At 49.2% G+C, this 60,948-nt stretch overlaps 1 protein-coding gene across 1 annotated transcript; it reads left to right on the forward strand.

The window, feature by feature from the left end:
- Positions 1-30,902: 30,902 nt before the first annotated feature.
- On the forward strand, positions 30,903-60,573 carry LOC142908943 (neuronal cell adhesion molecule-like). Its single transcript, XM_076059625.1, has 11 exons — positions 30,903-30,960; positions 31,853-31,958; positions 44,199-44,422; positions 44,593-44,715; positions 45,481-45,648; positions 48,024-48,132; positions 52,477-52,661; positions 52,938-53,072; positions 56,355-56,498; positions 57,092-57,203; positions 59,270-60,573. The coding sequence occupies exons 2-11, from the start codon at positions 31,924-31,926 to the stop codon at positions 59,412-59,414; spliced, it is 1,380 nt and encodes a 459-aa protein (XP_075915740.1). The 5' UTR covers positions 30,903-30,960; positions 31,853-31,923; the 3' UTR covers positions 59,415-60,573.
- The last annotated feature ends 375 nt before the right edge of the window (positions 60,574-60,948 follow it).

Here is a 60,948-nt window from a genome sequence, read left to right on the forward strand (position 1 = left end):
ACATAATTTCGGATAAATTATGCAAATTTCATTTAATTTTCATTATTTTAATCAATTTTCATAACACCTATATATACAACATATTGGGGGCTCGTGTCCGGGATCTCTCGCAGACAGTTTATGCTTGAATTAAGGAACAAATCACTGTTGTATTAAAGATTATTTGCTCGAGTCAAACTGACCACATCCTGTGATACAAGTGTTTTATACGTACTCTGAAGGGAATACCAGAGTCACACGAGTCGAACTGATGCATTCTGGATACAACTGTTTTGATATGCACTCTGAAGTGAAATTCCAGAGATGCTCGTATTAAGAGTAATTTTTGAGTGGATTGCGGGATATTGGGAACTTGTACCAAAAAGGTCAGGCCGATCTGCTACAGAGCAAACAAATCAGGGAGACACATGGAAGGGGAGCTGTATTGATGACATTGGGACACTGCTTAAGAACTGGATAAAATGGGAGAAAAGCGAACACGATGTAAAAACATCAGGAATAACTACGCTGAACTCAAACCCTCTCGCACAGACAGACAAACAGAGATTATGGGAGGTGGAAAATTTCGGAAAAGAAACAGGTGGGACTGATAACCCCGAAGTCAGAGTGAGACAGAATATTAAAACTAAATCACCAGGAGATTCTGTACTAATAACGCGAGAAAGGGCGGAGCCGAAGCTCCGAGGCAACTCTCCAGGAAAACGCACACCACGCACAGACGGCCGACACAAACATCGCGACAGGCACGACGCACCAGACAAATATAAATCAAACACCCCACAAAAACCACATAAGTATGAGCCATGGGACAAACATGAGTCACCGAGCAAAGTTGACCCACGTTATAGGCGCAAAATACACTACAAAAATCATGTTAAGCAACGCCACCGTGATGTTAATGACTCATCCGAATCTGACTCGGATGACGATGATCAACTTTCCGAATATTCGTTCAGTAGTAACACTCTGAAATTGATGGACAAAGCTCTCGTCAGAATTCCCTATTTTGATCCACACAATAAGAACAGGGACATTCACACTCACATCGCAACGGTAGAAGCAGAAGCAATGATCAGGGGTCTGAGGAAAACGGATGAAAAAGCGAGTTTGCTGAAACGCAGCTTGCATGGACAGTCCATATCATGGGTAAAATTGCTACCATACGAGGTTCGGAACGATTTTAAAAAGCTGAGCCTGGCAGTGATTCGGAAGTTTGGAGAATATTCAACACTGTCTGAGGGATTTAACGCTGCAAAATCTATGACCCAGTGTGCAGACGAGGATCCTCGGGATTACCTCATGCGATTTAAAATAGCGTACTATGCGGGCGATGTGGATCAGTATCACGAAGGTGACAAAAGGTTCAAAATTATGTTTTTTGGATCTTTGAGTCCAGAGATTACAGAAATTGTGGGAATGGTCTTGAATCCAGAGACAGCCTCCTTAGACCACATAGTGGATCGGGCACACATGGCTTGGCTGTACCGGGCTAAAAACAATGATTTCACAGCACACAGTGAACGGGACAAGGCAACCAGCCTATCAGAGGAAAATAAAAAACATGTGAGGCATTTGATGCACGCAGGCCCACAGTGCAGAAAACAAAAAGCACCCACGGATTACCAACATAATTACATACACGGGTGGTCAGATAACAATTACACGAGACAATGGCACGCAGACCGGGAGCGATCGCAGCGTGCAGGGACGCGTATTTGCGAGAATCGCAACGTGTGGAGACCACAAGCGAAGTCAGACCAGTGCTCAATTCCACGGCACACAGACCGAGAGCGTTCGCAGCGTGCAGAGACGCGTATTTGCGACAATCGCCACGGGTGGAAGCAAAGAGCAGGACCATATCTTCACCCAATGCAGCGGCACACAGCCGGCCAAAATTATCCACACAGATGGCGAGATAACAATTACGGTCGACAGTGGCACATAGAGAATGGGCGGCCACGACACACAAAGACACATAATCGCGAGAATCACGGCGTGTATAGGCCAAGAGCAGAATCACGCCGATTCCCCATTCCACGATACACAAGGGGCACACATGGCTTGGCTGTAACAAAGAGGGTGACATGGGCACGTGATAAATCGCTCACACTGGTTGAGAGGAAAATGACAGGGAAAGAGGTGTCCGCTGATCTGAAAAAAAAATCACAGCCCTTGGAAAAAATCAAGCAGGCTGGAGGTTACAAACAGAACCAGGAGGGGAACCATGATTGTGGAAAACTAAATGCGCCATGCACACGCTTTGATATAGTGGGGAACGCGAGAGTCGCTCCCGTGGTGAACCCACCTATTGAACAAGGAAAATTAACCATGAAGCGTGATCTAACAGGAAATGATAACCAACAGGATCAGGGGGAGAAACATGCTTGTTTGGTAAGTGGAAACGCGATCAATTGTGTCGCAAAATTGCGTGAGAGTACTGTAAAAGTGCCAGGGAAACGCGTTACGGAGACAAAAATCCATGATGGATCGGGGAATGTGTGGAAATCCAGCACACACAAAACATGGAATCGAATCGAGGCACGGAATCGAATCGTGGTACGGAGTCAGCAAATCTGCACATGGCTGCGGAGAAGGCAAATGACTTCAACAGTCAAGCACGGAAACTCGTGTTGTGTACTAATCCTGGTGGCGCTCGACATGGCTTCACGCCACATAAACCCACACGGAAGGCGAGGGATAAAAAAAATTACCGATACGAACCAAGGAACCGTGCTCATTTGGCTAAAGCCATACCGACGATGAACCAAAACGACGATGTGATGATGTTGCATGGAAAGGTCACAGGTTACTCTAAAATACCTGGTCATGAGAAAAATTATTCTGCACTCTTGACCAAAGGTGGCAGTAAGGTTGCCAATAACTTGGTAAACATTAAACAAAGAGATGCCAGGAGGGAAACGGTGTACCACCGGGCTCGAAACCGCTATCCAGTGTTTCCCAGGAACTGAAACAAAAATCAAAAAGCAATAATTGATAAGACCCGATGTAACATGTTGCCTTAATTTTTCTCTTTTTCCTGTTCTTTTATTTTCTTATTTCAAATGTAATCATGCTAAGTTGTGACACGTACGCGCGCGTTGTAAGGAAAAATCACAAACTTGAAGACAATCGATAGTTCATGGTGGAAAAAGGCATTTTTCTTTAATATTAAAAGTAACCGGTGGCAGACCACCGATCATTTTTAAAAGGGCGGAATGTTGTATACGGCCCTTTTTCCACAATTAATATCCATAAGAATATTTACGGATGCATACACATAGATTTCTTTTTCCTTTCTTTCGTGACAAACAATATATATTTTTTAATAATGAATAAAACCCGTAAGCCAGAAACACGAAAAACCAGATGTCGGTCATAAACAGACCATTAAGAAATAAAGAAATAATAAAACTCTCGAGGCGAGGATGTAACAGCTATCGGCGAAAATCTCCAGATGAACAAGAGTTTGATGGGCCCCTTAGGAAAGGTCCCCCCGAGGTCAGAACACCAAGAGAGCAGACACCAGACGCCAACAGGGTAAATCGTATACATATTCTTTTCCTTATTTTCCAGTAAAACAACAACAAAAAAATAAAAAGGCAACAACAAGAATAAGATAAAAGTAGCGAGCCTAACGCTCACTCCAATTAAGAACAGGCCACCAGACACATCAGTGAATTATTATCCAATGATTAATTCGCTATCAAATGATTTTCACCTTTAATACTTTTACTGTTAAAACAAAGCTTGGAGCAAGAATACCGAGTCACATCAAAGGTTATCGAGAAGGAATGAGACAACGAGCAAACTTGCGAAAGAGTTTAAACAATATTCCAAGCAACCCCGACCACATTTGTCTCTCTCACAGCGCGGAGAAGCAGGAATTACACCTTATCACAAGGGGCCATCTGGAAAAGCCAGCCGGGTTTGATGAGGAGACACACCCACCCCACACACGGCAACCAGGCAAAGAAAGTTTTAAAGAAAATTGCAAAATAATATTAATAATAACAACGTGTTAACCTTACACGACATTCCATTATAGAACCTTACAGAACCAAGGGATATGGATTCCAACAATCAAGAAATGGACCTCTTAAACTCAGGATGATAATTATTTTTCTTTTTAATAATTCCATCATAACAATTCGAACCTCGGTAAAACCGAGAGGTGTCGGGAGGACGTAGTTACAAACACGAGTCTTGGCGAACATGGGACCAAATGGTATTTGAGAAAAATAAGTCGAAAGTATAAAGAGGTGCTCCCGACCACCTTTGTCTCTCCCGACCACCTTTGTCTTTCCCTGCAGCACGTGATAAAATGCATACGCTCGGAAGAGCATCTTCACTTGGAAATAAATCAAATACTATGAATCACAAGCAGGATCATAACTGTGTATGATAAGATACCAACTGTGATGTGAAATGTTAAACTTAAAAAAAATCTTAACCATTTCTTTGTGCGTCGGAACGCGAACGGAAAAGGGGGGGGGGGGAACCCGCCCCTCTCTCTGGGTGGAGGGATCAGACAACCAGACGCCACCGAGATGAATCGAGGTGTTTGTTGTCTTGATGTTTATGGCTTGAGGAAAGACCCGAACAGGACCGTGTCATAAATGACACACACACAAACATACACACTGACACACGAACCCCCCCACCACCGACACACGAACCCCCCCCACCGACATACGATCAGATCAAAGATAGCTCCACCTCGTGAGGGGGAGCCGAGAAGGGGAGAGATTTTTGGCATAAAAAGGAGCCGTTTCAGCATTGAAACCAGCTCATCAGCCCTCGGGGCCAACTCATCAGCCCTCGGGGGCAGCTCAACAGAAGAAGACTCATCTCAACTCAGCTCAACAGAAGAAGACTCATCTCAACTCAGCTCAACAGAAGAAGACTCATCTCAACTCAACTCAGCAGAAGAAAAACTTGACCTGTCGCTCGCGAGCGCAGCGTCAGCTACTACAGCAGCGGAAAGAGCGCGCGCCGGCGTAGCTCATCCAGCAGTGGAGGAAACTGCTGTCAGCGAATCAGCACGGGCGCGTTCGCGCATCTTCAAGGAGAAAGAGCGCCGCCAGCAACGCCAAGCAAGAGCGTGCAGCAGCTCAGCCAGCAGTGGAGAGAAACTGCTATCAGCGAACCAGCACGGGCGCGTTCGCGCATCTTCAAGGAGAGGGAGCGCGCGCCACCAGCGTGCCATCAGCACCAGCATCAGCACCAGCGCGTGCCAACAGCGCGCCACCAGCGTGCCACCAGCACCAGCACCAGCGCCACCACGAGCGAATCGTGAGCCTGCAATCTACAACCGCCGACGACGGAGCACCAGCGCGCCGCTGCGGGCGTGCTTCTAACGCCGTCTACCAGACGGTCATCTCAGCTACAACAACGCATCTACTCGTTCACCAACGTCCGTCGAGTCCGAACCAACTACTGAAAGAAGAATCAACTGATACGTATGATACACTGCCCCCCACTACACACAAACCAGACGTCTGCTTGACGCAAAGAATCGATTCCGAACATTGGCCTACTCTTTCACCACTCATACCATTCAACACACACACACGGGTCATTAACAAAGCCTAAAAACCTCAAGCCATTGAACCATCCGTGATTGTGGAAACATCGCAACGACCGAGTGAATAATCCATCGTTTTTAAGAGTGTTCATAATTTTCCTCTGTAATATTGTGCTGGGGCTATACTTCTAACCGCATAAATTACCAACTGACCCATTAACAAGGATTAATTCTTGGCACCTCACCACGGAGCGCCGCTCGCGGGGTTGAAGAGCGGGTTCAACCGGTTCCCTGTCAGGGGTCTGGCCACAATCAATTAAAAGATTGGCCCGAGATAAGGATCTCAAAAGGAAACATCGCCACCCATTGAGTCGCGTTGAGAAGTTGATTAGGAATACTTGAGTCGTTCGTTAATATTTGTCTTTCTGCATAATCTTGCCGGTATCCACGAATGAAATAACGAATTCAAACGCATATTTGTGCCTCCAAGAATAATACTGGTTGGAGTGCCCTGTCAACGAGTAGCATTGCATAATAATCAGTCATCCTATTGTTAACAACGTGACAATAATTGCATTAAGGGCCGCGCATGATCAGTGACCGAATGCTGTTTTGTGTGACAATTCAAGTAACGAAGCATTGCGGCCATCGAGTGGTGTTGATAAGGCAATTAGAAGTATTCCAGTCGAACGCTTTAAATTCATAATCGTTATGAATCAATGAACGAACATCAACGTGGTACTGTGCTGACGATTTCAAGCATAATAACTTCGCATATCAGAATGTATTAAGGATTGGATACGAATCAAAGACCAAGTGCCGTGTTGTGTAACAATTCAAGCATACGAGTTTGCATATTATAAAGTTAAGGTTTGATAGAATAGTTCGCATGTTTTAATCTCTCTCTCAACAACCGATCGATTGCGTTACGCGTCGGGAATTAACCACAGGTGCCGCTATTGAGGTGAAACAACGCAATCGTGATGGTATCATGTTAACGCTGTGTTGAAATTCCAAAATCCCGAGATTGAGTTTTTATATTATCCCAAAATTAAAGTTAGCTAGAAATAAAATTGATTAAAGCAGAAGGTTTGTGTGTGATTCTTCCTGAAATTCTGCATAATATTGTTCTGCGTATGAGATCTGAATCCTGGGGACCTATCATAAGCACACTATCACCACACATAATCCAACACGCATAATTCGTAATGTTCAATCGAGAGTAATCGTATTCTTATCGATAATACGGAATTAAAGAGCAGAGTCGAATCGACTCTCTCTCATTCACGCTCACAACGCCTGCGTCACTGCATACGATTAATTGCGTTATTCCAATTCATAACACAATCCTCGTCACCGAGGCTCGACCTGATAATCCATAACGACCGGCATTATCATAACCACGCCCACTCGCATAAATTAATACGATTATCTCTCGAATCAGCATAATTTATGCGCCTAATTACACTAATTAACATAATTTCGGATAAATTATGCAAATTTCATTTAATTTTCATTATTTTAATCAATTTTCATAACACCTATATATACAACATATTGGGGGCTCGTGTCCGGGATCTCTCGCAGACAGTTTATGCTTGAATTAAGGAACAAATCACTGTTGTATTAAAGATTATTTGCTCGAGTCAAACTGACCACATCCTGTGATACAAGTGTTTTATACGTACTCTGAAGGGAATACCAGAGTCACACGAGTCGAACTGATGCATTCTGGATACAACTGTTTTGATATGCACTCTGAAGTGAAATTCCAGAGATGCTCGTATTAAGAGTAATTTTTGAGTGGATTGCGGGATATTGGGAACTTGTACCAAAAAGGTCAGGCCGATCTGCTACAGAGCAAACAAATCAGGGAGACACATGGAAGGGGAGCTGTATTGATGACATTGGGACACTGCTTAAGAACTGGATAAAATGGGAGAAAAGCGAACACGATGTAAAAACATCAGGAATAACTACGCTGAACTCAAACCCTCTCGCACAGACAGACAAACAGAGATTATGGGAGGTGGAAAATTTCGGAAAAGAAACAGGTGGGACTGATAACCCCGAAGTCAGAGTGAGACAGAATATTAAAACTAAATCACCAGGAGATTCTGTACTAATAACGCGAGAAAGGGCGGAGCCGAAGCTCCGAGGCAACTCTCCAGGAAAACGCACACCACGCACAGACGGCCGACACAAACATCGCGACAGGCACGACGCACCAGACAAATATAAATCAAACACCCCACAAAAACCACATAAGTATGAGCCATGGGACAAACATGAGTCACCGAGCAAAGTTGACCCACGTTATAGGCGCAAAATACACTACAAAAATCATGTTAAGCAACGCCACCGTGATGTTAATGACTCATCCGAATCTGACTCGGATGACGATGATCAACTTTCCGAATATTCGTTCAGTAGTAACACTCTGAAATTGATGGACAAAGCTCTCGTCAGAATTCCCTATTTTGATCCACACAATAAGAACAGGGACATTCACACTCACATCGCAACGGTAGAAGCAGAAGCAATGATCAGGGGTCTGAGGAAAACGGATGAAAAAGCGAGTTTGCTGAAACGCAGCTTGCATGGACAGTCCATATCATGGGTAAAATTGCTACCATACGAGGTTCGGAACGATTTTAAAAAGCTGAGCCTGGCAGTGATTCGGAAGTTTGGAGAATATTCAACACTGTCTGAGGGATTTAACGCTGCAAAATCTATGACCCAGTGTGCAGACGAGGATCCTCGGGATTACCTCATGCGATTTAAAATAGCGTACTATGCGGGCGATGTGGATCAGTATCACGAAGGTGACAAAAGGTTCAAAATTATGTTTTTTGGATCTTTGAGTCCAGAGATTACAGAAATTGTGGGAATGGTCTTGAATCCAGAGACAGCCTCCTTAGACCACATAGTGGATCGGGCACACATGGCTTGGCTGTACCGGGCTAAAAACAATGATTTCACAGCACACAGTGAACGGGACAAGGCAACCAGCCTATCAGAGGAAAATAAAAAACATGTGAGGCATTTGATGCACGCAGGCCCACAGTGCAGAAAACAAAAAGCACCCACGGATTACCAACATAATTACATACACGGGTGGTCAGATAACAATTACACGAGACAATGGCACGCAGACCGGGAGCGATCGCAGCGTGCAGGGACGCGTATTTGCGAGAATCGCAACGTGTGGAGACCACAAGCGAAGTCAGACCAGTGCTCAATTCCACGGCACACAGACCGAGAGCGTTCGCAGCGTGCAGAGACGCGTATTTGCGACAATCGCCACGGGTGGAAGCAAAGAGCAGGACCATATCTTCACCCAATGCAGCGGCACACAGCCGGCCAAAATTATCCACACAGATGGCGAGATAACAATTACGGTCGACAGTGGCACATAGAGAATGGGCGGCCACGACACACAAAGACACATAATCGCGAGAATCACGGCGTGTATAGGCCAAGAGCAGAATCACGCCGATTCCCCATTCCACGATACACAAGGGGCACACATGGCTTGGCTGTAACAAAGAGGGTGACATGGGCACGTGATAAATCGCTCACACTGGTTGAGAGGAAAATGACAGGGAAAGAGGTGTCCGCTGATCTGAAAAAAAAATCACAGCCCTTGGAAAAAATCAAGCAGGCTGGAGGTTACAAACAGAACCAGGAGGGGAACCATGATTGTGGAAAACTAAATGCGCCATGCACACGCTTTGATATAGTGGGGAACGCGAGAGTCGCTCCCGTGGTGAACCCACCTATTGAACAAGGAAAATTAACCATGAAGCGTGATCTAACAGGAAATGATAACCAACAGGATCAGGGGGAGAAACATGCTTGTTTGGTAAGTGGAAACGCGATCAATTGTGTCGCAAAATTGCGTGAGAGTACTGTAAAAGTGCCAGGGAAACGCGTTACGGAGACAAAAATCCATGATGGATCGGGGAATGTGTGGAAATCCAGCACACACAAAACATGGAATCGAATCGAGGCACGGAATCGAATCGTGGTACGGAGTCAGCAAATCTGCACATGGCTGCGGAGAAGGCAAATGACTTCAACAGTCAAGCACGGAAACTCGTGTTGTGTACTAATCCTGGTGGCGCTCGACATGGCTTCACGCCACATAAACCCACACGGAAGGCGAGGGATAAAAAAAATTACCGATACGAACCAAGGAACCGTGCTCATTTGGCTAAAGCCATACCGACGATGAACCAAAACGACGATGTGATGATGTTGCATGGAAAGGTCACAGGTTACTCTAAAATACCTGGTCATGAGAAAAATTATTCTGCACTCTTGACCAAAGGTGGCAGTAAGGTTGCCAATAACTTGGTAAACATTAAACAAAGAGATGCCAGGAGGGAAACGGTGTACCACCGGGCTCGAAACCGCTATCCAGTGTTTCCCAGGAACTGAAACAAAAATCAAAAAGCAATAATTGATAAGACCCGATGTAACATGTTGCCTTAATTTTTCTCTTTTTCCTGTTCTTTTATTTTCTTATTTCAAATGTAATCATGCTAAGTTGTGACACGTACGCGCGCGTTGTAAGGAAAAATCACAAACTTGAAGACAATCGATAGTTCATGGTGGAAAAAGGCATTTTTCTTTAATATTAAAAGTAACCGGTGGCAGACCACCGATCATTTTTAAAAGGGCGGAATGTTGTATACGGCCCTTTTTCCACAATTAATATCCATAAGAATATTTACGGATGCATACACATAGATTTCTTTTTCCTTTCTTTCGTGACAAACAATATATATTTTTTAATAATGAATAAAACCCGTAAGCCAGAAACACGAAAAACCAGATGTCGGTCATAAACAGACCATTAAGAAATAAAGAAATAATAAAACTCTCGAGGCGAGGATGTAACAGCTATCGGCGAAAATCTCCAGATGAACAAGAGTTTGATGGGCCCCTTAGGAAAGGTCCCCCCGAGGTCAGAACACCAAGAGAGCAGACACCAGACGCCAACAGGGTAAATCGTATACATATTCTTTTCCTTATTTTCCAGTAAAACAACAACAAAAAAATAAAAAGGCAACAACAAGAATAAGATAAAAGTAGCGAGCCTAACGCTCACTCCAATTAAGAACAGGCCACCAGACACATCAGTGAATTATTATCCAATGATTAATTCGCTATCAAATGATTTTCACCTTTAATACTTTTACTGTTAAAACAAAGCTTGGAGCAAGAATACCGAGTCACATCAAAGGTTATCGAGAAGGAATGAGACAACGAGCAAACTTGCGAAAGAGTTTAAACAATATTCCAAGCAACCCCGACCACATTTGTCTCTCTCACAGCGCGGAGAAGCAGGAATTACACCTTATCACAAGGGGCCATCTGGAAAAGCCAGCCGGGTTTGATGAGGAGACACACCCACCCCACACACGGCAACCAGGCAAAGAAAGTTTTAAAGAAAATTGCAAAATAATATTAATAATAACAACGTGTTAACCTTACACGACATTCCATTATAGAACCTTACAGAACCAAGGGATATGGATTCCAACAATCAAGAAATGGACCTCTTAAACTCAGGATGATAATTATTTTTCTTTTTAATAATTCCATCATAACAATTCGAACCTCGGTAAAACCGAGAGGTGTCGGGAGGACGTAGTTACAAACACGAGTCTTGGCGAACATGGGACCAAATGGTATTTGAGAAAAATAAGTCGAAAGTATAAAGAGGTGCTCCCGACCACCTTTGTCTCTCCCGACCACCTTTGTCTTTCCCTGCAGCACGTGATAAAATGCATACGCTCGGAAGAGCATCTTCACTTGGAAATAAATCAAATACTATGAATCACAAGCAGGATCATAACTGTGTATGATAAGATACCAACTGTGATGTGAAATGTTAAACTTAAAAAAAATCTTAACCATTTCTTTGTGCGTCGGAACGCGAACGGAAAAGGGGGGGGGGGGAACCCGCCCCTCTCTCTGGGTGGAGGGATCAGACAACCAGACGCCACCGAGATGAATCGAGGTGTTTGTTGTCTTGATGTTTATGGCTTGAGGAAAGACCCGAACAGGACCGTGTCATAAATGACACACACACAAACATACACACTGACACACGAACCCCCCCCACCACCGACACACGAACCCCCCCCACCGACATACGATCAGATCAAAGATAGCTCCACCTCGTGAGGGGGAGCCGAGAAGGGGAGAGATTTTTGGCATAAAAAGGAGCCGTTTCAGCATTGAAACCAGCTCATCAGCCCTCGGGGCCAACTCATCAGCCCTCGGGGGCAGCTCAACAGAAGAAGACTCATCTCAACTCAGCTCAACAGAAGAAGACTCATCTCAACTCAGCTCAACAGAAGAAGACTCATCTCAACTCAACTCAGCAGAAGAAAAACTTGACCTGTCGCTCGCGAGCGCAGCGTCAGCTACTACAGCAGCGGAAAGAGCGCGCGCCGGCGTAGCTCATCCAGCAGTGGAGGAAACTGCTGTCAGCGAATCAGCACGGGCGCGTTCGCGCATCTTCAAGGAGAAAGAGCGCCGCCAGCAACGCCAAGCAAGAGCGTGCAGCAGCTCAGCCAGCAGTGGAGAGAAACTGCTATCAGCGAACCAGCACGGGCGCGTTCGCGCATCTTCAAGGAGAGGGAGCGCGCGCCACCAGCGTGCCATCAGCACCAGCATCAGCACCAGCGCGTGCCAACAGCGCGCCACCAGCGTGCCACCAGCACCAGCACCAGCGCCACCACGAGCGAATCGTGAGCCTGCAATCTACAACCGCCGACGACGGAGCACCAGCGCGCCGCTGCGGGCGTGCTTCTAACGCCGTCTACCAGACGGTCATCTCAGCTACAACAACGCATCTACTCGTTCACCAACGTCCGTCGAGTCCGAACCAACTACTGAAAGAAGAATCAACTGATACGTATGATACACTGCCCCCCACTACACACAAACCAGACGTCTGCTTGACGCAAAGAATCGATTCCGAACATTGGCCTACTCTTTCACCACTCATACCATTCAACACACACACACGGGTCATTAACAAAGCCTAAAAACCTCAAGCCATTGAACCATCCGTGATTGTGGAAACATCGCAACGACCGAGTGAATAATCCATCGTTTTTAAGAGTGTTCATAATTTTCCTCTGTAATATTGTGCTGGGGCTATACTTCTAACCGCATAAATTACCAACTGACCCATTAACAAGGATTAATTCTTGGCACCTCACCACGGAGCGCCGCTCGCGGGGTTGAAGAGCGGGTTCAACCGGTTCCCTGTCAGGGGTCTGGCCACAATCAATTAAAAGATTGGCCCGAGATAAGGATCTCAAAAGGAAACATCGCCACCCATTGAGTCGCGTTGAGAAGTTGATTAGGAATACTTGAGTCGTTCGTTAATATTTGTCTTTCTGCATAATCTTGCCGGTATCCACGAATGAAATAACGAATTCAAACGCATATTTGTGCCTCCAAGAATAATACTGGTTGGAGTGCCCTGTCAACGAGTAGCATTGCATAATAATCAGTCATCCTATTGTTAACAACGTGACAATAATTGCATTAAGGGCCGCGCATGATCAGTGACCGAATGCTGTTTTGTGTGACAATTCAAGTAACGAAGCATTGCGGCCATCGAGTGGTGTTGATAAGGCAATTAGAAGTATTCCAGTCGAACGCTTTAAATTCATAATCGTTATGAATCAATGAACGAACATCAACGTGGTACTGTGCTGACGATTTCAAGCATAATAACTTCGCATATCAGAATGTATTAAGGATTGGATACGAATCAAAGACCAAGTGCCGTGTTGTGTAACAATTCAAGCATACGAGTTTGCATATTATAAAGTTAAGGTTTGATAGAATAGTTCGCATGTTTTAATCTCTCTCTCAACAACCGATCGATTGCGTTACGCGTCGGGAATTAACCACAGGTGCCGCTATTGAGGTGAAACAACGCAATCGTGATGGTATCATGTTAACGCTGTGTTGAAATTCCAAAATCCCGAGATTGAGTTTTTATATTATCCCAAAATTAAAGTTAGCTAGAAATAAAATTGATTAAAGCAGAAGGTTTGTGTGTGATTCTTCCTGAAATTCTGCATAATATTGTTCTGCGTATGAGATCTGAATCCTGGGGACCTATCATAAGCACACTATCACCACACATAATCCAACACGCATAATTCGTAATGTTCAATCGAGAGTAATCGTATTCTTATCGATAATACGGAATTAAAGAGCAGAGTCGAATCGACTCTCTCTCATTCACGCTCACAACGCCTGCGTCACTGCATACGATTAATTGCGTTATTCCAATTCATAACACAATCCTCGTCACCGAGGCTCGACCTGATAATCCATAACGACCGGCATTATCATAACCACGCCCACTCGCATAAATTAATACGATTATCTCTCGAATCAGCATAATTTATGCGCCTAATTACACTAATTCACATAATTTCGGATAAATTATGCAAATCTCAAATTTAATTTTCATTATTTTCATCAATTTTCATAACACCTATATATACAACAGAAGGCATTTTCACGATCATCTGCTCTTAAAATGCACCAGAGAACACACACGGGAGAGAAACCCTTCAAGTGCACTGTGTGTGGGAAGGCATTTTCAGATTCATCTGCTCTTATAAAACACCAGCGAACACACACAGGAGAGAAGCCCTTCAAGTGCACTGTGTGTGGGAAGGCATTTTCAGATTCATCTACTCTTAAAACACACTGGAGAACACACACAGGAGAGAAGCCCTTCAAGTGCACTCTGTGTGGGAAGGCATTTTCACGGTCATCTGCTCTTAAAACACACCAGAGAAGTCACACAGGCATCAGAAAATCCACAAGGAGCGGAGTCGGAGTCTGAAATCATCTTGTGAAAGTCAAAGTGCTGTAATCAGCCCATCCCTCATGAAACAAAAACCAGAATAAAATCCCAGCTTGGACACTTTTAAAGGTATCAAGGTGAAATATGAAGAGGTGATGGTGAAATGTGGTGAAGTGATGGTGAAGAGCGAAAATATGATGGTAAAATGTGAAGATGAAGATTCACCGCCAAAATGGGACCACATCGATGGAGGCAACGTGAAGCAGGAGGAGAATTCTGACTGTGAGGCAGAGCGAGGAAACTCCCAGCAGTTTGTGGAAGTGGAGGTGTGGCTGGACTTCTTCGACAATACAAAGTCAAATGGAGACCAGTTAGTCGATGTGTAAGCTTGAGACAATGAAGCTCCAATAGATTCACCTTTGTCAACTTGCAGAGTAAGAGCGGCCAGTATTTGTGGACCTGTGGCTTGGCTAGATCTCTAACCCGGAGCGAGAGTCAATAAGCTCCCAAGCATTCACTATGTTATAATATTTGCATTTATACGGTGCTTGCTTAATTGCCTCAGCAATTCGGAGTTTTGTATCATATCGCATCTCAAACACTCGAAGAGCATCCCCAAGTAGCAGCTGCCCCTGTGTGGCACAAGGTGGTGGCCCTGCACCAGCCTGCATGTGGACAAGAGCCTGTCAGTAGGGGGCGATGATTGATGTGTCATCTCAGTTGTGTAGTTTGTAGGTAATGTTTAGAATTTGCAAAATTTTGACTCAGACGCCAGCATGCAATGGCTTACTCGTTTTGAATGACACAATAGTTTGTTTACATACACTGTTAAGCAGATGGTGTATTTTTTTTAAAAATAGCTTCTTGTTAATACGATGTAACGTGATGCAGTCAATTTCGCTGCAGTAATTCAATGTTAATATGCCCGTCAATAATTTAGAATACTTGTCTGATTGTGTGCATACATGTAACGTTTTGTCTCTGAGGGTCAAACATTGAATAAGTGATGTTAGGACAAAGTGTGTGTGTTTGAAAGTAACCTGTACAGAGAACTCGGGTGAGACCCGTTGTTCTTGTGATACAGGTCAAAGGGTACTTTTGTGTTTCACGAAGCGTCTGCTTCTGGAGCAACTCATTATCTTTTAAATAGGGAGCACGCTCGGATCATTCATCAGTTACAAGGCATACCACTTGAAAGTTACACGTATAGGAGGAGGTACATTCTCTACAACACGAATTGTAGTTTTGTCTTATGTGTTGACGTAGATTTTGTCTAACTAGGACTAGAAATGCTCCTTGCTGATTCACGTCTGGATGTTCGTTACCTATCGGTTGAAGCAAACCCCACTGCTGTTGTTGAGACGCTGTGCACCATTTAATGGTCCAACACATTGACGGCCTTCAGGCCAGGAAAGTCACAACATTTGCACACGAAGGACGCATTCACGCAAGTACCCCATGCTCCGTTTTGAAGTTTTAAAATGAAACATCTTTGAATTGTGTTGTGTTTTGAATTAGATGATTTTATTTCTTCATTAAAAGCTTGTATCAATTTACACCTGGAAGACTTCATTGAAAAGGACATTTCGTGTGAATTTTCTCTCGTCATTAAGTAGATGGCCTTGCCGGGGGTTCGGACACACAGTGTACACACACACACAGTGTACACACAACAACAACCGCCATTCGCCACTAAGTGGCGGTGACGTCACCACGACGCTTGTGCCAGGCTATGTGCACCCTGAGGCCACGTGAAGTGTCGAACGCCTGCTGGCAGGAGGTCACGGGGCAGACCCAGGTGCCACGGGTCGACTGACTGAGATGACTGGCTGATGCACCACCTGTGCCCCCTACTGTGCCAACCTGCTGTGCTTTAGCCACCCGGCGCTCCGCTCGTTGTTCTAAGCGTCGCTTCTCCGCCCTCCGTTGTTGTTGGAGGGCGACTGCCTCCAACTGCCCAGTAGCATCTTCTTTGGTTCTTTCGGTAAAGTCACGTAGAATGAGAATAAAATAATAAATTGATAAAATAAAATAACACAATAATATTCTCACGACGTTTCGGCCACAACACAAGCGGCCTTCATCAGGTGAAGGGAGCGAGACTGTCTGGTAGGACAGCGCTGTCCTACCAGACAGTCTCGCCCCCCTTCACCTGATGAAGGCCGCTTGTGTTGTGGCCGAAACGTCGTGAGAATATTATTGTGTTATTTTATTTTATCAATTTATTATTTTATTCTCATTCTACGTGACTTTACCGAAAGAACCAAAGAAGATGAATCATTGCAGTCACGAAAGCTTTAAATCGAAAAATGCCCAGTAGCATCCTTCACGAGCCTCCTCCATAGAGGCCGATCTTGACACCGCTGGTACCAGTCATCGGCAAGTCCACTCAGCTCCACGTCCTCCTGTACCACATCACTCCATCTCTTCTCTAGCCCGTGCCGCGCCCGCTTAGCCCCCTCAATCCGGCCAAACAAAAGCTGTTTCGGCATGCGGTGGCTGGGCATGCGGGCTACATGACCCAGCCATCGCAGCCTTGCCTGCCGGAGGAGCTCACCGATGGGACCCTGCCCAGATCTTTCAAGGATTTGTGAGCTCCTCACACAATCCAGTCTGGTTAAACCCAGGATGGATCGTAGGCAGGCCAGCCTAAATGTTTCTAACCGGCGAAGATGTTCCATTAGGGGGGTCCACGTTTCGCAAGCGTAGAGAAGGGAGGGAATGACTGTGGCCGAGAAGACCTGAAGCTTAGTGCGGAGCGACAGACCAGGTAGCTTCCACACAGATTTACGCAACCGATGAAAAGATATTGCCGCTCGACTGATTCGGAGTGAGACCTCTGCTGTTAAACTGGAGCCAGTCATAAGCACACTGCCCAGGTATGGGAAACTCTCCACTCTCTCCACAACTGCCCCATCACCGATTGGGAGTTGTGGGGGTGGAGTGTCCGATGGTACAAAATACCCAGGCAGGTGCTTAGTTTTGGTGGCGCTGATGGTAAGGCCCCACCTCTTAGTGGCACGCTCCAGTCTCAGCAGCAGCTTCTCCATCTCCTCCTCTGTGTACACACACACAGTGTCACACACAGTGTACACACACACACAGTGACACACACACAGTGACACACACAGTGACACACAGTGACACACAGTGTATACACATAGTGTACATACACAGTGTACACACACAGTGTATACACACAGTGGCACACAGTGCACACACGCAGTGTATACACATAGTGTACATGCACACACAGTGTACACACACAGTGTACACACACACAATGTATACACATAGTGTACATACACACAGTGTACACACACAGTGTACACACAGTGTATACACAATAATGTCCACGTTGTTGTTGCTGAGCTCATACCCCAAGGGAGGGAGCAATAGAAATGAATCTAAATCAACTTAAACTGGCTACCATGAGAGATTCGTTCATGAGGCCATTCACATATACAAGCACAGAGACAATTTCAACCGAGAAGATGGATTCTGGCTTAGTAACCATTGGAAAGATGTTTTAAACCATACCTCTCACACCACGGTTAATGGTATGGTTTACAACATGGAGTATAACAGCGCCTCGCAGCTGTCTCTCTCCCCCTCCTCTGTTCCGACCATGGATGAACTCGTCCGTCTGAACGGGACCCGTAGCTATCCGTGTTGCTAAAGTTGAGGGTAAGAATCCACCCATTTTTCGCCATATAGCATTGTGATATATATAACGACTTATTGTTGGTAGCTTAGCAGATTGGAGAATATAGAGTTTATTGATAACATTGAGGTAATTTATATTTTAGTATTTTTTATTGGTTCACTATATAGTATTCATTATATATTGTATTGTATACCCAGTTACTGTGAATAGCTCAGATGTGTAGGCCTTAACTTCAACATAGCCATTTCTGTGACCAGTCACAAGCTAATCACTCAGTTATTTCAATGCTAAATTCGCCTAGTTATTTCAATGCTAAATTCTCCTGTTTGATTTGTACTAGGTGCCTCGGTGAATGTATATGCTCTGATTTTAACATAGCTATTTCTGTGACCAGTTACAAGCTAATCACTCAGCTATTTCAATGCTAAATTCTATGCTAATTCCTTTGTCAAGGAGTGCCTCTGCGGATGTGTATACTTTAACTTAGCTATTTCAATGCCAAATTCTACGCTAATTCCTTTGTCAAGGGGTGCCTTTGCGGATGTGTTTGCTTTAACTTTAACATAGCCTTTTCTGTGACCAGTCACAACCTAATCACTCAGCCATTTCAATGCTAAATTATATGCTAATTCCTTTGTCATGGTGCTTTGTTTCTTCTCACACAGCTTAAAGGTCGTGATCTCAGCGTGGCTTTCTCGCTCCAGCGCTGTCCTCCAGACAGTCTCGTCCCCTTCACCTGATGAAGGCCGCTTGTGTTGTGGCCGAAACGTCGTGAGAATATTATTGTGTTATTTTATTTTATCAATTTATTATTTTATTCTCATTCTACGTGACTTTACCGAAAGAACCAAAGAAGATGAATCCTTGCAGTCACGAAAGCTTTAAATCGAAATTTCTGGATAGTGTCTGGAATTGCCACAATTGACTGTGACACCAACATGCAATGTGCGTTGTGAGTGACACAGTGGTTTGTTTGACATCCGCTGTTAAGCAGACTGTGCATGTTGTGGGGAACGTTACTGGGGTAGCCAGATATGCCTGTCGGATTTGAACCTTGAACCTCGGCAATAAATAGAGAATGCTCTACCATATTCCTGGTTCTTTCGGTAAAGTCACGTAGATAGAAAAATAAAAGATAACAATAATAAATTATCATTTTAATAATAAAATAATAACAAATAAAAGTAATAAATTGAAAATAAATTGATGAAAAGATCCCATGGGTCGACTGAGATGACTGTCCAATGCACCACCTCTGCCCCACACTACACACAGTGTACACACACACAGTGTACACACACACACAGTGTACACACACACACAGTGTATACACACAGTGTATACACACACAGTTTACACACACACAGTGTACACACACACAGTGTATACACACATTGTGTACACACACACAGTGTACACACACACAGTGTACACACACACACAGTGTATACACAATAATGTCCACGTTGTTGTAGCTGAGCCCACGCACCCAAGGGAGGGAGCAATGTAAAATGAATCTAAATCAACTTAAACTCCAATCCCGCTCTGTGACGTCACCACTCAGCATTACTTCATCGGCGTGAAACGCCAGGGGGAGGTGTACCTCGCTAGTGACGTCATGTCATCAAGGTATTCACCCCTCCCCCGCGCTCTTGAACATGACGTCACCTCCACTTGGGTCACTGCCGATATCGTTCCAGTGCCAATTCTTATTTGGGCAAAGCTACGCCCAGTGACTGGCGGCTCATTAACATAATGTGTTCGTTAAAGCGGTCGCGAGTTTCTAGCGACGGGTTCAGCACCTCACGACATATGGGACGGGTAACATTAACATAATTTATCCATTCTATAATTTATTTATTTACAGAGCAGCTCATTGTGGGAGGAGCGAGTCTCGTACCCCGGAAGTGACGTTACGTCACCTGCCGCTGCGTGACGTCACGAGGTAACAGGAAGCTATCGCTTCCTGCACTGAAATCCGAGGTAGGTAATAGGAAGCTATCGCTTCCTGCACTGAAATCCGAGGTGAGAAATTCTCATTGCGATTGTTGTTGTGGTGGCGGTGGTGGTTGTTGTTGTTTACCAAGGTAGAGCCTCTCTCTCGTAGGGATGTCAGTTGAGTAGCAGCGAGCATGGGAATCGATGTCCAGGTTGGAACTTTACAACGCGGGGCCTAGCCACGTGGGGCCTTGCCTCCTGCCCTCGCCTGATTGCATTCACTTTAATTATCTCGCTTAAGTTTAATTTGTCTTCACCCGGCTCGCCACTTTGTAACTTTGTTTTATTGTAAATATTCACGCAGTTTTTATTTTCTTTTGTTAGCAGGCCAAGCCCGGTTGAGCTGCTATACCGCTCTTGTTATCAGAAGCGACCTGCCCACAACAACACAAGGTGAGGCTTTGTCAACGTGTGTGAATGTTTTGACTTAAAACTTTGGTGACTGCAGGAATTAATATTCTTGGTTCTTTCGGTGAAGTCACATAGATAGAAAATAAAAATAACAGATTATAAATTAAATGAAAAATAAAAAATTGAAAATAAAGCAAAAAACCCACGACGTTTCGATCGCAACACAAGTGGTCTTTATCTTCTTGAATTTAATCTGTTATTTTTATTTTCTATCTACGTGACTTTACTGAAAGAACCAACAATACGTGCGTCAATGTATCTATCGGTCAAAGACGCTAAGCTCGTGCTGCTGTTGACTCTGAATGTGTGGAGGGGAACACCTTCACCACGGGGAAAGAGAGAGACAGAGACACGGATAGCCTCGGCTATGTTGATTGATCCTCGATTCATTACTTGGTGGAGTGAGGAAGAATTAATGCTGAGCAGATGAAGGTGGCCAGGCATGGTGCTGGTCACACCACCACCTGTTTACTCATGGCAGTGTGTGACAGTATCAAGTTTGTGTTTGCAGTAAAATCTATTAACTCTTTTGAACACGGAGGTTATATCAAAACAATAGTTTATTTTTGTTTTCCTCTGGAACTCTTTATAAGAATGGAAACAGGAGGTGAACACAGCACACACATTCAGCTGAAGTCGGAACTGTTCATCCCCGGCATTCAAGGACATATGAGCCTGGACTCACACCTGAGTTGCGATTGAACGTTAATTTATGCATTTCTGCACAACACAAATAGTATTGTTTTCAACACCCTTTGCTATGTCAGCTGAATTTAGCTTACATAAATATTCATCTTGTAGTCAGACAGCCAAATTTGTGTGCTTAGAGTTTTGAGTTAACATTCATCTTGAAGATATGAAGGCTTCCAGGAATATTAATGACATTTTCCCTCTCATTGTGTGCCATAACAGCCCGTGGAGAGAAACCCTTCAGGTGCAGTGTGTGCGTGAAGGCGTTTGCACGTTCATCAAATCTGATAAATTTGGGAAACTTTTTCACTACATCATGAATATATTAATAAGTATAGACGTGTAAGTCACGTGTGCATTCCTCTGTGCCTGACGTGTAGACGGTGTGGATATTCTTTTTTTCTGTCTGCAGCTGACGATTCCTCTGCAGAATTGGTCTGATGGAGCAAAGGCACTCAGCGCAGCTCGGTACGACAAGTCAACAATGCGACCAGCGTGCAAACAGCACGGACCGGACTGGAAATTTGACACGGCACCAGAGAACTCGCACAGGAGAGAAACCCTTCAAATGTACTGTGTGTAACAAGGCATTTGCATGGCCATCAGTTTTTCAGAACCACCAGAGAACACGCACGGGAGAGAAACCCTTCAGGTGCACGATGTGCGGGATGGCGTTTACACAGTCATGTAATCTTGTAATACACCAGAGAACACACACGGGAGAGAAACCCTTCAAGTGCAGTGTGTGTGGGAAGACATTTTCAGATTCATCTGCTCTTGTAAAACACCAGAGAACACACACGGGAGAGAAACCCTTCAGGTGCAGTGTGTGTGGGATGGCGTTTACACAGTCATATAATCTCGTATTACACCAGAGAACACACACGGGAGAGAAACCCTTCCAGTGCAGTGTGTGTGGGAAGGCATTTTCACGGTCATCTCTTAAAAAACACCAGAGAACACACACGGGAGAGAAACCCTTCAAGTGCACTCTGTGCGGGAAAGCGTTTGCACAGTCATCACATCTTAAAGTACACCAGAGAACACACACGGGAGAGAAACCCTTCAAGTGCAGTGTGTGCGTGAAGGCATTTGCACATTCATCAAATCTTCAAGTACACCAGAGAACACAGAAGCATCAGAAGATCCACAAGGAGTGGAGTCTGAAATCAGCTTGTGAAAGTCAAAGTGCCGCAATGAGCCCATCCCTCATGAAACAAGAACCGGACGAAAATCCCAGCTTAGACACTTTTAAGGTATAAAGGTGAAATATGAAGAGGTGAAGCTGAAATATGAAGAGGTGAAGGTGAAATGTGAAGAAGTGATGAGCGAAGAAGTGAAGGTAAAATGTGAAGATGAAGATTCAACTCCAAAATGGGACATTTACATCGTGAAGCAGGAGGAGAATTCTGACTGAGGCAGAGCGAGGCAACTCCCAGCAGTTTGTGGAAGTGGAGGTGTGGGTGGACTTGCTCCTAGACAATACAACGTCAAGTGGAGACCCGGTAGATGTGTAAGCCAAAGACGATGTCGCTACAATAGATGCACCTTTGTCACAGGCCTTTAATGATTAGAACGTGAAGTTGAACACTAATTTATTAGGTTCATCCTGCAGAGTAAGGGCGGCCAGTCTTTGTGGGCCCGTGGGTTGGGTAGATCTCTAACCAGGAGCAAGAGCCAATAAGCTCCCAAGCATTCATGGTGCTTGCTTAACCACCTCAGCAACTTGGAGTTTTGTGTCGTACCTCGTCTGAAACACTCGAAGAGCATCCCCAAGTAGCAGCTGCCCCTGTGTGGCACAAGGTGGTGGCCCTGCACCGGCCTGCATGTGGACAAGTGCCTGTCAGTAGGGGGCGATGATTGATGTGTCATCTCAGTTGTGTAGTTTGTAGGTAATGTTTAGAATTTGCTACATTTTCACTCAGACGCCAGCATGCAATGGCCTCGTTTTGAATGACACAATAGTATGTTTTACATACACTCTGAAGCAGACTGCACCTTTTTTTTCAAAGCTTGTTAATACGATGTAATGTTACGCAGTATATTTCACTGCAGTAATCCAATTTTGTTAATATGCCTGTCAATAATTTAGAATGTATACTTGTCTGGTTTTGTGCATACTTGTAACATGATCTGTAAGGGTCAAACATTGAATAAGTGATGTTAGGACAAAGTGTGTGTGTGTTTGGAAGTAACCTGTACAGAGAACTCAGGTGAGACCCGTTGTTCTTGTGATACAGGTCAAACGGTGTTTTTGTGTTCCACGAAGCATCTGGAGCAACTCATTGTCTTTGAAATAGGTAGTACGCTCGGATCATTCATCAGTTACAAGGTATACCACTTAAAGGTTACACGTATAGGAGGAGGTACATTCTCTACAACACAAATTGTAGTTTTGTGTTACGTGTTGACGTAGATTTTGTCTAACTGGGACTAGAAATGCTCCTTGCTGATTAACGTCTGGATGTTCGTTACCTATCGGTTGAAGCAAACCCCACTGCTGTTGTTGAGACGCTGTGCACCATTTAATGGTCCAACACATTGACGGCCTTCAGGCCAGGAAAGTCACAACATTTGCACACGAAGGACGCATTCACGCAAGTACCCCATGCTCCGTTTTGAAGTTTTAAAATGAAACATCTTTGAATTGTGTTGTGTTTTGAATGAGATAATTTGTATTTCTTCATTAAAAGCTTGTTTCAATTTACATCTGGAAGACTTCATTGAAAAGGACATTTCGTGTGAATTTTCTCTCGTCATTAAGTAGATGGCCTTGCCGGGGGTTCGGTTCAATGCGGACACAAACAGTGAACACACACACAGTGTACACACACAATGTACACACACAGTTTATACACAGTGTACACACAATGTACAGACAGTGTACACAGACAGTGTACACACAGTGTACACAGTGTGTACACAGAGTGTACACACAGTGTACACACACACTGTATACACAAAGTGTACACACACACAGTGTACACACACAGTGAACACACAGTGTACACACACAGTGTCTGTACACAGTGTACACACACAGTGTATACACAGTGTACACACAGTGTACACACACGCACAGTGCACACACACAGTGTACACACACAGGGTACACACAGTGTATACACAGTGTACACACACAGTGTACACACACACTGTATACACACAGTGTACACACACACAGTGTACACACAGTGTACACACAGTGTACACACACACAGTGTACACACACTGTACACACAGTGTACAAACATACAGTGTACACACATAGTGTACACACAGGGTACACAGTGTACACACACACAGTGACACATACACACAGTGACACAGTGACACACAGCGACACAGTGACACACAGTGTACACACACAGTGTACACACACACAGTGTATACAAACAGTGTACACACAGTGTATACAAATAGTGTACACACTGTGTACACACACAGTGTACATACACAGTGTGCACACACAGTGTACACAAACTGTACACACACAGTGTACACACACAATGTACACACACAGTGTACACACACAGTGTACAAACACGCAGTGTACACACACAGGGTACACACACAGTGTATATATATACAGAGTGTACACACACAGTGACAGTGACAAGCACACTGACACACAGTGACACGCACACAGTGACACAATGACACACACAGCGACACACAGTGACACAGTGTATACACACAGTGTACACACACACAGTGTACACACACACAGTGTATACACAATAATGTCCACGTTGTTGTTGCTGAGCTCACACACCCAAGGGAGGAAGCAAAGGAAAATGAATCTAAATCAACTTAAACTCCAACTGTGTGACGTCACCACTCTGCATTACCTCATCGGCGTGAAACGCCAGGGGGAGGTGTACCTCGCTAGGATGTCATGTCACCAAGGTATTCACCCCTCCCCCGTCCACCGCGCTCTTGAGCGTGACGTCACCTCCGCCCGTGTCACTGCCGATATCGTTCCAGTGGCAATCCTTATTTGGGCAAAGCCACGCCCAGTGACTGGTGGCTCATTAACATAATGTGTCCGTTAAAGCCGTTGCGAGTTTATTGCGACGGGTTCAGCGCCCACGCCCCCATCCCTTGACATATGGGCCGGCCTCATTAACATAATTTATTCAGTTAAAGAGTCGGTCGTGGAAGGGAAGTGACGTCATACTACTTCCTGCTGTTGCGAGGCAACAGGAAGCTGTCGTGTGCGCGCTTGCACTGAAATCCGAGGTGAGAAATTCTCATCGTTGTGGTGGTGGTGGTCGTTGTGGTGGTGGTTGTTGTTTACCAAGGTAGAGCCTCTCTCTCTCGTAGGGATGTCAGTTGAGTAGCAGCGAGCATGGGAATCGATGCCCAGGTTGGAACTTTACAACGCGGGGCCTAGCCACACGGGGCCTTGCCTCCTGCCCTCGCCTGATTGCATTCACTTTAATTATCTCGCTTAAGTTTAATTTGTCTTCACCCGGCTCGCCACTTTGTAACTTTGTTTTATTGGAAATATTCACGCAGTTTTTATTTTCATTTTTTTCACCAGGCCAAGTCCGCTTGAGCTGCTATACCGCTCTTGTTATCAGAAGCGACCTGCCCACAACAACACAAGGTGAGGCTTTGGCAACGTGTGTGAATGTTTTGACTTAAAACTTTGGTGACTGCAGGAATTAATATTCTTGGTTCTTTCGGTAAAGTCACGTAGATAGAAAATTAAATAAAAATAACGGATGCTAAATTAAATGAAAAAAAATTAAATGAAGCAAAAAACCCACGACGTTTTGATCGCAACACAAGTGGTCTTTATCTTATTGAATTTAATCTGTTATTTTTATTTTCTATCTACGTGACTTTACTGAAAAAACCAACAATACGTGCGTCAATGTATCTATCGGTCAAAGTCACTAAGCGCGTGCCGCTGTTGGCTCTGAATATGTGGAGGGGAACACCTTCACCATGGGGAGAGAGACACAGAGACACGGATAGCCTCGGCTATGTTGATTGATCCTCGATTCATTACTTGGTGGAGTGAGGAAGAATTAATGCTGAGCAGATGAAGGTGGCCAGGCATGGTTCTGGTCACACCACCACCTGTTTACTCATGGCAGTGTGTGACAGTGTCAAGTTTGTGTTTGCAGTAAAGTCTATTAACTCTACTGCACACGGAGGTTATATCAAAACAATAGTTTATTTTTGTTTTCCTCTGGAACTCTTTATAAGAATGGAAACAGGAGGTGAACACAGCACACACATTCAGCTGAAGTCGGAACTGTTCATCCCAGCATTCAAGGACATCTGAGCATGGATTCACACCTCTAAGTTGCGATTGAACATTAATTTCTGCATAACACAAATAGTATTGTTTTCAACACCCTTTGCTATGTCAGCTGAATTTAGCTTTCATAAATTTTCCTCTTCTAGTCAGACAGCCGAAATTGTGTGCTTAGAGTTTTGAGTTAACATTCATCTTGATGATATGAAGGCTTCCAGGCATATTAATGACATTTGCCCTCTCATTGTGTGCCCTAACAGCTCGTGGAGAGAAACCCTTCAGGTGCATTCTGTGCGGGAAGGTGATTGCAGATTCATCAAATCTGATGAATTTGGGAAACTTTTTCACTACATCATGAATATATTAATAAGTATAGACGTGTACGTCACGTGTGCATTCCTCTGTACCTGACGTGTAGATGGTGTGGATATTATTTTTTTCTGTCTGCAGCTGACGCTTCCTCTGCAGAATTGGTCTGATGGAGCAAAGGCAGTCAGCACAGCTCGGTACGACAAGTCAACAATGCGACCAGTGTGCATACAGCACGGACCGGACTGGAAATTTGACACGGCACCAGAGAACTCACACAGGAGAGAAACCCTTCAAATGTACTCTGTGCGGCAAGGCCTTTTCAGATTCATGTTATCTTGTAACACACCAGAGAACACACATGGGAGAGAAACCCTTCAAGTGCAGTGTGTGCGTGAAGGCATTTGCACATTCATCTGATCTTGTAAAACACCAGAGAACACACACGGGAGAGAAACCTTTCAGGTGCACTCTGTGCGGGAAGGCGTTTACAGTTTCACCAAATCTTAAAGTACACGAAAGAACGCACACGGGAGAGAAACCCTTCAAGTGCAGTGTGTGCATGCAGGCGTTTGCACAGTCATATGCTCTTGTAAAACACCATAGAACACACACGGGAGAGAAACCCTACAAGTGTACTCTGTGCGGGAAGCCGTTTGCAGATTCATCAAATCTTCGAAGACACCAGAGAACACAAAAGCATTACAAGGAGCGGAGTCGGAGTCTGAAATCAGCTTGTGAAAGTCAAATAAGCCCATCCCTCATGAAAAAAGAACCGGACGAAAATCCCAGCTTGGACACTTTTAAAGGTATCAAGGTGAAATATGAAGAGGTGATGTTGAAATGTGAAGAAGTGATGAGCGAAGAAGTGAAGGTGAAATGTGAAGATGAAGATTCAACTCCAAAATGGGACCTTCACATCGTGAAGCAGGAGGTGAATTCTGACTGTGAGTCAGAGTGAGGCAACTCCCAGCAGTTTGTGGAAGTGGAGGTGTGGGTGGACTTGCTCCTAGACAATACAAAGTCAAGTGGAGACCCGGTAGATGTGTAAGCCAGAGACGATGTTGCCCCAATAGATGCACCTTTGTGACAGGCCTTTAATCACAAGAATGCAAAGTTGAACACTTTGTGGGCCCGTGGGTTGGGTAGATCTTTAACCAGGAGCGAGAGACAATAAGCCCCCAAGCATTCACTATGTTATCATAATAATTGCTTTTACATGGTGCTTGCTTAATTGCCTCAGCAACTCGGAGTTTTGTATCTCAAACGCTCGAAGAGCATCCCCAAGTAGCAGCTGCCCCTGTGTGGCACAAGGTTGTGGCCCTGCACCGGCCTGCATGTGGACAAGAGCCTGTCAGTAGGGGGCGATGATTTATGTGTCATCTCAGTTCTTTAGTTTGTAGGTAATGTTTAGAATTTGCTAAATTTTCACTCAGATGCCAGCATGCAATGGCCTACTCGTTTTGAATGACACAACATTATGTTTTACATACACTGTGAAGCAGACTGCAGCTTTTTTTTAAAGCTTGTTAATACGATGTAACGTGATGCAGTATATTTCACTGCAGTAATCCAATTTTGTTAATATGCCTGTCAATAATTTAGAATGTATACTTGTCTGGTTTTGTGCATTCTTGTAACATTTGATCTATAAGGGTCAAACATTGAATAAGTGATGTTAGGACAAAGTGTGTGTGTGTGTGTGTTTGGAACTAACCTGTACAGAGAACTCAGGTGATACCCGTTGTTCTTGTGATACAGGTCAAACAGTGTTTTTGTGTTCCACGAAGCGTCTGCCTCTGGAGCAACTCATTGTCTTTGAAATAGGGAGCACGCTCGGATCATTCATCAGTTACAAGGCATACCACTTGAAAGTTACACGTATAGGAGGAGGTACATTCTCTACAACACGAATTATAGTTTTGTCTCACGTGTTGATGTAGATTTTGTCTAACTGGGACTAGAAATGCTCCTTGCTGATTCACGTCTGGATGTTCGTACCTATCGGTTGAAGCAAACCCCACTGCTGTTGTTGAGACGCTGTGCACCAATAATGGTCCAACACATTGACGGCCTTCAGGCCAGGAAAGTCACAACATTTGCACACGAAGGACGCATTCACGCAAGCACCCGGTGCTCCGTTTTGAAGTTTTAAAATGAAACATCTTTGAATCGTGTTGTGTTTTGAATTAGATGATTGTTATTTCTTTATTAAAAGCTTAAAAGTTCATTTTACACCCGGAAGGCTTCGTTGAGAAGGACATTTCGTGTGAATTTTCTCTCGTCGTTAAGTAGACGGCCTTGCCGGGGGTTCGGTTCGATGCGGACTTTCACCTGTTTGGGATTGCAGGATCGAGATAAGGCGACACGGAGCTGCTGGCCGTCTGCAGATCGATTCCAACGTAATCGAGCGTCTGTCCCTGCGCCTCCGTCGTTGGTACATGGGGTGCGTTTCTCCGTTGTGGAGTTTCTCGATAATGTTTGGAATTACCCCAATTTTTACCGTGAGACCAACATGCAATGACCTGTGCGTTGTGAATGACACAACGTTATATTTTACATCTGCCGTTTAGCAGACTGCGCATATTGTGGTGAATGTTGCTGGGGTAGCCAGGTGTGCCTGTCGGATTTTAAACTTGAACCTCTGCAATAAATAGAGAATGTGCTACCACATTCTTGGTTCTTTCGGTAAAGTCACGTAAATCGAAAACAAAAAGAAAGAAAAAAACGCGTTTATTTTTATTATTTAAATCGTCAATTTATTTTTTTCTTCAATGTAACATTTTTTTAATTTACGTGACTTGACGGAAAGAACCAAGAACGTTAATTCCTGCAGTCGCGAACGTTTTGAGTCAAAACAGAATGCGCCACCACTCGGCTCGCCTCAATCTGCGTGGAGGGATGGGGGTGGGGGTCAGACTGAGAGAGTTTCTCACCGGCGCAGAACTTCCACGCAGAGGCTCCACGCAGCTTCGTGCGGAGCGACAGGCCAGGCAGCTCCCACACAGCGTGGTGCAGCTCGTTAACATTTACAGTCTTGCTTCTTTCGGTAAAGTCACGTAGATAAGAAAAATTGGAAAGTAATAAATTGATGAAAAGATGCCCATTGGTCGACTGAGATGACTGCCCCCCACAGTGTACACACACACAGTGTACACACACACACAAACAGTGTACACACACACAGCGTACACACACACAGTGCACACACACACAGTGTACACAGTGTACACACACAGTGCACACACACAGTGTACACACACACAGTGTACACACACAGTGTACACACACACAGTGTACGTGTACATACACAGTGTACACACACACACAGTGCACACACACACAGTGTGTACACACACAGTGTACACACACAGTGTGTACGTGTACACACAGTGTACACACACAGTGTACACACACACAGTGTACACACACAGTGTACACAATAATTTCAGTTTATATATTTTGGTATACCCCTGTGAGCCATTCGGCTCTTGAATCAAGTGCAACCACAACAAACACGAACAAGAAACACATCTTAAAGTGACTACTTTGTGTGTGACTCTGCAAACAGAAAATCCATGAAAAAAACAACAAAATATTCCTGAAAAAAGCACCGTACACCAACGCTGTGTGCTAAAAATCCCAGTGGGATGCAATGTCCACGTTGTTGTTGCTGAGTTCAAGGGAGGGAGCAATTGAAAATGAATCTAAATCAACTTAAACTCCAACCCCGCTCTGTGACGTCACTACTCAGCATCACCTCATCGGCGTGAAACGCCAGGGGGAGGTGTCCCTCGCTAGTGACGTCATGTCACCAAGGTATTCACCCCACCCCGTCTACCGCGCCCTTGAGCGTGACGTCACCTCTGCCTGGGTCACTTCCGTTATCTGTTCAAGTACACTCCTTATTTGGGCAAAGCTACGCCCGGTGACTGGCGGCTCATTAACATAATATATTCGTGAAGGCCCTCGCGAGTTTATTGCGAAGGGTTTCAGCACCCACGCCCCATCCCTCCACGTATGGGCCTGGCTCATTAACATAATTTATTTAAATTAGGTCCCGCTCGTTGCGGGAGGGGAGTGTTCTTGTACCACTCAAGTGACGTCACCTCCTGCTGCCGCGTGACGTCACGAGGTAACAGGAATCTGCCGCTCCGCGCGTGAACTGAAATCCGAGGTGAGAAATTCTCATCGCGGTTGTGATGAGTTCGTGGTGCTGAAATTTGAGGGTAAGAATCCACCCATTTTTTCGCCATATAGCATTGTGATATATAACGACTTATTGTTGGTAGCTTAGCTGATTGGAGAATATAGAGTTTATTGATAACATGAAGGTAATTTATATTTTAGTTTTTATTGGTTCACTATATAGTACTGTGAATAGCTCAGATGTGTAGTCATTTCTGTGACCAGTCACTAGCTAATCACTCAGTTGTTTCAATGCTGGATTCGCCTAGTTATTTCAATGCTAAATTCTCCTGTTTGATTTGTACTAAGGGCCTCGGTGAATGTGTATGCTCTGACTTTAACGTAGCTATTTCTGCAGCAGGTACAAGCTAATCACTCAGCTTTCTCAATGCTAAATTCTATGCTAATTCTATTGTCAAGATGTGTATGCCTTAACTTAGCTATTTCAATGCAAAATTCTATGCTAATCCCTTTAACAATGGGTGCCTCTGCGGGTGTGTATGCTTTAACTTTTAACATAGCTATTTCTGTGACCAGTCACAAGCTAATCATTCAGCCATTTCAATGCTAAATTATATGCTAATTCCTTTGTCAAGGCGCTTTGTTCCTCTCACACAGCTTAAAGGCCGTATCTGAACGTGGCTCTTTCACTCCAGCGCTGTCCTACCAGACAGTCTCGCCCCCCTTCACCTGATGAAGGCCGCTTGTGTTGTGGCCGAAACGTCGTGAGAATATTATTGTGTTATTTTATTTTATCAATTTATTATTTTATTATCATTCTACGTGACTTTACCGAAAGAACCAAAGAAGATGAATCATTGCAGTCACGAAAGCTTTAAATCGAAGTTTCACATTTTTTCATTTGTGCACCGGGTCTCCTCCACGTCTGTTTGCTGCAAGCTATGCTTCTATTAACCCGTCGATCTCTTGCAGTTACTCACCCTCCTTCCATCAGGCGGCATTCGCCATTGAATTACATCGTGGAACCGCAGGACAACATTGTGATGGAGTGTGAGGCCCAAGGCAACCCAACGCCCAAGTACGCTCCCTCCCTCCCTCACTCCCTCCCTCCCTCCCTGCCTCCCTCCCTCCCTCTCTCTTTTTTTTCACATTTTATTTACGCTTCAACATTGACAAGCTGCGTTGACCATCAAACACAATTCATCTCGCACATTCCCATTATGACGATGAAACTGTCAGCGAATCGGCATACAAAACCATCCACGGCAAAATAACAGTACATTATTATTATTTGTATCGGTGGCAGTTGGTGGGACAACACCGCTGTTGTCGCTGTTATTTCACAGAGCACGTTGAGCACGCAATGGGAAAACTAACAAACGTGATCAAACGTTCGCTCCCGCTCCGACCCGAACTGAGCGTGCCCGAACTGAGCGTGCTGCAACGTTAGCCCTCCCTGTTTGACTTGTTAAGCAAACTTTATTACCTCGGCCGCAAACAATGCGCTGGGGCGATTTCAATGTTGGGTCGTGCGTGAATCACCAGACAAAGACAAGCAACAGGTCACGCGCTCAACATCACTCCCTCCCCCACTCCCTCACTCCCTCCCCCTCCTCCCTCTCTCTTTTTTGTGTGGCATCACAGCATCAGTGAAACAAATGCAACACTTCTGCCATTTCTTTTAATTATGAGCATCTTCAAAAACAGTTTTGTTAAACACATTGAAGCGTACACAAGTTGAAAAAAAGCCTTCTACATCACCATCATCATCAAAACCAGTTGTTTTAACCGAACGTTACTTCACGTACGTTTTTTAAAATCTATTTACGCAGGCTTTCAGGCTACGGGTTAGAAATAAAATAAAACATCTAAGTTTAACATTTTTCACAGGGTAAAGGTGAAATTTTTGCCAACCAAACTTTTACATTACTGCACTTGCTGCCCTCGCTGCAAACGTTGTTACAACAAGGCCTGAACAAAGGCCGGTGTCCTAAAACAACAACCAACTAACCGCTTTCCCCACCGACAATTTGGTACTGAATTCCTCCTTCCCTCTCAACTGCACAGCACAGCGGTGTAAGAAACTCTGGCGAAAGACAATTTACAAGGTTGGCCGTTTAAAATAAAAATTAAATTAAAATTAAACTCCCCTCCCTCCCTCCCTGCCTCCCTCCCTCCCTCACTCCCTCTCTCACTCCCTCCCTCCCTCACTCCCTCTCTCTTTTTTTTACGATCAGAGGAAACAAGAAGATGCTCGGTGTAGTCGGCACTTTGCTCCGTTCATCATTTCGTTTTTTTGTTTTTTTATGCTTTTCTTTATGTAAACCCCCCCCCTCCCTTTTAAATGAAAGACCCAACAAATTTTTTTTTCTGCTCTCCTTTCCCCTTCCCTCTCTCTCTACCCCCCTCTCTGCCCCCCCCCCTCTCTCTACCCCCCTCTCTGCCTCTCCTCTCTCTCTACCCCCCTCTCCGCCCCTTCTCTCTCTCTGCCCCCTCTCTTCCTACTCCATTTGGCTCTCTCTCGCTCTCTCTTTTTTCTTTATAACTACAACAAGTGCTGCATCTGCACGCAGCCCTTCCCACAGTCAAACGGCCTTCGACGGGTAGCTTAGATCTGCATGCAGAGCTCTCCGTCATCTGCCACCGAGCACACGGCCTCCTCCAGTGCCCACTGCTCCTTGAAGGCCGGCACGGCGTGGGTCAGCCGCGCATGGCGGAACTCCAGCCACACCCTGGCTCCGACCAGAGCACGGAAGATGCCCAGGCTGCTGGCTGGACGTTGCCCCTCCAGGACCATCTTCCTCGCCCTGTATATGGCGAGCTTGGCATAGCCGAAGAGCACGTTGACCAGCCCCTGAAGATGTTGGGGTCCGTCGCCCTTCGGGTATCCAAAGATGAGGACCGTCGGGGAGAAGTGGAGGCTGAACCTTAGAAGGATGTTTCTCAGGACCTTGAACAGCGAGTCCAGGCTCTTGCACTCCACGTATTGGTATGCCACCGTCTCCACTTTACCGCAGAACCGGCACTCCGGGGACGTGTCGGTGAAGCACGCCAGGGAGACGTTGGTGGTGACGGTGCCATGGGCGATGCTCCAGTTGAGATCGCCGATGCGGTTGTATGTCGGCCTGCAGTAGAGTTGCCTCCAGCGAGGCCTCTCCGGAGAGATGCAGGGCAGGGCTTTCCTCCAGGCATGGTCCTTGTGGCTCCTCAGGGTGTCCTGTTGGTGGAACCGGACCATGTAGGAGTAGAGCACCTTCCTCTTTACATTTGCGAAGGCCACCTCCGGTAGGTCTTCTAGCCGGCACAGGTTGTGATCCGCCTTGGTTTGTCGGTATTGGCGATGCAGTGGCACGACTGAGAGCTCCGGTGGAGGGGGATCGAGAGGGGCCTCGTCATCCCCAACGCCGATGGGGGGCGTTCTCCCCACTGCCGCTGAGAAGGCCCCCTTGGCTTCGGCCAGGATCCGGGCAGCCACCCGGAGCGACTGCAGCCCTGTCTTTGCGGCCATGTCTGCTGGTCCGAGCCACTGGCCCCGTGTTTCAGGCTCCACCAGATCCCCCATCCTGGTGAGCCGCGCGTTGGCGAGGCGCCTCTCCGTGCCAGGGGTGGTGGTGGTGGATGGCAGCTTTGTCTGTGGGTTCCTGAGGATCGGTTCGAAGACCAGATCCTCGGCGGATCGCGGTTGGTTCAGCCTCCTGACGGCGAGGGAGCTCCATGTCTGCAGGACGCTTCTGTAGAAGGGTGGCAGCTGTCCCAGTGGGAGGCCCTGCAGGTCCATGTAGAATAGTTGCTTGGAGCACTGCAGACCCCCAGCTGTTTCAGGAGGAAAGAGGCCGTGACTCTCCAGGCCGGTGCAGGGGCGGCATGCAGGAACTTTTGCGCCGCCTGCAGTCGGAAGGTGGCCAGCCCGTGACCGCCCTCGTCCAGTGGCAGGGCCAGGACCCCAGCCGCGACCCGGTGTCCTCCACCCCACCAGAAGAAGTCGAGGGCTCGCTTCTGAAGTGCGTTGACGAGGCTCATGGGGGGTGCAGGGAGAAAAGTTGGTGCCACAGCATGGACGTCACGAGCTGGTTCACCACCAACGTCTTTGTCCTGAAGGTGAGGAACTTGCACAGGTGACCCCAGGTGCCCAGCCGCTCCTTCACCTTCTCCTCCAGCTCGACCCAGTTCCTCTGCGGTGGTTCCTCCTCTGGTCCGAGGAACATTCCCAGGTGGTGCAGCGATGTTGTGCTCCAATTGATGACTTTTGCCTTCTCGGGACACTCGGTCATGTCCCACGCTCCAACCAGCAGGCCGCTGCACTTTTGCCAGTTCATTTTTGATGAGGAGGCTTTCGAAAAGACCTCCTGGCACTCATGCAGCAGGGCGACATCAGCCAGGGAGCGCAGGATGAGGAGGACGTCGTCGGCGTATGCCGTCAGGACCAACTTGACGCTTGGTTCCCTCAGCACCAGGCCGCTGAGTCTCCACCTTATGAGACTCAGGAAAGGCTCTAATGCCAGGGCATAAAGTTGGCCCGACAATGGGCATCCCTGTCTCACTCCTCGTTCAAATTTGACCGGGGCAGTGAGGGCGCCATTGATCTTAATCATGCACTCCACCTTGGTGTAAAGTAGGCGGATCGTTCGGACAAAGGCATCCCCAAAACCCAAGGTCTTGAGGGTTCCCAGAAGGTACTTGTGGTCCATTCTGTCAAAAGCCTTTTCCTGGTCAAGAGCCAGAAACGCGATTGGGATGCCCAACCTCTGGGACACCGCGATGAGGTCCCTGACCAGGAAGATGCCGTCGTGGATGGTTCGTCCGGGGATGGTGTAGGACTGGTCCCCGTTTACGACTTGTGCAATCACCCCTTTCAGTCGCAGGGAGAGAGCCTTCGTCAATATTTTGTAGTCTGTGTTCAGGAGGGACACCGGATGCCAGTTTTGTAGGTGCCTCACATCTCCGTTTTTGGGAAGCAGAGTGAGCACCGCCCTCCTCCAAGACTGAGGCATCACCCCGGTGACTGAGGCTTCCTCCAGCACCTCTCTGTAGTCCTCCCGCAGGGATGACCAAAAAGCGGCGTAAAACTCCCCTGTTAGGCTGTCTAACCCTGGGGATTTATTCGGGGCCAGTCCTCTTACGGCTGCGTCAAGGTCAGTCCTGGTGAGCTTTTGCTCTAGCAGCTCTCTCCCGTCTTCCCCCAGGGTGGGTAGACCACTCCATGCCTCCGCCTGGGCCGGTTCCGATGTTTCTTCAGGGGAGAACAGGTTGCCGTAGAAGTCTCTGATGATGGTCGACTTCTGCTGGAGTTCGTGCACCAGGACACCATCACCATCAAAGAGGCACTCCATGGATTTGCGTCTCCCATTCTGCCTCCCGAGGGAGTAGAAAAGCAGGGATCCCGTGTCGAGGTCCGTGATGAGCTTCACCCGGGATCGCACAAACGCTCCCCTCGTCTGCTCCTCCTGTAGCCCTTTGAGACGCTCCCTATTCTCCTCGTATTCTTGGAGAAGAGCAGGGTCGCTGTCCTCGGCGAGGTGACCCTCCAAATTGAGGACTTGGGCTTCCATGTCGGTGATGTCCACGTTCTTCAGTCTGGTGCTCCCCCAGGTGTATTGTTGGCACAACAGCCTGGTGTGCACTTTGCCCATATCCCACCATTGGGCCAGAGAGTCGAACTGCGTTTTGGTTTTTCGCCACTCTTCCCAGAAGTCCTCGAACATTTCTAAGAAGGTGCCATCCTCCAGCAGTGAGTTGTTAAAATGCCAGCGGGACGTGCCCTCACGGGCCCTCTCCAGCCTGACACGGAGCACGATGAGGTTGTGGTCCGTGAAGGGTGCCGCCCTGATGCCAGACGTTGTGGCGCACGTCACAAAGCTCTTAGAGATGTAAAATCTGTCGAGCCTGGACTGCGTCACCGAGCCATCGCACCTCGTCCTCGTGTACGTGAACTAGCGTTGGCCCGGGTGATGTATGCGCCACACATCCACCAAGGCAGCGTCCTCCAGGAGTCCCTGCATTTCCCTCTTAGGCCCTACTCCCCCCGGCTGTCCCCCCGAACGATCCAGGGCGCCGAGTGTGCAGTTGTGGTCGCCACCCACAATCATGCACACATCGTCCGGGATCCCGGCCAGGTGCCTCCTCAGGAGGTGCAGAAACGGGATCTTCTCCTTGTTGGTCACCGGCGCGTACACATTCAGTAGGTGGGTGGTGACATCGCCCACCCTGACCGTTACCGCGAGCAGCCTTCCCTTCACCACTTCGGTGTGGGTGATGAGTTCGGGATGAAACCCTTTAGCGAACAGGGTCGCGACTCCACAGGAGGTGTTGTCAAGGTGACTGTAGAAGGAGTCCCCTCCCCACTCCTTCCTCCAGTCATCCTCGTCCTCGACCGTGAGATGCGTCTCGTGAATGAAGAAGACAGAGGCAGCGTGTTTCCTCGCAAGAGACATTGCGTAAAACCTCCGCACTGCCTCCCTGCACCCGTTCACATTCAGGGAGCCGATGTACATAGGCATTGCTTGTTCCTTTCCCCCGTGGCCTCCCACCTTATAATTTGTTTGCGGAAAAATCTCAGCTTTGCCCTGTCCTTGCCCCGGGACTCGAGTCTCTGCTTGGCAAGGAATCTCTCTGCTTGAGTCACAGAGGCCTTTATTGCCTTGCTGTCCTTCCAACGAGCCAAGGCAATGTCCGCTCTGTCCTTCCTCATGTTGGTCTCGTCGAGGAATTTCCAGAGATCTTCCGAGGAGATCAGGGGAGTCTGAGGGTCAAGGAGTGTAGACCTCTGGCTGCTCTCGCTCCCCATGCTGAAGCAGTCGTCCCGATCTGAATCGATTTCCTCGGCGTCCGGCTCCGCTGGAAGAGCTGCAGCGGCTGAGCTGGCGCATGACCCAGCGGCGTCCTCTCCCCCGGTGTTAGGGATGGCCTGGGATGGCTCCTGCTCAGGCTCTTCGGGTGGATGGCCCGGTGTCTCTTCCGCTGGTTTTAGATCAGCAGTGGTACGGGGACCTTCCTTCTCATCCATTTCGTCCTTGCCCTTGGTGAGTGTTTCTCCGCCAACTTCTTCCTCTTGGTCAAGGGCTTTCTGTATAGCTGGTGGGGAGTGAGTCTCTATGACAACAGTAGGCGGGTCGATTTCCGTGGTGATGTCGCCTTCATCGTCGACGGTCTCCTGCTGTAGAAACCCTTCCCCAGACGCACGCTGCTTCTTCCTCTTGGTGGGTTTCTTCCTCGCCGCCCGCGCGTCACTTGGCGTGGCGTCTGGGAAGGCAAAAACCGCGTCTTCGGCATCTGGCAGCTGTTCTGCTTCCTCCCGTGGTGTGGGGGGTTTCACCGCTTCTTCCTGTTCGAGGTCTGGGAGGGGTTCCTCCTCTGAATTTGACCCTTGAGATCCGAGTCCTTCTGTATTCTTCCTCTTGCAATTTGTCGCTTGAGGCAGCGAAGTTGGGGCCACGACTTGAGGTGTAGGAGGCTGCGTGGCTGGTGGGTCTGGTGTGGGCTGTTGGGGGGCTTGTTGCAATGGGGGCTCTTGCTGCTTTGCCCCCCTTGCTCTGCCTCCCTCCTCCCCGCTCTTTTCTCCGACCCTCGCCGTCGTCGGTTTAGGGCAATCCCTTCGGAAGTGCCCCTCTTCTTTGCAGAGATTGCATCTGATGGAATCTTTGGCATAAAACAGTCTATGGGCAATGCCTGCATTGACAATGACAAACGAGCCCTCTTCCTGCTGTCCGTGAGTCAGCAGGACGTGCACCTGCCTCTTGAAAGATAAAATGTGATTGAGAGCAGGCTTTCTGCACCCCAGTGCCAGGGCACGTACTGGCACCACGATGGTGCCCAGCTTGGACACGTGCTCCAACACGGCCTTGTCGGGGATGTAGGGCGGCACGTTCGAAATGACTATTCGCGCCGCCACCGAAGCGATGGGTTCCAGCTGGACGTGGAGTCCCCCAACGGTCATCCCCTTCTCGACGGCCGCATCGGCCACCTTCTTCGTCGTCAGGAAGAATACGGCTTTCCCGCTGACCTTCGAGGCGTGGGTGATGGTGGCCGGCGGGACGATTGCGGCCAGGGCCTCGACGTATGCCTCGATCGTGACGGAGCTCGAGGCGTAGCAACGGATGCCGTTCTCGCGCAGCGGCAGTGGTCACCAATTGGGGGGGTTGGCCTTGGAGCAGAGGCCCTAGTGGGGGGCCTCGTGACTACAGGCAGATTGGCAGCTGCGACCTTTGCGTAGGTGGCCATTTTGTTCCTGCTGCCTTCAATTTCTACCTGACTGTGGTGCTGCGCTTCTGTACAGAGCTCCCCTTGAGAGAATGTAAACTGAGGATGAATAAAGAATCCTCGTTTAAGAAAATAATGAAAGGAAAAAAGAAAGGAAAGAGATATATTTATTTATTCAATAAACTATTTTTATTGAATAAATTATGAAGCAGTAAATGAAAAAATAATTTGATAGTGATATCTAATAATAAATTTGCGTGTTAAATAAATGAATGTATTTTGCAAACAAATCTACTTTTTAGAAAAATGTGTTTATTAAATGCATTCACTCATCGTTAAATAAATACAACTTAGAGTCCTTGCACACTCGTGGAGGCAAACAAAAAAAACGCAGTGTTAAGGAATCATTAACTAATAGATTGCTTTAGCCTCAAAGTAAACAATTACTTGTGTGGCCTTAAATTTCTGCGCTACAGTGTGGATGCCTCCACGTGGCTCACACAAAATGTAAGTTATAACAAATCTCAAATAGTTTGAGATTCGTAAACCGAGATTAAAAACATAAGCAGAAGAATAAAGGAACAATAAGTAGAGTATAAAAATACCTGTAAAGTATGAAAACGATGCTTTAATTAACTATAGGATTGAGCCCATCGCCTAAGAAACACCAACGTGTTTCAAAAGGCTATGGCCTCACCCTGAACTGTTAAGCTTAAAAAAAGTAAAGAAAAATGAGCAACACAAAAAGTACTACTTGTGTGTGCAAAAGGCAGAATACTTACTCCTGATGAGTAAAAACTTGAAGAAAAGAAATGAATTAGAAGAGGGTATGTTAGATTTATAAAGTTACCACGGGGAGCTCAAACGAAGCGCGTCCTCTCTTTCTCTCCCTCCCTCCCTCTCTCACTCCCTCACTCCCTCCCTCACTCCCTCTCTCACTCCCTCCCTCACTCCCTCCCTCTCTCCCTCCCTCCCTCCCTCTCCCTCAATCCCTCTCCTCCCTCACTCCCTCCCTCTCCTCCCTCCTTTTATTTTTATTTAACGATCAGAAGAAACAGAAAGATGCTCGGTCTTTCGGCACTTTGCTTCGTTCATCATGTCGTCTTTTTTTCGTCTTTTTTGTTTGCTTACGTGCCCCCTTTTAAAACAAAAATTAAAGATATAACACGGTTTTCCCATGTAACATAAATCGCATTGTCTGCTACTGTGTTCGTAAACACCATTAAAAAATTCAACCTTAAAAACCCATCACCACCAGATCCCCTGCTTTTGTCACATTACACAAAGCACCCTCGGTAGCCCAACGCGTCGAGAAAGACGTGACGCCCCCCGTCAACTGAGCGTACCGAAATTCCAGCCAAATTCTGCCAGAAACCAGGGCCTTGAAGATGCGGCAGTGGCTGGGGACGCCGCTCCCGTCAATTGCGCATTTCCTGGCCCTATAGATGGCCAGTTTGGCGTTGTTCATGATGAAGTCCGTCAACCCCTCGATATCCTTGGTACCCTCGTGCCCCCTATATCCAAAAATAAGAATTGTGGGGGAGAAATGAAGATTGAATTTCAGTAGAATATTGCGTAACAGCTTATAGAGTGAGTCTAGGCTTTTGCGGCGTACGTATTGATGCGCCACTGTTTCGAGCTCACCACAGAATCCGCGTTCAGGATTTGCGTCTGTGAAAAGTGCCAGGAATGTGTTCGTGGTCACAGTCCCATGGGCAGTGCTCAAGCTAAGATCACCGTGGCGCTTGTACGATGGATTTGAGTAAAACAGCTCCCAATGAGGCCTCAAGCGATCACCGCAGGGGCATCGTGTCCCTCCAAGCGTAGCCCTAACGTGACGTTATTATTTGTTGATGGTGGAAATCGACCATTTGGGCGTACAGCTTTTTCCGGTCTACACCTGAGAAGCACCCCTCCTGGCCATTCCCCGTGGCGTGCCCCCCGTGCTGCCGTGAGGAAGAGAGGCGAGTGTGCTCCCGTGCTGGGACGACATTCAGCTTTGGTGGCACTGGGCCACCGCCGGCTGACTCGTCGCCAACGCTCGCAGCAGGCGCGCTCCCCACTGCTGTTGAGAAGGACCTTCATACCTCATTCACGAGTTTTGCGGCGAGTCTCACCGAGCGCATCTTGGTCATCGCAGTTATCTCGGCAGGGAGAAGCCATTGCCCCCCCCCCCCAGTGCCCGGTTTCACAAAATCGCCCACCCTCATGAGATGTGCGTCCACCACGCGTTTCTCCATGGCAGGGCCCGCAAGAGAGGATAGTGCCGTGTGGGGGTTCCGTAACAGTGGCTCGTGAGCAAATTCTGATGCCGACTGGGGTGTGTTCAGTCGGGCGGTGACAAGGAAACCCCATGTATCTAGGATACTCCTGTAGAAGTGGGGAATCTGCGTGAGTGGAATACCCGTAATGTCCACGAAGAAGAGCTGCTTGCTGCACTGAAGGCCCCCCGAGGTTATTCAGAAAAAAAAAGATGCTGTGGAGCACCACACGGGTGATGGGGCCGAGTAGAGAAACCTCTGTATGGCTTGTAGACGAAAAGTAGAGAGCTGGCTCCGTACACACACCAGACCGTGCCCGCCCTCCCGCAGTGGCAAGGCCAAGACACCGGCAGCCACACGGTGCTTCCTCTGCGACCAGAAGAAGGCAGCTTTCAGTCTCTGAAGTTTTGCTAAGAGCTATGCGGGTGGAGTGAGGGAAAAGAAGCGGTGCCACAAGGTGGTATCCTCCGTCGATGCTTTATTGGGTGATGCCGCTTGCCCCTCCACTGATGACCCTCCATCGTCCTCGTCCCGGTCACCGCGCGTAGTTTGGTCAGTCGGGTCCTGTTTGGGCTCCTCCGTGCTCTCGGCCGCTCGCGTTTCCTGGGAGCCCTCGGCCGCCTCGCAGGGCGCGTCGTCGCGGTCTGAAGCGCGACCCTCTTCACTGGTTTCCTCCGTCACTGCACAGGTTGCGTTTCACCCCCCGCTTCTATTTCAGGCTGCAGATTTTCTTCAGGCGTCCCGCGCTTGAGCTTGGTTCCCGCACGGGGCTTCTTCCCTGTTGCGTGTCCCGCCTCTAGGGGCGTCTGGGACGGTGAAGACCGCCGTCCTTGCCACCGGCAGCTCTCCACGTCTCCCCCAGGTGTTGGTGCGATGTCCGACTCCAACTCTGGGAGATCTTTAAAGGGACTGACCTCATCCCCGCTTGACTCTGGGGACGACGAAGCCGAATCCTCCTATAAATTTCCTCTTCAGAGGTCCGGCTGTCAATGATGGCTGGGTGGCTGGCTGAGCCTCGGTCTCCATGGCAGTAGCTGGTGTCGGAGCGGGGTCTACCGCCATCTCGGGTGATCTCCGTGGTGAGGGACCCTCTCCTGGGTCACTTGTTGGGTGTGCTTCTTTAGCATCCTTTTCCACCGTTGCCTCGCTGTTGGATTGGGCATTTGCTGTCTTTGGTGCAGTGTTTTTTAATATGCCCCTCTACTTTGCATAGGTTGCATTTTAGCACGTCCCTGCAGTAAAACAGCCTATGGGCCATTCCTCCATGCATGACGACAAAGGAGCCCTCCCTCAAGCTGCCCATTGGGCACCAGCATGTAGACCTGCCTTCTAAATGACAAGACATGCCTCAAGGCAGGATTTTTGAGGCCCAGAGGCACACGCTGTAGGTTGGAAGTCAGCGTACCCAACTTAGCCAGGTTATCTTGGATGTCTTTATCGGGAATGTAGGGGGGGACGTTGGATGCGATCACGCGTACCGATGGCGACGACAGTGGCTCCAAGGTGAGGTGCCAATTGTCAACCGTCAGCCCCTTCTCTATGGTGGCGTTTGCCATCTGTTCGGACTGCATGAAGAAAACCACCCTTCCGCTCACCTTGGAGGCGTACTTTATCGAGCCTCCAGGCACGATGGCGCCCAGCGCTTCCGCGTAAACTTCGAGCGGGACATCGGTGGAAGCCGGGGCAGCGGATCCCAGCCTTCGCGTGGAGGCTCCAGCTGCTGCTGCTGCTGCTGCTGCGGGCGCCTTACAGGCCCCAAGAGACCGGCCTTGCGTAGGCGTGGTAGCTTTCTCGTGTGAGATGTCGCACACAACTGCTAAAGCAAATCTCTCTTATTTTCTAAAGCCAAGAAAATTATTGACAAAAAAACAAGAAACGAAGATGAATGTTTATAAAGATGGTCAAACCTGTGTTATGACCACCTTCTCATAATTACTATTACTGCTGTCCACCCAAAGCTCCCATGGAGAGGGTAAAATTACTTAATGTTTAAAAAAAGCACACCAATAAAAATAAAAAATGCTGTAAACACGCTCGCAGTACAACACAAGAGGGGTCTAAAGGGGATGTTGGCACTGCACTCACACCGGCCGGCGTGGGTACAGTGCCAACACGTGGGTGCGTGTAACACGTGGAGGCACGCGAGACAAAGGAATGAACAGAAAACACGAAAAACGCACAAAATTCTAAAAATTGCTTGAGGAACAAAGGAACTCAAAATCGAATTAACAACAAAGAAAAGCGTGATTATGAAATCGACTATCAAGTAAAAGTGGAGGATTGTGCGGAGAGCGAAGACACCTGTACACTGCAGAGAGCGCAGCCGCGCCCTGAACGGTGAAAACAACATAAAGGAACGAGGAAAGAAGGACGAAGGAAGTCCAAATAAATAAAGAAAGTGATCACAAATTGTGTGTAAAGCAAGACACTGTTGGTGAAAATACATCCCGAAAAAAGGGTGAGAAAAATAAAAGTTTTAGAGGTAAGGCCAGGAGCTTCGGGTGAAACACGTCTCTCTCCATCCCCTCCCTCCCTCCCTCCCTCCCCTCCCTTCCTCCCTCCCTCCCTCCCTCCCTCCCTCCCTCCCTCCCTCTCCTCCCTCCCTTCCTCCCTCTCCTCCCTCCCCATCCCTCCCTCCCTCCCCTCCATCTTCTCCCTCCCTCTCCCTCCCTCCCTCCCTCTCCTCCCTCCCTCCCTCCCTCCCTCCCTCCCTCCCTCCCTCCTCTCCCTCCCTCCCTCCCTCCCTCCCTCCCTCTCCTCCCTCCCCTCCCTCCCTCCCTCCCCTCCCTCCCTCCCTCCCTCCCTCCCTCCCTCCCTCCCTCTCCTCCCCTCCCCTCCCTCCCCTCCCATTTGCGCTTCAGGTTCCGGTGGAGCAAAGACGGCCGGCGTTTTGACCCAGGCTGGGACCCCAACGTGAAGCAACACGGGAATGGCTCTGGCACTTTCACCGTGGACACGGCGGCGGTGTTGGCCGCATCCGGCGGCCGACACGGCGCTATGGAGGCCTACGAGGGGGTCTACCGCTGCTCGGCGGAGAACCGGCATGGAACGGCCCTCACCGCCAACATCGCCGTGCGGCTGGCTCGTGAGTAGGGGGACAAGCACCCCGGCGCGGCGCGCGGTAAACCAGCCGGCCCGGCGTGCGCCGCGGTGCCGGCCTTGCAAAGGTGCCGCTCGCTGACAGCGCTTGCCCCGACAATCTGTTAAGGCTACACGGGCGGGGGCGGGGGCGGCGTCTTTGTTTTTGTGCTGCAGGTGCCCCGGCGTGGCCCCTTGAGGACCTGAGCCCCGTATTCGCCGAGGAGGGCTCCCCGGCCGTGCTGCGCTGCAACCCTCCCCACGGCTTTCCCCCTCCCGACATCTTCTGGTTGGACGGCTGTGAGTACCACGGTGGATAGGAAGATGTTGACTACCTCTCCTGGTACACGGGAGGTCGTGGGTTTGATCCCGACCCTGACGACGCCTGCTGCTGCGTATTTGGGAGTTTGAGGTGTCTCTCGTCGCCATCGCGGTGGCTAGGAGATGTTGACTACCTTGCCTGGTATGCAGGGCTTCTTCCTCTTTCCCACGGATGCTGATGTAGATGCAGAGACAACGACTACAATTTCACATTCAGGTTGTCGAGCCAGGCAAGCGAGAAGTGGAGTGCATCATTGCCGTGATGTATCCTTCCAGATTTGTGAATCGGGGGAGGCAGTGCGTCGCTATACGTTGTACAGGGGCTCTTCTGCTGCCATGACTTGCGCGGCGGATGATGCTGCTGATGATGCTGATGATGATGATGCTGATGATGATGCTGCTGATGATGATGCTGCTGATGATGATGCTGATGATGATGCTGATGATGATGATGCTGATGATGCTGCTGCTGATGATGCCGATGATACTGCTGCTGATGATGATGATGCTGATGATGCTGATGCTGCTGATGATGATGCTGATGTTGCTGCTGATGATGATGCTGATGATGTTGATTCTGATGATGCTGCTGCTGATGATGCTGATGCTGGTTTAGTGGTGGACTTCTGTGACAATTCAGTTTCATGGCTCGTCGGATTCCTCCTCCTGCAGTCTAAAGATTCTCGTTCCGAACCCTTTCATCCCCCCCCCCCCCTTACCCCCGGCGTGCTGCTGGTGCTGCAGCCATGCAGAGAGTGCGGCTGGATGCTCGAGTGTCCCAGGGCCTGGATGGCGACCTGTACTTTGCCAACGTGCTCCCCGGGGACGTGGACTACTACGTGTGCTGCACCCGCTATCCGCGCACTGGAACCATCCAGCAGAAGGGGCCGATTCGGCTGATCGTCAAACCCGGTGAGCGGCGGCGGTGGCGGCGATCGCCGGCAGGGCATGTGTGTGTACGTGCGTGCGTCTGTGTGTACGTGCGTGCGTCTGTGTACGTGTGTGCGTGTGTGTGCACGTGTGTGTGTACCTGGTGCGACTTTATAAATATCACCATTTGGAGAGACAAAGGCGGTTGGGCGTGGTGCTGGCCACCAACCCCCTCGTGTGCCATGCCGGCCTTCATAGGTGCTACTTGCTAACAGCACTTGCCCCAACAGTCTGTTACAGGCTATACGGGGGCATTCTTCCAATCCTGTGGAACCCGTCCAGTGGTCTAGACTGATTATGATGTCATGTAGGGCAGTCTTAGCACAATAGCCACCCTCCCTCAGCATTTCACTTGGGAGATCATCTCTCCCTGGTCATCCCCACTTTGCCTCATGATGTTTTCCAGGCTGAAGGATTTCCCCTCCCCCAAGACCTCACAGAAATGCTCAGTAATTCTGCAAACCTGTTCCTGGGGGTCGAACATCGGATCACTTTTCTTTCCCCTAATGATGGTGATGGGTGTGGTGCTGCAAGTTACTTTTGTGATGGAGTTAAAGAGTGATTTGTGATCACGGGCCACTGAGGCCGATTCCATCGCCTCAATAACCGAGGGAAGGCTGCGGTAAGCCTCCTCATTCTCTGACGTGGGATGCTCTAGACCAGGGGTCTCCAACCCCCGGACCGGTACCGGTACCGGTCCGTGGCCTGTTAGAAACCGGGCTGCACAGCAGCAGGAGGTGAGCGGTGAGTCCGCAAGGAGTAAGCCCGCACGCTCTAACCCCCTAGTAGCCACAATGAGTAAGCCCACAAGCTCTAACCCCCTATTAGCCACAATGAGTAAGCCCAAAAGCTCTAACCCCTAGTAGCCACAATGAGTAAGCCCCACAAGCTCTAACCCCTAGTAGCCACAATGAGTAAGCCCACACGCTCTAACTCCCTAGTAGCCACAATGAGTAAGCCCACAAGCTCTAACCCCCTATTAGCCACAATGAGTAAGCCCACAAGCTCTAACCCCTAGTAGCCACAATGAGTAAGCCCACAAGCTCTAACCCCCTAGTAGCCACAGTAAGCCCACAAGCTCTAACCCCTAGTAGCCACAATGAGTAAGCCCACAAGCTCTAACCTCCTAGTAGCCACAATGAGTAAGCCCACAAGCTCTAACCCCTAGTAGCCACAATGAGTAAGCCCACAAGCTCTAACCCCTAGTAGCCACAATGAGTAAGCCCACAAGCTCTAACCCCCTAGGTAGCCACAAGGAGTTAAGAAACAAACGTCGCCGGAGAGCTTCTTTGAAAAGGGGGAAAGACCCAATGATGAACCCCCGCCCCCCGGTCCGTGAGTAAATCGTCTTCCACCAAACCGGTCCCTAGTGCCAAAAAGGTTGCGGACCGCTGCTCTAGGCGATGAGAGCGGGCCTGTCGCCACAAGTAACCTCGACCACCACTCCTCGCCTCTGGTTGATGGGAAGGCGAGCCCAAAGTAGCCTGGGGCTTACGGCTTCCCACGCCTCACCGCCACGCTACCACGCCCCCTTCATTCTTTTGCTCAGAAGAAGAGCCACTCCCTGTTGTTTGGCAGTCTCCTACCCCTAGTAGAGCCGGTCCACCGGACCTCTTGAGTACCGCAGAGATCCAGGCGGTATTTGTCCAGCTCTCGGCAGAGTAGTGGCAGCCTCTCATCCACAGTCAGCGTCGGAACATTCCACGTGACCACCCGCAGTAGCTTTTTGTTATTTCTGGAGGATCTCCAAGGGTAAGGATTCAGTCTCCTGGCTCTGCCAAATGGGGTTTGGCCAGGAGACGTCATGGACGCCTGTCCCCCCGCTAGAATATTTTTTATGGTTTTGTGCTAATAATTGAAGGTGGAGGGGTGACCAGCCCCTTGCACCCGATCAGAGCCCCCATTTGGCCGCTGTGGTGGTTACAAACGCCACGAGGGAAATGTTCGATTGAAATTGGTCCTCCCCCCATGGCACTGCTCACCGCAGCGTTACCGTCCGGCACCAACGAGGAGGTAGGGGGTTGTTTCGCTCGACTTGACAAAGATCCCCCCGTATGGCCTTAACAGACTGTTGTTAGCGAGCACCTGTGAAGGCCGACACGGCACACAAGGGGGTGGCCAACACCACGCCCGGCCGTCTTTGTCTCCCCGGTGGCAATGTTTACTACAAAACGCACCGGGCACTCGTTTGAGGCTGATTCGACCTAGGGTAGGCCCAGGATCGATTCAGATAATCAAAATGTTGGCTGTGAGCGAGAATCAAACTCGGGTCAGCGGGGTCGGAGCGCAGCATAGTGCTAACCACTACACTACCTATCCACCCACTCACTCCCCTACGCACACACACACACACACAGCTCATCCGTCAAAGAGACGTCCGGTGTTTGTGGAGCCTCGCGGTAAGACAAGCAGCAAGCTGGTGCTTCAGGGAGACACGCTACTGCTGGGGTGCATCGTTCAAGGGCTGTACGTACACACACAACAACAACCGCCATTCACCACTAAGTAGCGGTGACATCACCACGATGCTTGTGCCAGGCTATGTGCACGTTGAGGCCACGTGAAGTGTCGAACGCCCGCTGGCAGGAGGTCACGGGGCAGACCCAGGTGCCACGGGTCGACTGACTGAGATGACTGAGATGACTGGTCGATGCACCACCTGTGCCGCCTACTGTGCCAACCTGTTGTGCTTTAGCCACACAGCCCCTACGCTCGTTGTTGTGAGCGTCGCTCCTCCGCCCTCCGTTGTTGAGGGCGACTGCCTCCAACTGCCCAGTAGCAGCAGCGTCCTTCACGAGCCTCTTCCACAGAGGCCAATCTTGACACCGCTGGTACCGGTCATCGGCAAGTTCAGTCAGCTCCACGTCCTCCTGTACCACATCACTCCATCTTTTCTCTAGCCCGTGCCGCGCCCATTTAGCCCCCTCGATCCGGCCGAACAAAATCTGTTTAGGCATGTTCTTGGGTCTTTCGGTAAAGTCACGTAGATAGAAAAATAAAAAAATAAATCACGACGTTTCATTTGCAACACAAGCAAATATACATTTCTCCTGCCTCAGCAGTTTGCCTGCTGTATTTTTTCACCTCAAGATGATTGCTTGTGTTGCGATCGAAACGTCGTGATTTTTATTATTATTTTTCTATCTACGTGACTTTACCGACAGACCCAAGAGTATGAATTCCTGCAGTCATGAAAGCTGTTTAGGCATGCGGTATCTGGGCATGCGGGCTACATGACCTGGCCAACGCAGCCGTGCCTGCCAGAGGAGCTCACCGATGGGACTTTGTCCAGATCTTTCAAGGATTTGTGAGCTCACACAATCCAGCCCGGTTAAACCAAGGATGGATCGTAGGCAGGCCAGCCTAAATGTTTCTAACCGGCAAAGATGTTCCATTAGGGGGGTCCACGTTTCGCAAGCGTAGAGAAGGGAGGGAATGACTGGCCGAGAAGACCTGAAGCTTTGTGCGGAGCGACAGACCAGGTAGCTTCCACACAGCGTTACACAACCAATGAAAAGATAATGCCGCTCGACTGATTCGAAGTGAGACCTCTGCTGCCAAACCGGAGCCGGTCATGAGCACACTGCCCAGGTATGGGAAACTCTTCACTCTTTCCACAACTGCCCCATCACCAATTGGGAGTTGTGGGGGTGGAGTGTCCGATGGGACAACATACCCAGGCAGGTGCTTAGTTTTAGTGGGGCTGATGGTAAGGCCCCACCTCTCAGTGGCAAGCTCCAGGTTCAGCAGCAGCACCTCCAACTCCTCCTGAGTGAGCAGCAATTACCAGATCATCGGCATACATAACGCTGTTGACCAATAGGGAGCAATCCCTTGACCGCACCTGGGCATCGATCAGCCTCCCATTGTATCTATACCAGATGGAAATTCCTCCCGTACAGCCATCCAAAGCTTTACGAATTACGTGGTCGAAATTGATGTTTAATAATGTGGGAGCCAGAGGACATCCCTGTCGCACAACAAGGTAAACAGGGATTGACTCCGACTCCCGGCCACGTAGTTTTACCCGGTGCCTGCTCACCATCATGAAGGTCCTTAATAATTGTGAGCAGAGGGTCAGGGACTCCAAATGTACGAAGAACAACCCAGAGCCCAGGCCTACTGATGGTATCATAGTCCTTGACCAGGCCAATAAAGCAGAGATGTAGATCTTGTTGGAATTGCCTACACCTCTGCTGTAGCAGACGGACAGAAAATATGACATCTGTGCAGGACCGCCCTTTCCTGAAACCGCATTGGGGCTCCGCAAGCCTCTCCTCAGCGTGCCTGGTAAGGCGATGTTGAATAATCCTTGCCAGGACCTTTCCCGGCACACTGAGGATTGAAATGCTCCTGTAGTTGTAACAGTCTGTGCGGTCCCCCTTTCTTAAGGAGGGGGACCACCAGGGCATCCTTCCAATCCTGCAGAAGCCGTCCAGTAGTCCAGACTGTTATGATGTCATGGAGGGCAGTCTGTGCACAAACGCCACTCTCCCTCAGCATTTCACTTGGGAGATAATCTCTGCCCAGTGCCTTTCCTGGTCTCAGACTCTGGATCGCCTTCAGTACTTCCTCAACAGATGGCACCTCAGCCAGCCACTCACAGGGGGTGACTTCTTCCAATATCTGAGGCACCGCAGGTCTCAGTAGGGTCATCCCCACTTTGTCCCACAATGTTTTCCAGGCTGAGGGATTTCTCCTCCCCCAGGACCTCAGAAATGCTCAGCAAATCTGCAAAACTGTTCCTGGGGGTCGGAGATTGGATCGCTGTTCTTTCCCCTGATGATGGTAATAGGTGTGGTGCTGCAGGTACATTTTTTGATGGAGTGAAAGAGCAATTTGTGAATGCGGGCCATTAAGGCAGACTCCATCTCCTTAGCAACCCGCAACCACCACCCATCCTTGCAGCGCCTCACGGCTCTTCGAACCTTCGAGCGAAGGCTGCGGTAAGCCTCCTCATTCTCTGACGTGGGATGCTGTAGACGATGAGAGTGGGCCTGTCACTTTTTCTCAGTCAGCCTGAACATCTGTCAGCCTGGATCTCTGGGGAGGTCTGGACCGTGTACCCAAAGCAGCCATTGCAGCTGCATGAGTCACAGTCCTAAACCTCGCCCATTTACCCTCGACATCAGGAGGAGTCGGGGACGATGCCAATCCCAGCCGCAAGCGATGATGAAATTCTCGCTTGCAACTTTAATCAGCTAGCTGAGACCAGGCCACTATGGGTTTGAATGGGGTCCTGGGTGTACATCCACCACCGGAGTGGAAGAATGGCAGGCGCATCTTACAGATGACAAGTCGATGGTCAATGGGCAGATCAGCTCCATGGTAGGTCCTGGTGTCAAGGACATGGGCCCTCATCCGCCATTCTGTCACTATGTAGTCCAGCAGTTGTTCTTGCTTGGACCCGGCATGCATCCATGATGTGTGGATGCGCCGATGCCGGAACGGCGTGTTGGGTTGCACAGAAATCTAGCAGCCTCCTACCGTTGTCATTGAGCTAATCTGGCCCATGCCCTCCAATCACTCCAGACCAGGTGCCAGCATCATGACCAACTCGGGCATTGAAGTCGCCCAACAAGATGACTCTATTCCGAGGGGCCACTTTAGCTAGCACTTGTGACAGGAGGTTATAGAAGGCATCTGACTCATCGACCTTGCCTGCATCCCTCCACGGATGTTCATCTTCGGTGGGGCATATGTAACCATGACCACCACTCCTTGCCTCTGGTTGATGGGAAGGCGAGCCCAAAGTAGCCTGGGACTTACAGCTTCCCACACCTCATCGCCACGCTCCCACACCCCCCTCATTCATTTTTCAGAAGAGCAGCCGCTCCCTGTCGTTTGGCAGTCTCCTGCCCCGAGTAGAGGACTGTCCACCCCTCATGGTGGCAGGAGCCACAGAGATCCAGGCGGTACCATTCCAGCTCCCGACAGAGGAGTGGCAGCCTCTCTTCCGCAGTGAGCGTTCAAACATTCCACGTGGCCACACGTAGTGGTTTTTTGTTGTTTCTGGAGGAGCCCTGAGGGTAAGGATTCAGTCTCCTGACTCCGCCAATTGGGGTTTGGCCAGGAGACGTCATAAACGCCTGTCCCCCCGGGGCCTGCGACACAAGCTTAATAAGAGTTTTATTTCGTGGTTTCGTGGTAATTAATTGAAGCTGGAGGGGTTACCAGCCCCTCGCAACCGTCCAAAGCCCCCTTTTGCTGCTATGGTGGCTACAAACGCCATGGGGGGAATGGCAAATCTAAGTTGGCCCTACTCCCATGGCACTGCTGACCACAGCGTTGCCGTTCGGCACACACGCACGTACACACACGCACGTACACACGCACGTACACACGCGCACGTACACACACACACGTACACACACGTACACGCACGTACACACACGCACGTACACACGTACACATGCACGTACACACACACGCACGTACACACACGCACGTACATGCACGTACACACACGCACGTACACACACGCACGTACACACACACACGCACGTACACACACACGCGACACGACTATTCACTTCACTACTGTACACTACACTGCTATGCACTACACTTCACACTACACTACGTAATATCCCACGCTAGTTTCGCACGCACACCCACGAACGTGTGTGCGCGTGCGTGTGAGTACACGTGCACGCGCATCCACGTGCGTGTGTGCACGTGCGTGTGAGTACACGTGCGCGCACACCCACGTGTGCGCGTGCGCGTGCGTGTGAGTACACGTGTGTGTGCGTGTGAGTACACGTGCGTGTGAGTACACGTGCGCGCATTCCCCCGCTTGCGTGCGCTCAGCCCCACACCGCAGCTTCGCTGGGCCAAGGTGGACGGGGAGCTCCCAAGTGGCCGCATCACCTTCGGTGCCTTCAACCAGACGCTGGCGATCCGTCACACGCTGGCGGCCCACGCCGGTGTCTACCGGTGTCACGCCGGCAACGGCGAGGGCAGAACCCTGCACACCTTCACCGTCACCGTGGAAGGTGCCTCGGGGGGCGACGGAGGGAGCGGCGGCACGGCGGTTAGCGAACCCTGCGGGTCCCAAGTGGCGGCAACGATTGTTTCGACCGGTCCCGGGCCTCTCCTAGGTCGACTCGACCTCAAACTAATACCCCCCCCCTCCTTCCCCCCTCCTTCCCCCCTCCTTCCCCTCTCCTTCTCCCCTCCTTCCCCCCTCCTTCCACTCTCCTTCCCCCCTCCTTCCCCCCTCCACCACCTCCTCCCCCCTTCTCCTCCTCGTGTTTTCCCGACCGCTGCAGCCAAGCCTTACTGGATCGCTCCCGAGCCAGAGAGCCGCGTCTACGCTCCGTGGGACACCGTGGAGCTCGCCTGCCTCGCCGACGGAATCCCCAAACCGCTCGTCCGCTGGTTCTTCAACGGCGTCCCCATCGACGGTGAGACGCCTCCTCGCCCGCTCGTCCAACCTACGCGCTCGCTCACTACCCACTGACTTTGCTCGTCCACACGCTCGTCCACTCTCGTACGCTCGCTCACTCGCTGACAGCCTATCACACGCTCGCTCACTCGCTGACAGCCTATCACACGCTCGCTCACTCGCTGACAGCCTATCACACGCTCGCACACTCACAGTCTATTACACACTCACACACTTATAGTCTATTACACACTCACTCACTCATAGTCTATTACACACTCACTCACTCACAGCTTATCACACGCTCACTCACTCACAGCCTATTACACACTCACTCATAGTCTATTACACGCTCACTCACTCAGAGTCTATTACACACTCACTCACTCACAGTCTATTACACGCTCACACACTCACAGCCTGAGAATAGGTTTTCCACTTTTTTCTGACAACAAAACAGCTGTGTTAAGATGTTAAAACACCAAACTGAAACCTTTTACGAGTAATAATGTCTGCATTAACCACCACATATACTGGTGGTCAGAATGCAAACAAAAAACATACTCTGATTCAACAGCATTAATTGATGAGATCAAACAGTTCTCGTTGAAACCCTCTGCTGCCAGACCACCAATATTATATGGCTTTCCAAAGATACATAAACAAGATACACCCCTTCGTCCCATCGTCTCTACTATCAACTCCCCCACCTACAAACTGGCACGTTTTCTTGCTGATATACTGCGACCTTTCACTGGAAAAACCACCTCTGCGGTACTAAATTCGACTCACCTGGTATCGACAATCAAAGGCATTTCCCTGTCCCCAGACGACCTGCTTGTCAGTTTTGATGTGGTGTCCTTGTTCACCAAAGTCCCGGTACCTGACACCATCGCTATCATTGAAGACCTGGTTCATCAAGGACTGCATACTGATGTACCCCCCCCTGGTGAGACATTGCTTAACCAACACATACTTCACCTGGAATGGAACTTTCTACAAACAAACTGAGGGCACCCCAATGGGCTCCCCCTATCTCCGGTTGTAGCCAACGTATTCATGGAAAAATTTGAAACTGACGCCATCCAGACTGCCACTCTACGCCCGACCTTATGGAAGAGGTACGTTGATGACACCTTTGTCATCTGGCCACATGGCCAGCCTGCTCTAGACCAATTCCGCGACCACATCAATTCCATACACCCAGCCATCAGATTTACCATGGAGGTCGAAAAAGTTGGCAAACTACCCTTTTTGGATGTCTTAATTAAAAGGAGACATGATGGTTCAATGAGCCACTCTGTCTACAGGAAAGCTACCCATACAGATGCTTACTTGAAACCGGATTCCCACCACCATCCATCCCAGAAGAACTCCCTCATCAAGACTCTATACCATAGAGCCCAATGCATTTCTGACCAGGAACACATTACCAGTGAACTCAAGCACGTACACCAGGCTCTCAGGGCTAATGGTTACTCCGACTACACAATCCGCAAACCATCACTCCAGTCATGAAGAAGGATCCTCTTGTGGAGCCACTCAAAACCATCACCTTACCCTACATTGCAGGGGTCACTAAAAAGATCTCCAAAATCCTGAATAAACACAAGATCCAGGTCCGATTCAACACAGTACATAAAATCCGTGATTTAGTTCCATCTGTAAAAGATGCTGTTCCAGACATACAGTACCCGGGCGTTTACAAACTAAAGTGCCTCTGTGGTAGTAGCTACATTGGAGAAACCAAACGACATATCTCGGACCGCATCCGCGAACATAAAGCAGACTTGAAACACGGTAGAACGAACTCCTCTGCCGTGGCAGATCACTGTTATAATTCAGTGGGCTCACATGACATTGACTTCTCCAAGACGGAGGTTCTTTGCAAACCAACCGGCTACTATGAGAGATTCGTTCATGAGGCCATTCACATATACAAGCACAGAGACAATTTCAACCGAGAAGATGGATTCTGGCTTAGTAACCATTGGATAGATGTTTTAAACAATTTATGTTCTTAATTAATTGTATTTTACGATGACCTTCAGACCGCAGCTCTTTCGCCAGCATTGACTCTTAATACCTCTCACACCACGGTTAATGGTATGGTTTACAACATGGAGTATAATAGCGCCTTGCAGCTGTCTCTCTCCCCCTCCTCTGTTCCAACCATGGATGAACTCGTTCGTCTGAACGGGGCCCGTAGCTATCCGTGTTGCTAAAGTTGAGGGTAAGAATCCACCCATTTTTTCGCCATATAGCATTGTGATATATAACGACTTATTGTTGGTAGCTTAGCTGATTGGAGAATATAGAGTTTATTGATAACATTAAGGTAATTTATATTTTAGTTTTATTTTTTATTGGTTCACTATATAGTACTGTGATTAGCTCAGATGTGTAGGCCTTGACTTTAACATAGCTATTTCTGTGACCAGTTACAAGCTAATCACTCAGCTATTTCAATGCTAAATTCTATGCTAATTCCTTTGTCAAGGGGTGCCTCTGCGGATGTGTATGCTTTAACTTAGCTATTTCAATGCTAAATTCTATGCTAATTCCTTTGTCAAGGGGTGCCTCTGCGGATGTGTATGCTTTAACTTTTAACATAGCCATTTCTGTGACCAGTCACAAGCTAATCACTCAGCCATTTCAATGCTAAATTATATGCTAATTCCTTTGTCAAGGCGCTTTGTTTCCTCTCACACAGCTTAAAGGTCGTGATCTGAACGTGGCTTTTTCACTCCAGCGCTGTCCTACCAGACAGTCTCGTCCCTTCACCTGATGAAGGCCGCTTGTGTTGTGGCCGAAACGTCATGAGAATATTATTGTGTTATTTTATTTTATCAATTTATTATTTTATTCTCATTCTACGTGACTTTACCGAAAGAACCAAAGAAGATGAATCATTGCAGTCACGAAAGCTTTAAATCGAAAAGTATATGCATTGTCTTTGAAACTGATTGGTCCACACCAGAGGCAGCTGTCAAACTCACAGAAACTGATTGGTCCACACCAGAGGCAGCTGTCAAACTCACAGAAACTGATTGGTCCACACCAGAGGCAGCTGTCTCTGGTGTGGACCAATCAGTTTTAAAAAACAATGAATTTTCTTTCAAAACAGCTGTGTTAAAATGGTAAAACACCAAACTGAAACCTTTTACAAGGAATCATGTCTGAATTAACCACCACATATGCTGGTGGTCAAAATGGAAACAAAAAACATGCTCTGAATCGTGTCAAGGCCCCCACACGCACCAAACCGTGCCGGGTGTCGTGTCGCTGTGCGGTGGAGCAGAGGCCCCCGCGGTGCCCGGGCGGAGCGTGGACGGCGACTCCCTGACCCTGAGGCGGCTGGACGGGGGAGCCACCGGCGTGTACCAGTGTGAGGCCTCCAACCGGCACGGCACCATCCTGGCCAACGCCTACGTCAAAGTGCCGGGTGAGCGGGGGGCGGGGGGTGGGGGGGTGACCGGGAGGAGGTGGGAGGAGGAGGAGGGAGGACGAGGAGGGAGGTTGGAAGAGGGAGGAGGAGTATGGGGAGGAGGAGTATGGGGAGGAGGAGGAGTATGGGGAGGAGAAGGAGTATGGGGAGGAGGAGGAGTATGGGGGGGAGGAGGAGGAGTATGGGGAGGAGGTGGAGGAGTATGGGGAGGAGGTGGAGGAGTATGGGGAGGAGGTGGGAGGAAGAGGAGTATGGGGAGGAGGAGTATGAGGAGTATGGGGAGGAGGTGGAGGAGTATGGGGAGGACGAGGAGGAGTATGGGGAGGAGGAGTATGGGGAGGAGGAGGAGTATGAGGAAGAGGAGGAGTATGGGGAGGAGGTGGGAGGAGTATGGGGAGGAGGAGGAGTATGGGGAGGAGGTGGGAGGAGTATGGGGAGGAGGAGTATGGGGAGGAGGAGGAGAATGAGGAGGAGGTCCTTGACTGGACAGACGGCTGTAGGTCGCCCCCCTCTAGGCAGGGCACTTTGGACCGACTCTGACGGACGACCCCTTCCGGCTGGCTGTCTGTGCCCCCCCACTCCTCCCACAGCCGTGCCCCCACAGATGCTGTCGAAGCAAGACAGGCTGTACGTGGTGAGGGAGGGAGAGGCGGTGTACATGGAGTGCGCGGTGTTTTCGTGGCCGCCCGCCGAGTTCCTGTGGTGAGACGGAACGCTGCCCTGGCTCCTTCCCTCTCCGCCTCTCTCTCTCTCTCCGCTCACTTAGACGATTGTTTATTTATTTGAACCTCATGGTGGTTCCCCGGGGTATCATAATACCCCGGCTCTCGCGTAATGTGCGTGATGCAGTAATTTTTAGTCTGCTGATGGCCGGCGATGCGGCAGTCGACTCATCTCGACGAGCCGCTTGCGATTCGCCGCTCAAAGTTCAATGTTAACGGTGACGGTTTTTTTTTCACGCTGATGTTTAGCGTTTCGAGATCGCCGAGCGTGGCACTGATTTCGGATCGACCGGTACCCCGGTCGCGGAGTTGAGTAACACCCCGGTAAAAAAAATAGCGTCCCAGAAATAAAAGATTCCCGATCGCCTCGGCCATATTCTTTGTGGGGGTGTTTTCCGGTAAAGTCACGTAGATCGGTTCACAGAAAAATAACGGAAAACCAAAAACTTCGACGTTTTGATCGCAACGCAAGCGGTCGTCTATAAGAGGGGTAGTGGGCGCGCGAAATGGCTGTGTCGGTGTCAATACTGTGAACGCGCAAGTTTGAAATGGGCGTAAATTGCAACTAGCTAAGGTGGTAGGATGGGAACATCACAGCCAGTCATGACTTAAACTGGTTGATAACATCCTTCACTTTGCACCCATCTCCTCGGTTGAAATTGTGTCCGTTTCTATATGTATATGGATGGCTTCACGAACGAATCTTTTGTTATAGTAATAGGTTTGACCCTTTTGACTGGCACAAAAACTGACACCTTTATTCAAGGCATCATGTTTGCAATAACCACAACACAAGCAGTCAAAATGCAAACAAAAGAGACAACTCTGATAATAATATGCACTGTCCTTGAATTTGATTGGTCCACACCCGAGACGGCTTTTCTTAGAGCCTAGTCTCCACTGGTGTTGGACCATTATCAGAGTTGTCTCTTTTGTTTGCATTTTGACTGCTTGTGTTGTGGTTATTGCAAACATGATGCCTTGAATAAAGGTGTCAGTTTTTGTGCCAGTCAAAAGGGTAAAACCTATTACTATATCTTGTTACTGGCAAAGGAGGTCTCATAATGAATATTTTGTTGATGGCCAGCGAGCGTGCAAAGTACCTTCATCTTAGAGGAATCTACTTCGCGTGAGCCAGTTGGTATCATTCACTACCCCGGGGGTGCCGCCATGAGGATAGTTTCACCAGCTCATGGCCACTGAGCTACGGAGCGCTTTATACTGTGTAGGAACCTCCTGGTTGTTACACCACCAGCAGCACACAGGGGATTGTTGTTGTGTCTGTCAGTCGTGCATCCAATCATGGGAGGGGTGGGGCTGGGTGGGGAGGGGCTTGGGTGGGGCTGGGTGGGGGGTGGGAGGGGTGGGGCTGGGTGGGGAGGGGCTGGGTGGGGGGTGGGGCTGGGTGGGGGGTGGGAGGGGTGGGGCTGGGTGTGGAGGGGCTGGTCACCCCGTGGTGCCCTTATAAAACTCAACGTTTAACCTACTCACGCCGGCTCGTGCCCGCCCTCACAGTCGGGCATATTGTGCTGAATGCACCACGCTGCCATTGACCGAGCAACCCAACGTTCCTACTACCAGCTCCCTCCCTCCGCAGGAGAATGTGTTATCAGAAGCGGCCATGTCGCAAACGACAGCCCCGACGAAGTGGCTCATTTGTTCGGCTAAGGATGCCTCGGGCGCTCTTTGTACCGCGAGGCCTGTACCTTCGTTGAACTTCTTCTTTGGTTCTTTCGGTAAAGTCACCACGTAGAATGAGAATAAAATATTAAATTAATAAAATAAAATAACACTATAAAATTCTCACGACGTTTCGGCCACAACACAAGTGGCCTTCTTCACGAAACGTGAGAATTTTATTGCGTTATTTTGTTTTATTAATTTATTTATTATTTTATTCTCATTCTACGTGACTCTACCGAAAGAACCAAAGAAGATGAATCCTTGCAGTCACGAAAGCTTTAAGGTGCTGGAGTTTAGTCGGTTTCGTGAATATCACCGGCGGGTTTCTCTCTCCCCCTCCCCCTCTCTCTCTCTCACCGCCAGGTTCAAGGACTCACGGAACCTCCGCCTGCAGGACGAGCGCCACCGGACCTTCAACAATGGCACCTGCGCGTCATTGGCGCGCGGCGTGAGGACACCGACTCGTACGTGTGCATCGCCGTCAACGACGTGGACTCCAGGCCGCTGAGGGCGCACCTCCTCGTCGAAGATTAGCAAAGCGCCGTCGCCGCCGCCCGGCCGGCCGCCTTTGTCTCACCACCACCACTACCACCCCCTCCACTATCATCAACACCTCCACCACCAGCACTACCACCCCCTCCACCATCATCATCAACCCCACCACCACCACTACCACCCCCTCCACCATCATCATCAACACCACCTCCACCACCACCACTACCACCCCCTCCACCATCATCAACACCACCTCCACCACCACCACCGTCTCCACCATCATCATCAACACCACCTCCTCCACCCTCACCACCTCCACCACCCTCACCACCTCCACCAGCAACACCACCAGCACCACCAGCACCACCACCTGCAGCACCACCAGCAGCACCACCACTACCACCACCAGCACTACCAGCACCAGCACCACGAGCACCAGCACCTCCAGCACCACAACCACCAGCACAATCACCAGCGCTACCACCACCAGCAGCAGCACCACCACCGCCAACCACCACCAGCACCACCAACACAACCACCACCACCAGCACCACCAGCATTACCACCAGCACCGCCAGCACCACCAGCACCAGCACCACCACCAGCACCACCACCAGCCGCACCCCAGGGCACAGGCATCTATGTCGTGTTTTTGTGCTAATTAATTGAAGGTGGAGGGGTTACCAGACCCTCGCACCCGTCCAGAGCCCCCATGTGGCCGCCGTGGTGGTCACAGACACCACGAGGGGAGAGGCCAATTTGGTCCTCCCCCCACGACACCGCCCGCCGCAGCGTCGCCGCCCGGCAGGCACCACGAGGAGGCAGGGGGTTGTCTTTGCCAGACACTCACAGAAGCCCACGACTCGTAGAGACCCACGGGTAACCAAACCGCGACGGCCGTCACGGCGCAGGAGGGCCGAGCAAGAATGCGACCGGCGACGACCACCGGCCGTCGAGAGGGGCCGAGGTGGAGACGGAGGAGGAGACCGCAGGAGCATCGACGGCATCTCGGCCAGGCTGAGGCGGCCGCCGCGTCCCTGGGCCGCGGCTGCAGGCCAGGGAGGGCCGGGGGCCGGGGAGCGGCGGCAGGGCCGGAGGGCGGCAGGGATTCGAGGAGGGGGAGCGATGAACGGATGAGGCTGAGGGAGGCGAGGGTAGGGGCATGGGTTGAGACACAGAGAAAACCTGGGGGGGGAGGTAGGGGGGAGGGGCGAGGGGGGAGGTGCAGAGAAGATCTGGGGGGGAGGTGGGGGGGGTGGGAGCGGTGGGAGGGGCGAGGGGTGAGCGAGGGCAGGGAAGAGAGGGGGGAGGGGTGGAGAGAGGTGGAGGATGAGGGAGGGCATAGGAAGGAGGCGCAAGGGGGGGGGGAGAGAGGTCAGAGGGGGCGTGAGTGGATGGGGCATTCTCGACAGACTGTGACGCTGACATGGAACTGGTTTCGTCACTTCGGGAGCGGTGGGGTGGTCAGGAGGGACGAGCAGTGGGTGAGGGAGGGGAGCGAGAGGGGGTTGTTTCAAACTGGAATGGGTGCGAGGAAGTGTTCAAAA

The sequence above is a fragment of the Petromyzon marinus genome, unplaced genomic scaffold, assembly GCF_048934315.1.
Source record: "Petromyzon marinus isolate PM22_M1 ecotype Great Lakes invasive population unplaced genomic scaffold, UKy_Petmar_22M1.pri1.0 PM_G_Scaffold_11, whole genome shotgun sequence".
NCBI classification, from domain to species: Eukaryota; Metazoa; Chordata; class Hyperoartia; order Petromyzontiformes; family Petromyzontidae; genus Petromyzon; species Petromyzon marinus.

What these genes read in the sequence shown, in the direction of transcription:
- LOC142908943 (XM_076059625.1), top strand. Translation starts at nt 31,924, where the DNA reads ATGGAGTGTGAGGCCCAAGGCAACCCAACGCCCAA. An exon ending in CTTCACCGTCACCGTGGAAG is followed by an intron (nt 52,662 to 52,937) that starts GTGCCTCGGGGG and finishes CGACCGCTGCAG; the next exon opens with CCAAGCCTTACTGGATCGCT. An exon ending in CCGCCCGCCGAGTTCCTGTG is followed by an intron (nt 57,204 to 59,269) that starts GTGAGACGGAAC and finishes TCTCACCGCCAG; the next exon opens with GTTCAAGGACTCACGGAACC.